Source organism: Lepus europaeus, unplaced genomic scaffold (assembly GCF_033115175.1).
Source record: "Lepus europaeus isolate LE1 unplaced genomic scaffold, mLepTim1.pri SCAFFOLD_443, whole genome shotgun sequence".
Taxonomy (NCBI): Eukaryota; Metazoa; Chordata; class Mammalia; order Lagomorpha; family Leporidae; genus Lepus; species Lepus europaeus.
In genome coordinates this window covers 1-71,657 of record NW_026909320.1, presented here as the reverse complement: position 1 = coordinate 71,657, position 71,657 = coordinate 1, and the positions used below count along the sequence as shown (strand labels likewise).

The 71,657-nt window shown below is 46.5% G+C and overlaps 1 protein-coding gene and 1 pseudogene across 1 annotated transcript; both read right to left on the bottom strand.

Moving 5' to 3' along the window:
• Window positions 1-59,476: 59,476 nt before the first annotated feature.
• LOC133755410 (syncytin-1-like) lies at window positions 59,477-65,545 on the bottom strand. Its single transcript, XM_062185520.1, has 2 exons — window positions 65,278-65,545; window positions 59,477-61,408 (listed from the first exon to the last, which is right to left on the bottom strand). Exon 2 carries the CDS (start codon window positions 61,235-61,237, stop codon window positions 59,492-59,494), a length of 1,746 nt encoding a protein of 581 aa, XP_062041504.1. The 5' UTR covers window positions 61,238-61,408; window positions 65,278-65,545; the 3' UTR covers window positions 59,477-59,491.
• A 3,077-nt stretch (window positions 65,546-68,622) lies between these two features.
• LOC133755409 (dexamethasone-induced Ras-related protein 1-like) lies at window positions 68,623-69,535 on the bottom strand (annotated as a pseudogene).
• Window positions 69,536-71,657: the final 2,122 nt, after the last annotated feature.

The following is a 71,657-nucleotide window of genomic DNA, read 5'->3' as shown; positions in this document are numbered from 1 at the left end:
TTGTTCTCCTGTAGTACCCCATCGTGGGACAGACTCTGCAGCTGTGGTGGAGGACCCTGAATCAGCGACTGTGTCAGTGTAAAGGGAGACGATGTGGGTGGCACTGAGCAAGTCAGCCAGGGCCTGAGAGGACCAGACACTCCCCTTGGACCTGACCAAAAACCTGACCATGCATCAGCTCATTCCACACGAGCATCCACACAAACCACCAGGCCAGGCAGAAAAAGGGGATGTAGCCCTACAGCAACAAGGAACTGAGACCACAGCATCCCAGATGGCCCATGTAACCTCAGAGAGACCTTGAGCCTGAAGCACGCAGGCTCTGACCTGCAGATGTGGTGAGATGATACATCTGTGTCATAGAACCATCTGTGCAGGACAGGCAGCCACTCAGGCACCTTCAGGTTGGAGAGCTGTGCCTCATTGCCCCAACCAGGGGCAGCATGGAGTGGGACCAGCAAGCGTCACCCATTCTTACCTCTGCCAGGCACCCAGATTTCCCAGCTCTCCGCTTTTGGTGATTCTGATGCCACCCAAATGGGCACATCTTTTTGTTTTTTCCCATCTTAGGAAAAAACAAACAGGATCAAAGAGGCTGCTGAGAAACTGAACTCCCTGGGAGCTGCATCAGGTACTTCGTAGCCCTTCCATTCTTTGCATCCTGAAGGGTATGGAGGGAACCCATTTGATAAGTGAGGAAAGGGAAGCTCAGAACAGGACAGGGGGTCCTTGCTCCATGGTGCCTGTCCAAGGAGTGGAAGGACCAGGGCTGTAACCCAAGATGGTTAGAACTAAAGCCAGGCTCTTACCACCAGACATGGGCACAGCAGCTCTTGTTCCCACCTCTTCTTAAATGCACATGGCAGACTGTGACAGGAGTTCCAGGGGACTTAATGATAGAGGACCAGAGAAGAGCAGAGGCGGGGGAGAGCAAGGGCCTGCAGCTGGGGAGCAGCACATGCCTCTGGAAGCCCCCTGAGAGTAACATTGTCAGCAGAGGGAAACAGGTGCTAGGCAGCCTTGGGGTAGTCAAGAGCTCCAGGCCTTACTCGGATGGAGAGGTTTTGGGTTTTAACCTGGAGCCAGGGGAGCCACTGAGAGTCTCAGAAAACAGATTTTTTTTTCTATGAGGGAGAGGAGATAGAGAGAGATATTCCATTTACTGGTTCACTCCACAAATGGCATCAATGGCTGGGGCTGGGACAAGCTAAAGTAAGAAGAAGGGACCTCCAAGAACTTGGGCCACTTTCCACTGCTTTCACAAGCACATGAGCAAGGAGCTGGATCAGAAGTACAGCGTTAGTGATTTGAGCTTGTGCCAATTTGGGGTGCTTGTATGGATGGCAGGTGGTGGCCTAACTTGTCATGTCACAACATTGCCTCCTGGATTTTACTTTTTTTTAAGTGTGTGTCTTAGGTCTTTTTTTAAAAAAAAATATTTATTTGAAAGGCAGAGTTACAGAGAGTCAGAGGCAGAGAGAGAGAAAGAGAGACAGAGAGAGAGAGAGAGAGAGAGAGAGAGAGGTCTTCTATCTGCTGGTTCATCCCCAAATTCTTTGGAGCTATCACACAGCTACACTCTGCCTTGCGTAGCACTGAAGGTGAACACACAGGAACAGTGTAAACTGACAAACAACACAACACAAACTACTGCACAGTAATTCATTCCTTTCCTAAACCCCGCTTTGCCTCTCCACAGGACTAACTGAGAGAGCATCAGCTTCCTGAGAGTACGGAGCACAGGGCCAGCCGCTTGTCTAGGCGAGCCAGAGCAGAAAGCCAAGCACAGTCCCCAGGGCTGGCCTGTCTGCCAGCATTGCAACCAGCTGGGGCTGGCACAGGGCCTACGCGGGGTGGGGCGGGTGAGCGGGAGTGGGTGAGTCTGGTTGTTCACGTTGGGAGGCGGGGAGGGGAGGAGTAGAGGCCAATGTCATCAGCCTGCTGCAGTACCTGACCTCTCCTAAACTCCTGGAGGCACTTCCTAGGCCAGCTCAGGGAGTGGCCTATGGGAAGGTGCAGCAGGGCGCATCCCTGTGTGCACACCCTACCGCAGGTCTGCACGCTGGGTGAGGGCACACTAGGCAGGTAAACAGGCCTAGGCTAGGTGCTACCAGGGAATCATCGTCCACAAAGATGCATGGGCACCTCCCAGCTAAATCAGCTTCTCATATAGCCTGGGTCCCCGATTTTCCTGGGGAACACATGGGTAGGGGCATGGCTGGAGGGTGTCTTATCTCCCTGGGATTCGAGTCCACACATTTCTTACTGCTGTCACTGTTTTGCAGAGGTGCGGGGTTTTCAAACCTTGGAGAGCATCCAGCTCTCCTGTCAACCACAGTGCAGCCCGTCATGCCCAGATCTCAGCCCAGGCCCTGCACTGCTTCCCCAACCCCTGAGCCCTCTGCCCTGTCCTGCCTCCAACTCAGCCCCTGCCAGCATGGAGACACGGGTGGGACAGGGCTCTTTCCAACAGCTGCACCTCTCAAGGGACTTGGACATCCCCTGAAAAACACTGCAGGAGGCTCGTCCATGTCTGGTATACTTTTTTGTGAGGCTTCCCCACTTCTTCCCTTTCTCTATTTCATGGAAAGCACAGCCACAATGGCTCTGAGGATTTTTATGCACCTGATTGCCTTGTGGCTCACCACCACCCATGGAGACGCTCCTGCCCCGAGGGAATGCAGGGCCAACACCAGGCCCTGGGGTTAGGGCAGGTGCAGAGTCCCAGGGTCCAGGTCAGTGAAGTGGCAGGACCATGCCCAGAGGGTGGGAAGAATGCCCTGTGACCTGCTAGTTGCACCTCCACCTCGCCCATGGCCTAAAAGCCCAGGGCTGACCCTGGTGAGCAAACCCATCCTTCGGCCCAGACATTACACCCGGGGCACCCGCCTCATGGCTCCCAAACCACTTCTGCACTAGCTCCCGACTGCCCATGCAAACTCCTTTCCATGGCTCATGGTTTCTGCTGCCACCTTTGCCAGCACCGCCTGGCAGCGTTCTTGCAGCAATCCGGAGGCTAAGGAAGCCCTGGGATCTGGTTCCTGGGTGCACTGTCCTCCTGCGTCCCCTCTGTCCTCCTTGTTCCTGAATCTCACCCCGGACCTTGCACCCTCCTCCCTGGGCAGCCTTGAGCGCTCTGCTTGCCCTTTGCTAGCAAGGCCTTGGGGCACTCTGGGTGCACTGGCTCTGAGCTCTATAACCATGGCCCGCACTGGGACCTCCTCTGGCACCCAGTACCCTAGTCTCTCCGTCTCTGCCTGCCAGGCACAGGGTCCCCCCAACCCAGCCGCCTCACAACTGAAGAGCAGGAGGACATTGAGACTGTGCCAACCAGGATCCAGGCAGCCACTTCCAGGCCATGACCAGTGGGTGAGGGTTGTCGCAGAGGGCACAGCCCAGTGCTGGGCAGCAGCGCCCCCACCGCTGGTAGAGAAGTCAGCGAGGCGGCTGCTTCCCCTGCTTTCCTCAACCACTTGTCAGCGACTAGGCATGCAGACAGTGGTCGTCCTCAGGTTCCCAGAGGCAGGGAGATCACAGCTCCACCTGCAGGCTCAGCCCCCATCAGGCAAGGGGCTCTGCGCTCCGCCATGGGCAGGTGCAGTGCAGGTCTTCCACTGCTCTAGATGTGGCCATAACCACTGGGCTCAGGCCTGGGAGGGAGAGGAGACCCGCATCTGAGGGGAGTAGGGCCCTGCCCTGGAGGGCAAGGAGGGGAGGTGGGCACAGCCCTGGAGGGTGGCAAGGGCTGAGCCCTAGGGGAGCGGGGGCCAGCTTTGGAGGGCGAGGAAGGGAGCTGGCCCTGGCCCTGGAAGTGGAGGAGGGGAGCAGGGCCAGGCTCTTGAGGGCAAGGAGGGGTGCTTGGTCCAGCCCTGGAGGTTGACAAGGGCCCCGCCCAAGGCAAACAGTGTGGGCTCTGGAGGGTGAGGAGGAGAACAGAGACCCAGCCCTGTAGGGTTGTGAAAGTGGTGACTAAGGAGAGCAAGGCCTGGCCCTAGATGGCAAGGAGGGGAGGAGGGCCAGGCCTGAAGGATGGTGAGTGTAACAGGGCCTGGCCCTGGAGGCCAGTGAGGCCTGCACTTCAGGAGAGCAGGGCTCAGCCCTGGAGGGTGAGGAAAGGAGCGGGGATGGTGGCAAGGGCTGTGACCTAAGGGAGCGGGGTCAGGCTCTGGAGAAGGCCTGGCCCTGGAGGGTGGCAAGGGCTGTACCCTAGGGGAGTGGGACTAGGCTCTGGAGCAGAAGTAGGGGAGCAGGGTCCCGGCCCTGGAAGACTAGGAGGGTAGCGGGGACCAGCCCTGGAGAGGGAGGAGGGGAACAGATCCTGGCCCTGGAGGGAAAGGACGTGAGCAGGCCTGGAACAGGAGGGTGGTGAGGGCTACTCTTAAGGGAAATTGGGCCTGGCCCTGGAGGGTGACAAGGGCCATACCTGAGGAGAGTAGGGGCCTGGCCCTGGAGGGCTGTATGTGGAGCAGAGCCAGGCCCTGGAGGGTGAGTAGGGGAGAGGGAGGCCATGGACGGCAAAAAGGGAAACAAGGGCCAGGCCCTGGAGTGTGGCAAGGGCTGTGCCCTAGCGGAGTGGTGTGGGGCACTATAGGGTGAGGAGGGGAACTGGCTTTGCCATGAAGGTTGGCGAGGGCAACTGAGGGGAGCTGGTCCCAGCTCTGGAGGGTGAGTAGGAAAGCCTGAGGTGGTATGTACCTGGAGTTCAAAGAGGGGAGCAGGGCTTTGCCCTGAAGGGTGGCGAGGGCCTCACCTGAGGGGAGCAAGGCTGGGCCCTGAAGTGCAAGGTGGGGAGCTTGGGCCCAGTCCTGGAGGGCAAGGATGGAGCAGGCCCCAGCCTTGGAGGATGGCAAGGGCCATGCCTAAGGGGAGCAGGGTCTGGCCCTGGAGGGTAAGGAGGGGAGCAGGCCTGGCCCTGGAGGACAGCAAGGCCCACACTTCAGGAGAGTGAGGCCTGGCCCTGGAGGAAAGCGAGGGGAGCAGGGCTCTGCCCTGGAGGGTGAGGAGGGGAGTGGGGGCCAGGCTCTGGAGGATGGCAAGGGCTGTGCCCTAAGGGAGCGGGGCCCAGCCCTGGAGTTTGGCAAGGGCTGTGCCTGAGGGGAGCTGGGCCTGGCCCTGGAGGGCAAGTAGGGGAGCCTGGGGGTGGGGCAACCATGGATGGCAGGTAGGGGAGCTGGGCCCGGCCCTGGAGGGTGGCAAAGGCCTCACCTGAGGGGAGCAGGGGTGGGCCCTGGAGGGTGAAGAGGGTAGCAGGGCAGGCTCTGGAGGGCAAGGCAGGGAGCAGGGGCCCAGCCCTGAAGGGCGAGGAGGGGAGCAGGGGCCCAGCCCTGGGTGGTGGCAAGGGCTGAGTCCTGTGAGATGGGGGGCTGGCTTTGGAGGGCAACTAGGGGAGCTGAGCCTGGCCCTGGAGGGCAAGAAGGAGATCAGGCCTGGCACTGGAGGGCAACAAGGAAGGCTGGGAGGGCAGCGACTGAGAGGAGATGGGCCTGGCCCTGGAGGGCGAGTAAGGGAGCCTGGGAGGGGGGACGGCCATGGAGGGCAAGGAGGGGGTGGGGCCCGGTCCTTGAGGGTGAAGAGGGGAACAGAGGCTGGGCCCTGGAGGGTGGCAAGGGCATGCCTGAGGGGAGCTGGGGCCTGGCCCTAGAGGTCGAGGAAGGGAGCAAGGCCGGACATTGAGGGCAGCAAGGCCTATGCCTGATGATTGTGGGCCCTGGCCCTTTAGAGCAGTGAGCAGATCGGGGCCCAGGCCCTGGAGGACAAGGAGGGGAGTGGGGCCCACACTGGAGGGCAAGCAGTGGAGTAGGGCCAGCCCCGAAGGGCAAGGAGGGGAGCGGCAAGGGGGTGCAATGGGCAGCACTGGAGGGTGAGCAGGGGGGCAGCTTTGGAGGGTGAGGAGGGAAGTGGGGCCCAGTCCTGGAGGGCAAGGAGGGGAGTGAGACCCAGCCCTGGATGGTGTCAAGGGCTGAGTACTATGGGAGTGAGAGGCCAGCTTTGGAGAGTGACTAGGGGAGCTGGGCCTGCCATGGAGGGCGGTGAGGCCGACGCCTCAGGAGAGCAGGGCCCAGCCCTGGAAGATGACGAGGGGAGCGGGGCCTGGCTCTGGTGGACTAGGCGGGGAGCAGGGCACAGCCCTCGGGGGTGAGGAGGAGAATGGGGCCCAGCCCTGGAGGATGGCGAAGGCTGTGCCCTAGGGGAGCGGGGCCAGGGTCTGGGAGGCAAGGAGGGGAGCAGGGGCTGGCACTGGAGGGCAGCAAGGCCTGTATTTGAGGAGAACAGTTCCTGGCCCTGAAAAGCGAGGAAGGGAGCAGGCCTGGCCCTGGAGGGCAGTGAGCAGAGCCGGGCCCAACCCTGGAGGGCTAGCAGGGGAGGGAGTGAGACGGCCCTGGAGATCAAAGAAGGGAGCAGGGCCTGGCCATGGAGGTCAAGAATTGGAGAGGGGCCCGGCTTTGGAGAGCTTGGAGGGGAGCAGGGCAGGGCTCTGGAGGGCAAGGAGAGGAGCAGGTCAACCCTGGAGGGTGACGAAGGGAAGAGGGCCCTGCCCTGGAGGGCTGTGAGTGGAGCAGGGCCCCGCGCTGGAGGGCAAGGAGGGGAAGGCATGGGTGGTCCTGGAGGTCAAAGAGGGGAGCAGGGCCTGGCCCTGGAAGAGGAGTGGGCCCAGCCTTCATGGGCTAGGAGGGTAGCAGGGCCGGGACATGGAGGGCGAAGAGGGGAGCAAGGCCTAGTTTGAGGAGAGCAGGGCCTGGCCCTGGAGGGCAAGCAGGGGATGGCATGGAGTGGCCCTGGAGGTCAAAGAGGGGAGCAGGGCCTGGCCCTGGAGGGCTAAAAGAGGAGCAGGCCCAGCCCTGATGGGCTAGGAGGGGAGCAGGGCCAGGCTCTGGAGGGCAAGGATGGGAGGCAGCCCACCCTGCAGGGTGAGGTCAGGAGCAGGACCAGCCATGGAGGGCTAGGACAGAAGGAGGGCCGGGCCCTGGAGGGCAAGGAGGGGAGCTGGCCTTGCACTGGAGGGTGGTGAGGGATGCACATAAGGGAAGCTGGGCCAGGCCCTGGAGGGTGAGTAGGGGAGCCTCAGGGGGAGAGGGAGGCCATGGAAGGCAAAGAAGGAAGCGAGGGCCAGGCCCTGGAGTGTGGCAAGGGCTGTGCCCTAGGGGAGTGGGGAGGGACTCTGGAGGGCAAGTAGGGGATCAGGGCTTGGCCCTGGAGGGCAAGGAGGGGAACAACCTGGCCCTGGAGGGTGAGTAGGGGAGCCTGGGTAGGGGAAGGTCATGGAGGCCAAGGAGGTGACTGGGGCCCAGCCCTGGAGTGTGGCAAGGGCCATGCCTAAGGGGAGCAGGGGTGGGCCGTGGAGGGTGAGGAGGGGAGCAGAGCAGGCCCTGGAGGGTGAGAAGGAGAGCAGGGGCCCAGTCCTGGAGGGCAAGGAGGGAAGCGGGGAAGGTGGCGGCCCTTGAGATCAAGGAGGGAAGCAGGGGCTGGCCCTGGAGGACAGAGAGGGGAACAGGGCCCACCCTGGAGAGCAAGCAGGGGAGCAGGGCCGGCCCTGGAGGATGAGGAAGGGAGTGGGGTGGCCCTTGAGGGGGTTGAGGGGAGGAGGGCCAGGCCCTGGAGGGCTGTGATTGGAGCAGGGCCCAGCACTGGAGGGGAAGGAGGGGAGCTGGCCTTGCCCAGGAGGGTGGTGAGGGCCGCTCCTGAGAGAAGGGCCTGGCCCTTGAGGACAAGGAGGGGAGCATGTCCGGCCATGGATGGTGGGAAGGGCTGTGCCTGAGGGACATGGGGCTGGGCTGTGGAGGGCAAGAAGGGGAGCAGGGGCCAGGCACTGGAGGGTGGTCAGGGCCAAGCCTGAGCAAAGCAGAGCTGGGCCCTGGAGGGCAAGGAGGGGAGCAGGGATGGGGGGCAGTAATGGCAGCAAGGCCTGTGCCAGAGGTAGTGGGGCCAGGCCCTGGAGGGTGGCGAGGGCTGTTCCTGAGGGGAGCTGGGCCTGGCCCTGGAGGGCTAGGAGAGGAGCCCAAGGCAGGGGGGGGGGTGGCAGCACTTAATGACAAGGAGAGGAGTGGGGTGGGGCCAGCCCTGGAGGCTGAGGAGGGGAGGAGGGCCAGGCCCTGGAGGGCTGGGAGGCCAGCACCTCAGGAGAGTTGGGCCAGGCCAGGTGAGTGGAGTGGGGATCAGGGCCATGGAGGGCGAGGAGGTGATTGGGGCCTGGCCCTGGAGTGTGGCAAGGGCCATGCCTGAGGGGAGCAGGGGTGGGCCCTGGAGGGTGAGGAGGGGAGCAGGGGTGGGCCCTGGAGGGTGAGGAGAGGAGCAGGGGCCTGGCCATGGAGGGTGACAAGGGCTGCACCCTGTGGGAGTAGGGCTGGTCTCTGGAGGGCAAGGAGAGGAGGAGGGCCAGGCCCTGGAGGGTGCCGAGGGTCACACCTGAGGGGAGCAGGGCCTGGCCCTGGAGGGCAAGGAGGGGAGCAGAGCCAGCCATGGAGGACAGCAAGGTCTGTGCCTGAGGAGTGCGGGGCCTGGCCCTGGAGGGCAGCGAGAAAAGCCCTGGAGGGCTGTGAGTGGAGTGGTGCCTGGCACTGGAGGGCAAGGAGAGGAGCTGGCCTTGCCCTGGAGAGTGGCAAGGGCCATACCTGAGGGGATCAGGGCCTGGCACTGGAGGGCAAGTAGGAGTGCAGGGCAGGCCATGGAGGGCCGCAAGGCCCGGGCCTGTGGAGAGCGGGGACTGGCACTGGAGGTTGAGGAGGGGAGCAGGAGATGGGGGGATGGGCATCACTAGAGGGTCAGGAGGGGAGCAGGGTGTTGGGTGGCCCTGGAGGGGAAGGAGGGAAGTGGGGCTCAGCTCTGGAGGGCCAGGAGGGGAGCTGGGGCCAGGCCCTGGAGGGTGGCAGGGGCTGCAACCTATGTGAGTGGGGACTGGCTCTGGAGGGCAAGGAGGGGAGCAGGGCCAAGCCCTGGAAGATGGTGAGTGGAGCAGGGCCTTGCCCTGGAAGGCAAGGAGTGGAGCAGGCCTGGACCTGGAGGGCAGCGAGGCCCACACCTCAGAAGAGCAGGGCCCAGACCTGGAGGAGGGGTAGTGGAGCAGGGCTGGCCCTGGAGGGAAAGAGGGGAGCAGGGCCTGACCCTGGAGGGCAAGGAGGGGTGCAGGGCAGGCCATTGAGGGTGGCAAGGCCAGTGCCTGAGGAGAGTGGGGCCTGCCTGACCCTGGAAGGCAGTGAGCAAAGCAGGTGCCAGCTCCTGGAGGTCAAGAAAGGGAGCGGGGCCTGGCCATGGAGGGTGGCAGGGACTGGACCCTAGGTGAGTGGGGCCTGGCCCTGGAGGGCGGTGAGCAGAGCAGGTGCCCTGGAGGTCAAGAAAGGGAGCAGGGCCTAGCCCTGGAGGGCAAGCAGGGGTGGGGGTTGGGCAGCCCTGGAGGTCAAAACGGGGAGCAGGGTCTGGCCCTGAAGGGTGGCCAGGGCCGAGCCTGAAGGGAGCAGGGCCTGGCTCTGGAGGACGAGGAGGGGAGCAGGCCTGGCCCTGGAGGGCAGCGAGGGGAGCAGGGCACAGCCCTGGTGGGTGAGGATGTGAGCAGGTGCCAGAGTCTAGAGGGTGGCAAGTGGTGTGCCCTACAGGAGTGGGGCCGGGCCCTAGAGGGCAAGGAGGGGAGCAGGGCTGGGCTCTGGAGTGTGAGGAGGGCTGAGTCTGCGGGGAGTGGGGACTGGCTCTGGAGGGTGGCAAGTGCTCACCCCAGGGGAACTGGGATGGGCTCTGGAGGGCAAGGATGGGAGCTGGCAGGGGTGGGCGGGAGCCGGTAATTGAGTGCAGCAAACCAGCGCCTGAGGAGAGTGGGGCCTGGGCTTGGAGGGCAAGGAGGGGAGCAGGGCTGGGATCTGGAGTGTGAGGAGGGGAGCGAGGTCCCAGCCCCAGAGGGTGGCTAGGGCCATGCCTGAGGGGAGAGAGGGCCTGGCCCTGGAAGGCTAGGAGGGGAATGGGGTGAGGGGGCAGCCCTGGAGGTTGAGGAGGGAAGTGGGCCCAGCCCTGGAGGTCGAGGAGGGGAACAGGGCCTGGCCCTGGAGGGCAGCAAGGACTGTACCTCAGGAGAGTGGGACCCGCCCTGGAGGGCAGCAAGAGGATCAGGGCTCAGCACTGGAGAGTGAGGAGGGGAGTGGTGGCCAGGCCCAGGAGGGTGGCAAGTGCTGCACCCTAGTGGAGTGGGGATGGGCCCTGGAGGGCAAGGAGGGGAGCAGGCCTGGCCCTGGAGGGTCATGAGGGCAGTGCCTGAGGGGAGCTGGGCCCTGCTCTGGAGGGCAAGTAGGGGAGCCTGGGGAGGGGGCAGCCCTGGAGGTCAAAGTGGGGAGCAGGGCCTTGCCCTGTAGGGCAAGGAGGGGAGTGGGGCTGACCCTGGAGGGTGAGGAGGGGAGCAGGGGATGGGCCCTGGAGGGTGAGGAGGGGAGCAGGGGATGGGCCCTGGAGGGTGGCAAGGGCCATGCCTGAGGGGAGTGGTGGCCTGGCTCTGGAGGGTGAGGAGAGGAGTAGGGGAGCAGAGGCACTGAATGGCAAGGAGGGGAGGAGGGGAGCAGGGCTGCGAGGCCAGCACCTCAGGATAGTGGAGCCAGGTATTGGTGGATGGCTAGTGGAGCAGGGCTCAGGCCATGGAGGGTGAGGAGAGGAGTGGGGGCCAGACCCTGGAGGGCAAGGAGGGGAGCGGGGCTCAGGCCATGGAGGGTGAGGAAAGGAGTGGGGGGCAGGCTATGGAGGGCAAGGAGAGGAGCAGGGGACCATCCCTGTAGGGTGGCGAGGGTCACACCTGAGGGGAGCAGGGCCTGGCCCTGGAGGGCAAGGAGGGAGCAGGCCGGCCATGGAAGTCAGCAGGGCCTGTCCCTGAGGAGTGTGGGGCCTGGCCCTGGAGGCAGTGAGCAGAGCAGGGCCCAGGCCCTGGAGGGCAAGGAGTGGAACAGTGCCTGGTCCTGGAGGTGGAGGAGGGGAGGGGGTGCAAGGATGGGGTGTGGCCCTGGAGTGCAAAGAGAGGAGGAGTGGCCCAGCCCTGGAGGGTGGCAACGGGAGGAGGGGCCAGGCCCTGGAAGGTGGCAGGGGCTGCACCCTATGCAATTGGGGCCAGGCTCTTGAGGGCAAGGAGGAGAGCAGGCGACCAGCCCAGGAAGATGGCGAGGGCCACACCTGAGGGGAGCAGGGCCTTGCACTGGAGGGCAAGGAGGGGAGCAGGGCCGGCCATGGAGGGGTGCAAGTCCGGGCCTGAGGAGAGTGGGCCAGGCCCTGGAGGATGGTGAGGGGAGTGGGGCTCAGGCCCTGGAGTGAAGGAGACCTGTGCTTGAGAAGAGAGGGGCTGGGTCCTGGAATGTGGGGAGGGCAGTGGGGCCTGGCCTCTGGAGGGTGGGGAGGGCCACGCCCAAGTGGAGGAGAGGTAGCTGCGAGGGCGTGATACAGCCTTGACTTAGAACAGGTGAGCCAAGCAGGCCGTGCCGAGTTCCTAGTCCAGTGCCCCTCGTCCCTCTTATGAGAGACTTGAGGAGAAGGAGCAGGCTAGGAGTGTTACTTTCTCATGGTATTTCATGTTTTTTTTGTTTTTTGTTTTTTGTTTTTTCTTTTTTTTGGACAGGCAGAGTGGATAGTGAGAGAGAGAGACAGAGAGAAAGGTCTTCCTTTGCCGTTGGTTCACCCTCCAATGGCCGCTGTGGCCAGCGCATCTCGCTGATCCGAAGCCAGGAGCCAGGTGCTTTTCCTGGTCTCCCATGCGGATGCAGGGCCCAAGCACTTGGGCCATCCTCCACTGCCTTCCCTAGCTATAGCAGAGAGCTGGCCTGGAAGAGGGGCAACCGGGATAGAATCCGGCACCCCGACCGGGACTAGAACCCTGTGTGCCAGTGCCGCAAGGTGGAGGATTAGCCTGTTAAGCAACGGCACTGGCCGGTATTTCATGTTTTATGCCCTTGTAGTTCCACATTTCTGACGATACATGATCTTAATAAGTGTGTCAGAAAGTTAAGTACTTTTGGCAGTGTTGTATGTTACTAAACATCTACCTTTTTTTTTTTTTAAAGTTGAAGTAAACGATAAAAAATATAAAACTACACTAAATGCATACTCTGTACTGGATTGCATGGACTGGTGAGAGGGTCACATGGCCTGCCACCCACAGCCTGATGCAGGACACACAGCCCCCATGCCCACACACACTTGACCTGGGGCCCACAGCCCCATGTGGGAGACACAGCCCCTGTGCCTGCTCCCATTGGGCCTGGGCTAGCATTAGGTTTAGTGTTAGGGATAGGGCAAGGGCTAAGTGTGGGGCTAGGGCTCAGGTGAGGGCTTACAGCTATGTTTAGGGTTAGTATTATCTTTAGGGCTAGGTCTAAGGCAAGTGTTAAGGTTGGTGTTAGGGTTAGGGTTAGTGTTAGGGGCAATGTTAGGGTTAGGTCTAGAGCTAGGGCTAGGTTTAGGTTTAAGTTTAGCGTCAGGTGTAGGGCTAGATTTAATGTTAGGATTAGGGTTAGGGCTAGGGATAGGATTAGGGCTTGGGCTAGAGCTAGGACAAGCAAGGTTTAGGTTTATGGGTAAAGCTAAGCCTAGAGCTAGGGCAAGCAAGGTTTAGGTTTATGGGTAAAGCTAAGGCTAGGGCTAGGGCAGGGTAGGGAGGCAGCAGGTAACAAATGAAAAGCTAAATCAGGGACACCCACATGGGAGACCTAGATGGAGTTCCAGGCTCCTGGCTTTGCCAGACCCAAACACAGCTGTGGCAGCCATTTGCAGAATGAATCAATAAATAAGAGATCGCATTCTGCCTGCGTCTGTCTCTCTGTTCCTCTGCCTTTCAAATACATAAAATTAAATATTTTTATAAAAGGGAATACTATAATTACTGCTGATAACCACAGAGACAAGCCTGCCTTGTAGTAAATCTGTAATGCTTTGTTGGACAGTCATGTTGAAAAGAATGACATCCAGAGGACAAGTGCTTGTGTCTTAGGACTTCTCATTGAGAAATAAGACTCTTCTTGTCTTGGAATTCTCAACTCTGATGGTGTATAGGAATCACCTGGGGACTTTTCGTAGGCTGGCAGTGTCCTGATGAAATGATGAAACACTTGGTATTTGCATCAAACTACTGGGAACAATGGGAGCAGAGACAGGATGGCAGAAATGAGCTGGCATTTATCATGTGCTGATAAACACTGAACAGGCCGTGCACACATCCCATACTCCGTTCTCCCATTTCATGCTACGATTTCCATGTATTGTCAAATTTAACAAATTGCAGCTCCACTCTAGATGAACTTAATTGTAATGCAAGGGGCTTCTGTATCTTTGGAAAGGGCCTGCCTGTATTACTCCAATGCTCACAAAGTTTGAGAGATACTGGTTTATGAAGAAGTCCTGATGCACAGAGAATATGAACTAACTTTCCTTAAGATCTGAAGAGATTGGCCGGCACCGTGGCTTAACAGGCTAATCCTCCGCCTTGCGGCGCCGGCACACCGGGTTCTAGTCCCGGTTGGGGCACTGGATTCTATCCCGGTTGCCCCTCCTCCAGGCCAGCTCTCTGCTATGGCCCGGGAAGACAGCGGAGGATACCCCAAGTGCTTGGGCCCTGCACCCGCATGGGAGACCATGAGAAGCACCTGGCTCCTGGCTTCGGATCAGCGCGGTGCGCTGGCCGCAGTGGCCATTGGAGGGTGAACCAACGGCAAAAAGGAAAACCTTTCTCTCTCTCTCTCTCTCACTATCCGCTCTGCCTGTCCAAAAAATAAAAAGATCTGAAGAGATCAGAAAAAAAGGAATCAATAGCAGAGTGATGGAAAACAATATTTATTAGAAAAAACACTCATCAAGGAGCAGGCTGGTTAAGCCACTGCTGGTGACATTGGCATCCCATATCAGAGTGCCAGTTTGAGTCTCAACTGCTCTGCTTCTAATCCAGGTAATACACCTGATGGTCCAAGTACCTGGGCTCCTTCTACCCATGTGGCAGACTAGAAAGGAATTCCTGGTTCCTGGTGGCTGGCTTCTGCCTGGCCCAGCCCTGGATGCTTTGGGTATTTGGGAAGTGACCCAGTACATGCAAAACCTCTCTATCTTTTCCCTCTCTGTCACTCTGCCTTTCAAATTAGTAGATAAATAATCGTTTTATTAAAAGATAAAAAGACTGACAAAAATACATTGCCATGTGCATTATCTTAACTCCCTTTCAGAAAATATTGCTTACGGTGTTGCACAAGTAGATTTACCACCAACTTTGCTTTCCAGGTGGTTTATGGAACCTATCTCAGAAGACCCCATGGGAAGAGTACTGTTGGTCTGCCCACCCTCCCTTTCCTTGTACTTTATTCACTGGCCAGGCCACCCATGTGGTCATCAGTGAATGTCTCAGATCCATGTCAACAGAGTGCCTTCTCCTAGGAGGTTCACACCTCCCTTAGGATATACCCCATGTGAAGAGATAGATAGGTCTGGGCCTCTTAACTCACAAGGCCTAAAGCCCACCAGATTATTATCAAGCCCCTTCTGTCAGGTTCTATTTGCCTCTCAATCAGAAAACTTAATTGTAGCTTAGACAGCACCTTTTCTTAGCTCCTCTAATAATGACTCTGTCCTTTGTTCTAGATGCTGTCTAGCGCACTTGGGCCTCATTCCTTTGTAATCATAACTTCTACTCTACCACCAATGGCTCTACTCCCAACCTGTGTGTACTGATGGTCCTCTTCCCCACTTAATGCTGTATAATTGTTCAAACCTGGTAAATGCCACTCTTAGGATCATTGGTTACTATCCTCACCCTGTCTTTTATGACCTTGTCTAAATATGATCAGAGTCGGCAAACTTGGAAGGCTTTCATAGCCTTGGCAACCCATGATGAGAGCCCAGGGTGGTTACTGGCGCCATAAACTAGAATGTCAATTTGTTGGGTCAACAACAGGAGCCACTGTGCACTTGCTCCTCATGTGGGATCTCTGTCCTTAATGTGCTGTACATTGTGATTTAATGCTATAACTAGTACTCAAATAATATGTTTCACTTTGTGTTTCTATGTGGGTGCAAACTGTTGAAATCTTTACTTAATGTATACTAAATTGATCTTCTGTATATAAAGAGAATTGAAAATGAATCTTGATGTGAATGGAAGGGGAGAGGGAGGGGGAGAGGGGAGGGTTGTGGGTGGGAGGGAAGTTATGGGAGGGGGAGGCCATTGTAATCCATAAGCTGTACATTGGAAATTTATATTCATTAAATAAAAGTTAAAAAAAAAAGAAAAAAAATACTCATTTCTTTAGCTTGGTTATGATAAACTGTTTAATAAATGTGCACTTATTTTTGTCCAGACTTAATACAAAAATGGTAAATATATCACAAATAACCAAATATATTAGGTCTTAGCATCCATTGATAGCAACCACACACAAACACAAATGATGAGACTTTAGTGAATGTCCGTCTATTTTTCCTGTGTGTTGACCAAACATTTTCCAAATTCATCCTACTATTAAAAATGTGGATCTAGGAGCGTCAGATAATCTCAACCATGGAGGATTCATTCATCATTAGTGCAGCAGTTTCTATACCAGAAGTAAGATTTACCAAACAAATAGGATTTACCTGACTCTATGCAAGTAACAGCCTTTACTACCAGTGGAAAATGTAATGATTAATTAGAGGAGTATGCATCTGACAAGGTGTCATGCAGATTTTAAAAAACAATGCATGCAGCTTGTCAAAAAGATACTGCAGTCTGTGGGTTAAAGAATAAATAAATCTTGAGCCCAGCGCCATGGCTCACTTGATTAATCCTCCAACTGTGGTGCTGGCATCCCATATGGGCACCGGTTCTAGCCCCAGTTGCTCCTATTCCAGTCCAGTTCCATGCTGTGGCCCAGGAAGGCAGTGGATGATGGCCCAAGTCCTAGTGCCCCTCACCTGCATGGGAGACCAGGAGGAAGTACCAGGCTCCTGGCTTCAGATCAGCGCAGTGCTGGTCATAACAGCCATTTGGGGAGTGAACCAATGGGAGGAAGACCTTTCTCTCTATCTCTCTCTCTGTCTGTAACTCTACCTGTCAAATAAATAAATAAAAAATCTCAAAAAAATTATAAATAAATCTGATAGGCAACATAGTGCTAAATACACACACACAGAACATGTAAAACTAGTAAAATCTAGGTAATGTTGGTGAATTGTATCAATATGAATTTCCTGGTGATGCTATTATACTGCAATTATTCAAGTTACTGTTGGGGGAAGTTAGGTAAAGCATTTATAGGATATCTCTACATTATTTCTGTAAATACTGCACATGAATTTACGCTTGACTCAAAATAGTTTTTGTAGTGAAGTGCTAAGCAGAAACAAGTTTATTGGAAAAATATTTGTAAAAATAAAACAAATCAATTATCAGTGCAAATGTAATCAACTATTCAATAAAGGCTTTAATAATTGGTCTAAGAAAATTCTAGATGAAAGCCTATTAAGACACCCTGACATTTTTTTAAAGATTTTATTTATTTATTTATTTATTTATTTGACAGGTAGAGTTACAGACAGTGAGAGAGAGAGAGAGACAGAGACAAAGGTCTTCCTTCCATTGTTTCACTCCCCAAATGGTTGATGGCTGGAGCTGCGTCAATCCAAAGTCAGGAGCCAGGAGCGTCCTCCAGGTCTCCCATGTGGGTGCAGGGGCCCAAGCACTTGGATCATCCTCCACTGCCCTCCCAGGCCACAGCAGAGAGCTAGACTGGAAGAGGAGAAACCGGGACTAGAACCGGTGCCCATATGGAATGCTGGCACCCCCATGCGGAGGATTAACCTAGTGTGCCATGGAGCCAGCCTCCACCCTGAAATTCTTATTAAAGGAAATCAGATAGTGAATATGGTACTGCATGTCACTAGGGGTTCTTGGCTAAATTATGGATGCAGAAAATCTTCGGCAAATTTTCTTGAATGAATCCTTCACAGTGAGTTCTAGGTACTCACATCATGAACTAACAGAACATTGTCTTGAATGCTAACCTTGTAAAATCGTGCTCCAAAGAATAGTTCTGACAGAAAAACTCTGTGCTCAATAAAACTCAATTGCACTCAAGAGCCAGTCCAAGCAAAGTTGCATAGTGTGTCAGCGATGGATATCAGGCACTTTATGTGTCATATGCATCAAAGTTTGTGATTAAACATTTGTATAACAAGTGTGGAATAGCTTCAGCTTAATGCAGAATTCTAAGATATATGATCAAGTCAACATATTACTCTGTGATATAGTAAAGAAATCCTACAAAATCCCACTAGGGGAGATATAAACAGATGAAAATGCTCAGAGGACAATTAACTTAGGACCCAATGTAAGTGTAGATAAGAAGGAGAAGTTACCAACAGAGATCATTAACCTGAAGACATTTGGAAGGCAAATTAAAATTAATTATGTAAAGCATATTTATGTGTGTGTTTGGGGTTACAGTCATGATTAGACCAAAAAAATGTGGCATAATCAACTCTATTTTCCATACTTGATTTTGTTTTGAAAGTCTTGAAAAAACAAGGATCTGGAATAACAATAAGAGGTCAGAGTTAGGGTCTTTGCAGGGTTCAGTGATTTATTGGAGGAGGAAGGAACAGTTGGGCCTGGGGTGCAAGGTGATGGGAAGATGATGTGGACCAGAGAGGGAGAGAAAGAAGGAAAGCATGTCTGCTTAGTGCAAACAAAATGGCCAATCACAAATGTGCTTGAGCAGCTGCTGGACAAGATAACTGTTCAATTTAAGAAACCAGCAGTTATCTAAGAATGCAGAGAGAAAGTTAAGTACTTGAGACAAGGATGGGTTGTTTGGTATAATTGGAGTTATTTTATTTAGCACTTTATCTGGACACAAAGACAAATAAAACTATAGGTAGAATTCAACTTCACAAAATTGCCTCAAACTAAAAATTTTAGAATAGGAAATAGATTCTTCAATTTAATGATTATCCAAAATATGATTTTATTTATAAAAATATCTAATTTATAATAGTTCCCATGTGTATATGACCAGATATGAAGCATTAAAGGCTATGATATTTTTCAAGAGGTGTCAAAAATATTCAGGTACTTTGTTAGCAGCAGCTACATCACTTACATGTTAGAAAACTGAAGCGAAGAAATTTAATCAGTGCTTACTTTCATAAAATGAGGATCAAAATGACTTTGGTAATCATAAAATCTGATTCAGAGGATGGTATTTTACACCCAAGTAAAGTGTTTTGTCAAATTGCATTGTGTTCACTCAATGGCAGTAGCCAACATTTTAAATGGTGCTGAGATTTATTTTTATTGGGAAGGCTAAAAACTTAAGGTTTCAATATGGGTATTGGTTTGAGTCTTGGCTGCTCGACTTCTGATCCAGCTCTCTGCTATGGCCTAGGAAAGCAGTAGAAGAAGGCTCAAGTCCTTGGGCCCCTGCACCCACGGGGGAGACCTGGAGGAGGTTCCTGGCTTCTGGCTTCAGATTGACGTGGCTCCAGCCATTACAGCCAGTTGGGGAGTGAACCATCAGGTGGAAGACCTCTCTCTCTCTCTCTCTCTCTCTCTCTGTGTGTGTGTGTGTGTCTCTCTGCCTCTCCTCTCTCTGTGTAACTCTGACTGTCAAACAAATTAATAAATAAATCTTTAAAAAAATGGAAGCTTTCAAAATATTTTATGAGATTTTCCTTTTAAGGGCACTAGGTTGCAGTCAGGCTATGGCAGTTCAGTTGCCACTCCTTGGCAGAATGGGCAGACATTACTTCACTTCTCTGGGTACATTCCCTCATCCAGAAAATGCATTCATAGAAATGAGTAGTACCTGAGTCTCTTCTAGTAGCTGATACTTCTGAGTCTCAGGATTTGTCTTATTATAAGCTATACCTCATTAAGAAAATGATGACAGAGCAGATATATCCTGAAATCAGGGAGTTAATGAAATAGTGGATGTGGCTGAGTCTTACTAGTCACTTCTGCATACTACTGACCATTTCACATTCTGTTCTCCCCACTCCTTCCCTGTTCTTTCATTACCTAGAAGAAAAGTAACCACTGGCCCTTTCCATTTTCCTCATGCTAGGGCTCACATTGTTGTGACTCTGAGAAGTTCAAAAGAGTCAACTCTGTATTCTGGATTTTGGTATAGTATTTTATTAAATTATTCAAAATCAACTGCTGATGACCATTACCTATAATAATTTAGAATTTCTCTGAAAAAAATTTCCCAGTCCTCCGCATTGTATGGTGAATGTCTAGGAAGTGAACAGAGTCAGTTTCCCAGGACTGTTCCCTGGGAGTTTTAGTGTTCTCTGAGGCCTCAACCTGAGCAATGTTTCTTGAGAATTGGTTGAATACACATTGTCTTTGTAAAAAGTCACTTTCTCCAAATCGAAACATGTATTCAGGGATATAATACATTTTTATTCTTTACCTGTATTTGCATAGTTACCATTCATGAAAGTCTCCCATACAACTTCTAAAAATACCAATGACCTCTAGGATGCATATTTTCTCTGCAGTACACTTCATATCAGAGCAGGAAATGTCATGCCTGCCTTCCTGGTTAACAGCTAAAACAAACACATGAAATGTCATTGTCATCTTTGAGGCTTTAAGTTCTGTTCTTCTTGACTAATTGTCTCTCTGTACATTCCTTTCTTTATTAGACAGAATTTTATTCTTTATTTTATTCTACATATGCTCTCCCGGCAAAACAGATTTTTTTTTTTTAATTTATTTATTTATTTTTGACAGGCAGAGTGGACAGTGAGAGAGAGAGACAGAGAGAAAGGTCTTCCTTTTGCCGTTGGTTCACCCTCCAATGGCCGCCGCGGTAGCGCGCTGCGGCCGGCGCACCGCGCTGTTCCGATGGCAGGAGCCAGGTGCTTCTCCTGGTCTCCCATGGGGTGCAGGACCCAAGGACTTGGGCCATCCTCCACTGCACTCCCTAGCCACAGCAGAGAGCTGGCCTGGAAGAGGGGCAACCGGGACAGGATCGGTGCCCCGACCGGGACTAGAACCCGGTGTGCCGGCGCCGTAAGGCGGAGGATTAGCCTGTTGAGCCACGGCGCCGGCCGGCAAAACAGATTTTGATGGAGAAGTGGTAAGAGACACTTTGAGGAGGAGCCTAGGGAATCCCCAAGCAAAAGAGGCTGAGAAGTGTAAGGGCAGAGAAGGCAACTTGAAGCTGTTATATAACTTGGCTAAAGTTCACTCCACATTTCAGGAAAATATCATGCAAATTATTAAATTCACAACTGGCTAAAATAATCAGTACAGATTTTTTTTTTCATATCCTTAGCAATACTTAGGCAAGCAATATCTTACAGAAGTTTTTGTAGTAAAATATGAGGAGAGACCATAAGACAGAGAGTATTTTCAGACAATGCAACTCACAAGATCATCGCACTTCCACTGATCCGTGGTAAAGATAGTCCCTAACCTCCCTGACTCACAGGTCATTCTAAGTGCTTCAAGAATATTAACGTCGTGTAGTTCTTGGGAAACTAAGGTGAGGACAAGTTCAATTGCTGACCATGACGCAATGGCTGGTGTGAGATGGGGCAAGGGTCTGGCCCTCATGGATGGGTTCTCCCAGATCTACCGTCCACAGTCCTCCTTTGGTCAGCTTCTATGTATTTCATACAGCAAACCTGCAAGAATCTGGCTGCTGATTGTGTTTTGTCAACAGAGGGCAAAGTAAGAGATTGGAGGACATAAAGAAGACAGGTTAGTATCCTTCTTTGACACCAGCTACCAACCTCCACCTGAAGTCCCAACCCTGCCAAGAGCCCTGTCCTGCTACTCTCATTGGATTCTAGCAAAAGCTCTCTCTGTGTCACCTCAAGTTTAGGGGAGCACCTCATCTTCATCTGTAATTCATTTTCTGCTGCTTCCCTGGGCACTGTGCACCATCCAATTGTCATCATCAAAATCTTCTGTGGCCGGCGCCATGGCTCAACAGGCTAATCCTCCACCTAGCAGTGCCGGCACACCAGGTTCTAGTCCCGGTCGGGGTACCGGATTCTGTCTCGGTTGCCCCTCTTCCAGGCCAGCTGTCTGCTATGGCCCAGGAGTGCAGTGGAGGATAGCCCAAGTGCTTGGGCCCTGCACCCACGTGGGAGACGAGGAGAAGCACCTGGCTCCTGCCTTCGGATCAGCATGGTGCGCTGGCCACAGCACGCCAGCCGCGGCGGCCATTGGAAGGTGAACCAACGGCAAAGGAAGACCTTTCTCTCTGTCTTTCTCTCTCACTGTCCAATCTGCCTGTCAAAAAAAAAAAGTCTTCTGTGTTCTCTTGAGTTTGGCACCTGTTTCCCCGTCTGATAGGACCACTGAGAAACATGAAAATTTCTCTATGATTTAACAACTAATGGCTTAACTGTGCAAAAGAAATGTTGTCACATCTTTTCATCATTCCAAACATCTGATTTCCCAATAACAAATTTGTTAAAAGTTCCTCCTCCAGGAACAAAGAAAGAGGCCTAGAAGAAAAAGGTATCTCTAATTGCCTGAACTGAAGGTGGACATTCCCAAGGAAATATAGCCATCAGCAGGCCCCAGATTTGGATACATGAACACTGGCTTTCCTGCCATTTCAATCTGTCCCAATAGTTTACATCTACATGCTGTCTAGTTTAATGCATCCAGATCCATTTATATTTCAAATAAGAAAAAGAAAGCCCATGTAAACATAGTATATGGTTGGAAGAGATTTTGATGTTAAAGGAAGCAAACATATTCAAATCTGATTTTACAGTTGAAAAATATCAAATAAGGATAGATGTCACTCGATTTAAATTCACCCAGTTAATGGTAAAGCACTGTGAACATGGTCCTTGAATTGTGAAAGCTGTTTGCCAAATTACTGGTGTCTTACAAAATTAAAGCAAAGTTTTATCCATTTGGTTTCCACTAAGTGTTTTATGGTACGATTCTATTTTCATGGACCACATATTTCAGCTACCAAAATAAACCAGTGATGTGTGAATTTTACTTTGCAGTCATATCGACTTGATAAGTCACTGATCATTTTGTTATTTTTCTTCAATTAATAAGAATGTGCCTCAGTTTTATTTGCTGGTTTTTCAGGCAGCTAAGAATAATACAAATGTTTGCTGAGCAGTCCAGTGTAAAAAGCTGCCTCTACAGATATGGAATACACCACTGCATTCGCAAATAACTACCAATTTTCAAAAGAACACTTTTATTTGGGTGTCATTTCTAGCAAAGCTTGAAGGCTATATTTTCAAAGAAGAAAACTACAAGGCTTCAAAATGCAACTCACCTCCTCCAGCCTCGGCTGGACCCTCCTCTGGGTTTCAGCAGAGCCTCAGGGATGACTTCACCTGGGCCATTCTCATGCCCACACTCAGGGAAGATAACTGGATATGTTTTCTTGGAGACAATGGAAGTCTCTTGAAGATTGTAGAAAGTAATGGCAAGAGAAAGAGAAAAACAAAATTAAAACCTACAGGGGACCTGGCAGGCTTGGCTTTTATAACTGTCATTGATCATCACTTGCAGCCTTCTGTATCTCACCACACAGCTGTAGATTATGCAAGCTTAATATTTTACTTTGTGTTTGTAGCACTTAACCTCATATTTCGGCATTTAATGAAGACTCTCTAATTTAGACTTAATTCCATGAATAGATCGAATTTGGATCTCTATTTACCTATTAAAGTACATATCTGCAAATATTGTCTATAAAGGAATTATTTCTCAATAGCTGCCAGATGTTAATTAATTCAGTATTCTCATTGTTAACCTCTTTGCCACTGAACTTTACACCAAAATACAATAAAAACCAAACACCATAAAATAAACACTTTGTATTGAGAATTTCAACCCCTATATGCTATGTGAGCATCAGAAAACATTTCTATAGCATCTTCAGTATAAAGCCTACACAAGCACACACAAAATAATATTTAAATATATTTGAAACATTGGAACTTAACTGATTCTATGAAATTCTGAGGAGCCACAACTTGTGAATTTAAAGCTGCAATCAAAACGCTGAAATTTGTACCACTGAGGTATTACAAATTATTCTATATTTGCAATAAAAGTAAAAATTTCAAGGAGGTTAAGAATGAAGCCATCGATGTACACAAACATCTCAGAATCCTTACTTTTGAATAAATGTTAATTTTTTAAAATAACACTACAATAATATTTCATAAGTTGAAGATCCAATTTAGTAGTTTGTAAATGTATATGGTATATAGAAAGCAAAGTGAATATTTTTGAAAGTCTTTTTCATACAAATGCTTTCCCCAGAAACGAATAGTTACAATATAGATGTTATCTGATCATTTTTGTTCATATGCAGATATGCGACCCAAAAACATATTACAAAATGTAAAAACCAATCGTCCAAAACACTGTACTCCTGCCAGCCCGGGCTCCACACCCATCCCCCCGCTCCCTACCCGCGCACTGTGACTTGTCAGTGCCATTTGGAAACTGTCACTCACAGGAAAGCTTAGGGCTGACCCAGCCCCTGGTTGAGCGCGCGCTAGGCATAATGAGGCAAAAAAAGGGCAGAGCAGAGCCCAGTCTGGCGCTGGCTGAGAGGTTTCTCAGACTTCCGCAGGTGCCTGTGCCGCGGGCCCAGGGCTTGCCGGGCTTTTTGCCGCCAAGGTGTGCGCTGGCGGGCACCCGGCTCTGGCGCAGGGCCCATGTGCGGGTTTACGCACCGCGGCCCTCCAGTGGGCAGCGCTGGGGCCCGAATGGACCAGGAGCGGGTGCGGCGAGCCGGCGGAAAGTGCGCGGAAACCTGCGCCCAGGCATCTCGACCAGAGCCGCCCCCTGGAGCCCTGCCTCGGCGTCCCGACCCCTGACCCCCACCGCGAACCCGGCCCCACTCCATGTCCCAGCCACATTAGAGCAAGCCGTCCTGGGCCGGAAAGATTCCGAAGATTCTGTTCCTGTCACATGTTATGTGCGGGTTTGCACGTGTGCTCCCAGCCTCGCCCCCTCCTCCCCCAGGGGCCAACCCGGGTCCCCCGATTTTCCTCCAGAACCCCACCGTCTCTCTCCTGCTCCCACACAAACCAGCTCCTTGCACATGCCCCTCCCCACTGCGCTATGGTGCCACTTACTGGGAAACCGAACCCTCTGATGCATGCCACCTGCGCTTGGGCAACTTGGGTTTGCATCCTGCCAACAGCAGAGCCTAAAAAGTTTCGGGTCCCTGAGCGACTTTCTGCCCAACCCCGTGGTCCTTTGGAGGGGAGCCGCAGCGCCGCAGCTTGGCGAGAGCCCTGGCATCCATGGGAAGGGTGGAATTTGTTTCCGTGGCCTGGAGGTGGGGTGCAGGGGATTTGATGGAGAATTGGGAGCCCTGTGGGCACTGCTGGCTTGAACGGAAATGGAGCCTTATTTGGAGGGAAACTAGTTTTGCAGACTTCGTTAAAAAATGAAAGAAAAGAGGCCGGCGCCATGGCGTAACAGGCTAATCCTCCGCCTTGCAGCGCCGGCACACCGTGTTCTAGTCCCGGTTGGGGCGCCAGATTCTATCCCGGTTGCCCCTCTTGCAGGCCAGCTCTCTGCTATGGCCGGGGAAGGCAGTGGAGGATGGCCCAAGTCCTTGGGCCCTGCACCCGCATGGGAAACTGGGAGAAGCGCCTGGCCCCTGGCTTCAGATCAGCACAATGTGCCGGCAGCAGTGGCCATTGGAGGGTGAACCAACGGCAAAAAGGAAGACTTTTCTCTCTGTCTCTCTCTCACTATCCACTCTTCCTGTCAAAAAGAAAAAAAGAAAAGAAAAAGAAAGAAAAGAAAAAGCTAAAACTTTTGTTGAGTGGCAGCTCAGCCTTCCAGTCTGAGTCTGAACTGGAAGCGTCCGCAGGCCCTGGACGGTGAGGTTGTCTGCGCCTGCGTTCCCGACCTCTCCTGCAGTTCCAGACTCCCAGAGGGGGTCTTCTGCGGGCTGCATGTTTCTAGGGGTGTTCACGCTCGCAGGGCAGCGTTCAAGACTCAGAGCTTAAGGATATTCCTTCCTGCCACTCCCTCAGCTCTTGGGTCTTTAAGAATTAAAATAATAACAATAACAATAATAAAGGGGAGGGAGAGGGGATCTCTACCTCCAAAACCTATATATATATAGGTTAAATATATATATATATATTTAACTTTTATTTAATGAATATAAATTTCCAGTGTACGGCTTATTGATTACAATGGCTTCCCCCTCCCATAACTTCCCTCCCACCCACAACCCTCCCCTCTCCCCCTCCCTCTCCCCTTCCATTCACATCAAGATTCATTTTCAATTCTCTTTATATACAGAAGATCAATTTAGTATAAAGATTTCAACAGTTTGCACCCACATAGAAACACAAAGTAAAACATATTGTTTGAGTACTAGTTATAGCATTAAATCACAACGTACAGCACATTAAGGACAGAGATCCCACATGAGGAGCAAGTGCACAGTGGCTCCTGTTGTTGACCCAACAAATTGACACTCTAGTTTATGGCGCCAGTAACCACCCTGGGCTCTCATCATGGGTTGCCAAGGCTATGAAAGCCTTCCAAGTTTGCCGACTCTGATCATATTTAGACAAGGTCATAAAAGACAGGGTGAGGATAGTAACCAATGATCCTAAGAGTGGCATTTACCAGGTTTGAACAATTATACAGCATTAAGTGGGGAAGAGGACCATCAGTACACACAGGTTGGGAGTAGAGCCATTGGTGGTAGAGTAGAAGTTATGATTACAAAGGAATGCGCTAGACAGCATCTAGAACAAAGGACAGAGTCATTATTAGAGGAGCTAAGAAAAGGTGCTGTCTAAGCTACAATTAAGTTTTCTGATTGAGAGGCAAATAGAACCTGACAGAAGGGGCTTGATAATAATCTGGTGGGCTTTAGGCCTTGTGAGTTAAGAGGCCCAGACCTATCTATCTCTTCACATGGGGTATATCCTAAGGGAGGTGTGAACCTCCTAGGAGAAGGCACTCTGTTGACTTTCATTACTTGGCTGGCCTGGGAGGAGAGCTGGCCAGGTAAAGGCAGGGGGCATCTCTAACAAGAAATTTACAGTTCTGCCTGCAATGTTGCTGACCCTACTTGACCATCCCCTCAGCTGCAGTGGTCACTTTGGAAGTTGGGCTGAGTGAAGGGCTTTTCAGCTTAGAGCCAATAAGATCTGTGGCTCTGACCTGGGCATCCTTCGACTCCAGGGCAGGTCCATTTCCAGTGATTCAACTCTTGGCAGAGCTGCCAGGGCTCTTCACAAGCTGACTTCTGCTGAAGCCCAGGCTTACTACATTGAAAGCCACTGCAGTGGACTGGCCTGTTGGGTCTCCTTGAGGGCAGATCACTGTACAGATCAGCCCCTAATAGGCCTGCCACCCATTGCTTCTGATGCCGAGCTTTCTTTTCCTCCTGGTTTGTGTCAAAGCAGACCAGAGGATGCAAGTCAAGGGAGTGCTCAAGTCCCATCTCTAATCTTCGGTGGCCTGAACTACAAGTCTATAGTCACAGGCATGTTCTGTAGTAGTTTTTCTAAGGTAGACAATGCCCATGAGGAAAATTATATTCTCACTTTAAAACTTTCTTTCCCTTTGGTCTGAAAGGGAGGTTTTTTCTACTTACTGTATACTTCGCTGATGGTGAAGTGAATCTAGCTATGAGATTATTATTTAAGTTCTTATTTTGGCTATGCTATTACAGAAAAATGTTAGCCATCTCTTTTATAAGGTCTAAAGATTAAATTGTGCATCCTACAGATTCCTTCATAATAGAATTAGTTTCCTACCTTGAAGAGAATAGAGAAATGAAAGAACAAGTTGGGCTTAGAGAAATGAGGGAGCAAGTCCTAGATCGCTTGCTGACAATAGCAGTATTACATGAATACTTAGCAAACCGTTTCAACCATTAGATAACAACTTAAGAAAACATTTACCAGAAGGTCCAATGCCTTCTATAAATTTTAAGAATCATGTATTTGAAAACACCTCTTAAATATCTAACATGGTATAGTTTGTTTAACCAGTAAACTTAAGCACAACCATATAAAATGTTTTTAGTTTCTTTCTACCAACAAGTTTAAAACATATGATACACAGATTCAGGTCACACAAATTAAATGTATCTTTGATTGATTTTAGCAGCTTAAATTTATGGACAATCTTATCTATAAGCCATTTAAAATAAAATTCCCCCATGTGGACATACAATATGTACACACATATAACATAGCATAATAGACCAATATAGCAATTTTAATAGCTTTAAAATCTTTAACTCTTTTTGTAGATTGCCAATTGATTTGAATTGCTTTTTCTTTTTAGTAACCTCAGGTAACCATACTTTCTCTCAGTTGGTACTGTTAATACATTATTGGCTTCATCTGTTTACAGAGCCATCCCAAAGTACTGAATACAATAAAAGTGGCTGGAAAAAGTCCATAGGAACCTATAGGAGGACAGCTAAACACAGAACCAACAACACTTTAGTTTTATGAGCAGCAAATCATATATGACTGTGGATGACAAGACTTTAAGTCGCCATGTTTAAAATTATAAACTCATCAACCAACAAGAGGCACTTGCTTACTTCACAGCATTTTTGAAAGCACCTGTAGGATTTTACAAGTATTTAACCCTTTAGGCCTCTGGGGCTTTCTCATTAAGATAACTATCATGTCTAGTAACACAAAATCATTAGTCTTTTTAATTCTCAAACATTTGTATTGATAGCATTTTCCATTATAGAAACTTAAAGTTTGGTACCACATCACATCTTGACAGTACTTCTAATATAATCCAAATAGCCTGATTAGTTGGTGTCTCTATGAGAGACATAGGTCCTTCGAGTTTTTCAGTTGGGCCCAAACTGGAAAAACCAAAGTCCAAGATTTACGGGAAATTTTAGAGACCAGATTGTTTGAAACTTTGATTTTTTGAATGCCTGTCAAGACTGCGAAGAAGGCTCAAAATCCAAAATATCTGGTTGAAATAAGATTCCTTAAAATCATCACATAACATAGACCAAATTTGATCACTGTTACAAGGTGATTATTCAAATCTTTGAAAATAAGCACATATTTAAATAACCCATAGCTCTTAATAAAAATTCAGCTGTTTTTGAACAATTAGAATTTAACAGATATCAAGAGAACATAATAAATTACTTTAACACATTGCTTTAACAGAGCGTCAGAGTTTAATTCTATGTCAAAGAGAAATTGAGCTTCCTGTGATCTTTTGCTGTGGTTTCCTTCCTTTACCTTCTTTCATATTGGTGACCATGTTTCTGTGTGTAACACATCTTTAAGCATCTTTTGCAGGGCAGGATGAGTGGCGACAAATTCTTTCAGTTTCTGTTTGCTATGAAAAGTCTTAATTTCACCTTCATTCACAAATGAGAGCTTTGCAGGATATAATATTCTGGGCTGGCAGTTTTTCTCTCTTAGTACCTGGGCTATGTCTCTCCATTCCCTTCTAGCTTGTAGGGTTTCTGATGAGAAGTCTGCTGTGAGTCTAATTGGAGATCCTATAAGAGTAATCTGACATTTCTCTCTTGCACCTTTTAGAATCTGTTATGTTTCACTGTAGTGAGTTTGATTACAACATGTCGTGGTGAGGATCTCTTTTGGTCATGTTTATTAGGGGTTCTATAAGCTTCCTGTACTAAGATGCCTCTTTCCTTCTCCAAACCTGGGAAATTTTCTGCTAGTATCTCACTGAGAATGCCTTCTAATCCTTTCTCCCTCTCCATGCCTTCAGGAACTCCTAGGACCCGAATGTTGGGTTTTTTAATAGTATCCTGTAGATTCCCGACAATATTTTTTAATTTCTGATTTCCTCTTCTTTTCTTTGGTTTGCCTGTTTCCTTTTCTGTTCTCTGTCTTCTAAGTCTGATATTCTCTCTTCTGCTTCGCCCATTCTGTTTTTAAGGCTCTCTAATGTGTTTGTCATTTGATCTATTGAATTCTTCATTTCATTATGATTTCTCGTCACTATCACAGTTTCTTGTTCTACTAGTTGTTTCATTTCATTTTGATTCCTCCTTAATATTTCATTTTCACAAGAGAGATTTTCTATCTTGTCCATGAAGGATTTCTGTAGTTCAAGAATTTGTTTTTGAGAACTTCTTAATGTTCTTATCAATTTTTTGAGATCCGCTTCTTGCATTTCTTCTATGTCATCGTCTTCATAATCTTGAATTGGGGTGTCTTTTTCATTTGGGGGCGTCATAGTGTCTTCCTTGTTCTTGTTACCTCGAGATATTCTTTGATTTCTTCACTGTGGTGTTTTTTCTTGTTACACTATATCTCTATATTAAGTGGACTGTCTGCTTTCGGTGGAGCCTTAGAGGCTTGAGATGAGTGTGGACTGAGAGCTGTGTTTGGTTCCTCAGTGTTGAGGGTGTGTCAAAGATGACACTCCCAGGTTAGGCGTTTTGAAATCTCTTTCTTTCTTTCTTTCTTTCTTTCTTTCTTTCTTTCTTTCTTTCTTTCTTTCTTTCTTTCTTTCTTTTTTGATTCGAAAGGGAAGTAATTCCGCACAGCTGAACGTAATTGGAGGTAGTTAGCAGGTGAATGATATACCCACAGGAGCCAGAGATCAGAAGCTCTTTCCCAAGGACCACACAGGGAATCTCTGCTGCCCTCAGTGTGGGCTCCAATTCTCCTGCAGGGGAGACAGGTCCTTTAAAGGGAAGACCCAGCAGGCTTCCTCTGGGTAGAAATTCCACAGTCCAGGTCTCTAACAGAAAGCACAATATAAGGAAAATGTACTTGGGAGGAGAAAGGGTGTGACTCCAAGAAAAAAGAAATCAAAGACTGTCTTCTTACTGTTACCAGTGAATGGCAGGGTTCTTGTCTTCACACAGGAAAGAATTCAGGCATGAGACAGAGAGTAGTTGAAAGTAAAATAGCAAAGTTTAGTAGGGAAGGGACACCCATAACAATGCATGGGCACCTCTCCAGACAAAACCTGAAAGTGCCCAGTCACTCGGACTGGGGGAAGAGTGAGGTTACATGGTTGAGTGGAGAGTGCACCTGACCAGGCCAGGCTGGTGGCTCAGCAGAGAGGCAGAGTGCTGAATGCACTGTGAATGTGCCACGCCATAACTATTGCATACCTTAAGAAGCTGGTCCTGTCTCAGACAAAGCTGCTTCCGTCTGTGAACCAAACTTTGCATTATTCAGGGGGCTGTCTTTTGTGTCCCTTTTGCTGGCATAGATCAAGTCTATAGTTTCAGTACAGGAGTGGAGGGGACCACTTTCCCCTGGAACTGGTATTAAAGTAGCTGGGTTCAAAGTAGAGCAATGCCTTATTTTTACCTGTTTTCCAGAAGGAGGACCTGATGTTTTAGTATTCTGCTGTGAGCCAGTGAGAACCCTTTTGCTGTAATAGAGAATTTATTGATATTTTGCTCCAATGAGATTTTAGATACCTCCTGTCAGCAAGGCAGCTGCTGCTATCATCGTTAGGCAGTGAGGCCACCCTTTGCAACCATGTATAAGACTTTAGAAAAGTAGCCCACAGGTTACTTAACAAGTCCCAGATCCTGAGTTAACCCTCCTAAGGTGACTCCCTGCCTCCCAGTAACGTACAGCTGAGACTTTTTTTGGGTTTGGCAGTCCTAGCACTGGTGCTCTAGTCATAGCATCCTTTAGCTGAGCAAAGGCTGTGGTTTGGTCTTTCTCCCAAAGGAGGAGGCTCTGCTTTGGCTCCCCATTGAGAGCCTGGTTTAGGAACTGTGCTATTTCCCTCTATCTATGAATCTGTAACCTGATAGAGAAAAGCTGGGACTGCCCAGAGGTTTGCAGACGTAGGAATTTGCTGCATGACCCTTATCCTCTCTGGGCCAGGTTTTCTCTCCCCAGGGGTCAGGATAACAGTTAAATAGTTAATACTCTAATGGGCCAGCTATGTTTTGTTTTCCTCTGAATACCTAGTAGCTAGTTTTGCTAGGAAGTTAAGCCAATGTACAAGACTAGAGTTTCAGGCTGGGAAAGGAGACAGACTAACAAATTATTTACATGTAACCATCTACACTTTGGATTATTGTGCACCCCTCTCAAGAGATAGGTCCTTTTAGTCCTCGGTGAGGACCTGTCCAGATAGGTGCAGGACTAAGTTAGCTATTACTAAAAGCCCTGTTTTTTTGGAACTGGCAAGGAGGGTTTTTTAAGCTTAATACTATTTGGATAGACTTTTAAGGCCTAGTTGGGTATGTGAGGCCCAGACCTATCCATGGGATGCTGGAAGAGAATTGCAAGAGATGCAAATCTCCTTTAAGGGAGGCACCCAGTTGACTTGCATTTCATGGCTGAATTAGGAGAGCTGAATGGGAGGTTGGTATAAATAGGCAACTTATGTTTTACTGACCCTAGGCCATCTCTTCAGTAGCAGTGGCTAGAGTTGGAAGCTGGGCAGAGGCTGGGCAGAGCCAAAGGCTTTTTCGCTCGGGGCCACAGGGTCTGTGGTTCTGAACCAGGAGTCCTTTAACACCTAGGGCAGTTCTGTGTCCAGTGGCTTTGCTCTTGGCAGAGCTGACAGAAGGCAGTTTCTGTCACGACAGCTGCTTGCCCAATGCCCTGGCTGCTTATGTCAGAAACAGCTTCCGTTTGGGGTGCACTGGCCTTTTTGGGTCTCCTTGACAGCATATCACCTTGCTAAGCAGCCATTGATTGGCCTGTTGCCTATCCTTACATTGCTCCTGCTGTGAGCTTGCTCCTCATTCTCCTGGTCTCTAATAAAGTAGACCGTGGAGGCAGCCTCTATGATGTCAGCCAAGGGAGTGCTTAACCCAATCCTGATTTTCCAAAATTTTTTTTAATATCATCAGGGTGACATAGAAAACTATGGTCATGGGCAATTTCTGACACTCAGTAAAAGTTAAGTTAAAAAAACCATGTTAAGACCGTGCCCATGAGGAAAACAAACCTTTTAGGTAAGATTAACTGTGGTGACTTGTTTGAATGCTTTGAGGTCATCAGTACAGCTTTCTATCTTTCCCTCTATTTGGTTGAAAAGGAGAGTTCTGCCCTACAATATAGCTATAACATTATTTCATAGTTTAATCTCTAATTTTTTGGCTATGCTTTTTGGTGCTCTATACTGTGGGCAGGCATTATTACAGAAAAGGTCAATCATCTCTTTCATCAGGTCTGGGGATCAAACCATACATTGCAGTGTTGAGTCCTGCAGAGCAGTAGTAACTTCCTTCTGGAAGAGAAAAGAGGAGAAATGAGGCGGCGATCTGGGTCTCTGGTTGCTTTGCCTAACTTCTTGGGCTTTCAGATTTAACTGTCATTTAACCAGTGTTTACTAAATAGGCTGACTTAGAGGAGAAATTGTGGCAGATGTCTGTGCCATCCTTTGGCTTCCAGATATTTACCGTGTAGCCAGTGGGTTATGGGCCTGGGTTTCTGGGTTTAACTAGTCTTACCGCGTAACCCATAACTTTAGGTTTTTGGGCTTCTGGGTTTCACTGTGTAGGCTGTGGACACTAGAGCTTTCTGGGGCTCCTGGAACCCAGTTCTCTAGTGTCTGGCACATAACCATTTCCAATCGTCTCTAAGTCTCTTTTGGAACACTTTCTCCCTTTTGGCTAGACCTCCATTTGATCCACATTTGAACTAGCAATATATTTGAACTAGCGATGCCTGGTTATTCAGCGTTAGCTGGATGGAGACTTTGTCAGTCCCTCTTTAAAGAATCTTGCTTCTGAGCCAGCGACTGGAGCAGCTAGAAAGAAGCATGTTTATAACTGAAGTTCAGCATCATTACACATCTTGGCAGCACTTTTAATCTAAACAGCCCAATTGGTTATTATCTCTGCAAGATGAGAGATATATCTTTTGACATCTCCAGGGGCCCTCTGGAGGTACCAAAAGTCCAGAGAATTTAGAACTTTGATTTTCAGAACGTCTGTTAAAGGTGCCAAGAGAACTTAGAGTATCTGGTCAAAATAGAATTCCTTAACATCCTGAAATGATAGCCATTCATTTAGTCAGGGTGATTTTAACACTTTTAGACCAGATCTAATCCTAATGTTATTTAGCAAAACTTTTTAAGACTTAATGCTTTTCATCAATCTGAACTTAACAGAAACAATAGAGTACACAATAGATACTTTAGCAGAACATGAATTCTATGTCTCTTGTTGTCGAATAAACCAGAAATAAAAACCTTGAACATAGGAGTTAGCACATGAAATCATCACATAACGCAGAACTATTTAACAGTCAAATAGAGCTTACAGGACCTAACTCTAGAAATTCCAGAGCAACCAATTAAGCAGACACTGTTAAAAAGAGACATTACAGCTTTTGTAAAAACAGATTTTAAAATTTATGATTTAGACCATTTCCAGATATTTACTAACATTAGTATGCATTTTTTAAAACCTCATCATTGTAATAGAAGACCAGACTTCAACTTTAGGTCAGTGTAATTTCAGCATTAACACTCAACTTATCATAAACTTTTTAAAACTTTTTTTTACTTGCTCACACCTTCTGAAACTTACAACCGTAGTTACTTTTACAGAGTCTTGAATTGTCATGTATGGACAACCTGTGAGAATACATGCTAACAAACTCAAACAGACTCTCTTATCGAATTTAAGATGTTAAAAGTACACATAATACATTTTCCCAAGTTTTACTTAGCACCAATGCCTAGATGACTTATGACTCTGAGTTATTAATGAATACCACACCATTATCTGAATTAAATGTCAAAAATTACATTTCCAGGCTTTTAAGTAACTGATAAGGATAACACCTCCTGAGCAGCAAACACAGTGCATGTTTACAACTTTGAAAAGATCTTCATCTTTAAAATAAACAAGTTTAAAGCATATTAAAGACATGTAAAACTGAGCAAATGAACCAAGCAAACCAAGGGGCATTTGTATTAACCCAATTTTCTGAACCAATCTGTATTGGCTTACTTTAGTTAACAACATAAAGGCTTGTATACACAGGATTTACTCTCATTTTTTTTGACAGGCAGAGTGGACAGTGAGAGACAGAGACAGAGAGAAAGGTCTTCCTTTTTCCATTGGTTCATCCCCCAATGGCTGCTGCGGCCAGTGTGCTGTGGCCGGTGCATTGCGCTGATCTGTAGCCAGGAGCCATGTGTTTCTCCTGGTCTCCCTTGTGGGTGCAGGGCCCAAGCACTTGGGCCATCCTCCACAGCACTCTTGGGCCATAACAGAGAGCTGGAATGGAAGAGGAGCAACCAGGACAGAATCGAGTGCCCCAACCAGGACTAGAACCCAGGGTGCTGGCACCGCAGGTGGAGGATTAGCCTATGAGCTGTGGCACTGGCCTACTCTCATTTTTATAAGACCACTCTAGCTGGAAAGCAAAAACATGAATACAACATAAGTCTGACATCACTTACAAAATTTTAATACACGTCACATAATTTGAATTGACTCAAACACTTGTTACTTTAACAAATTTAGAGTCTCATCCTTTGAGAGTTCCAGGGATCTGACTGGAAGCCTCAACGTTGGAAGACTCAGTTTAGAATTTAAACTGTCAGAGTCAAACTGTTTAGCCAAAAATCAGTATGTTTAAGCTGAGTATTTTAAGCAAAGCTGTGGGCTAGATCTGATCAATTAGGTAATCGCTCAAACATTAAAAACAGGCCAATAAAGTAAACAACTTCACATTGCAGTTTTCCCAATCAAGACTCAGTACTGGCAATAGAAAAATATGAAACCTTCAAGACGCGTGCAAACTCTCATCAGATAAGTTAGCTACAGCAGCACAGAAAAGAGCTGATCATCAGCGTATGAGCCCACTGCTTAGGTTTCCATTAACTGCAAAAAGAAAGACCCATCAGGTTGGAAAGAGTTCTTGCTCCCTTAGGTAAGGCCAGCAGTAGCCAGAGGCATCCCCCCCCCCTCAGTGAGGAGGGGTATTGAATTGGAAATGGAGAGAAAAAAGCAGCCCTGAGGAGCACTAGCTGTGCCTGCATGGGTGAGGCAGGCCATGTAGACTGGAATAGAGTGCAGAGAAAGGCCATGGTCCCCCATTTACAGGGAAGACTGCACACTCCCAGGCCTAGCAGGACAGGCCGTGGGGTTGGGTAGGTGCACCGTTTCACCAAGAGTGCTGGGAACCTCCTATAATTCAGCCAAAGCCAGATCTAATCAGGACTACTGTAATCACTCAGTCAATTAAAAAAGATAGTTAGCTTTAGCTCCTTTTCAGATTCAGTCCTCAGCGCACAAAAGCTTTTCAAGATGTACCAGAGCTACCATAAGTTGCAAAGATTGGAAAACCTTCTACCAGATTGGAAAGGGTTAACGGGTAACAGCTTTTTCCCTTTCTTAGGTGGAGAGACCTGGAGTTTTTCCTCTCCCTTCCTCTAGGCCTGTGGTATAGGAATAGAGATGAGGAGAACAAAGAGAGGGGGAGGGAGACCGAGAGGAGGAAGGGGGAAAGCAACAGAGGATAACATGTGAGTGACTGCCCTCACATTCCTCCAGAAATATCCAGCTAATTACTCTTCATAATCACCTTCCTGTTCCTAAAAATCCCTCTGGAGTTTCAGCCATCGTGACTGGGGGTACTCCACATTCTCGGAGAGCTGTGGGGTGCCAGACACTCCACGGTCACTTCCACAGATCTGGTCCTGCTTGAGGGAAGGAATATTAACCTACAGATATCTTCTTAAAATCCCTTCGTGGTTGCCAAAATGTTACTGGTGAACAGCAGGGTTCTTGTCTTCATGCAAGAAAGAATTCAGGCATGAGACAGAGAGTAGTGGAAAGTAAAATAGCAAAGTTTACTAGGGAAGGGACACCCATAAGAACAGATGGGCACCTCTCCAGACAGACCTGAGAGAGGGTGCACAGTTGCTTGGAGTGGGGGGAACAGCGAGGTTACATGGTTGAGTGGAGAATACACCTGACCAGGCCAGGCTGGTGGCTCAGCAGAGAGGCAGAGGGCTGAGTGCGCAGTCCAGTTGAGGCCAGGGGTTTTTAGGGAGATGGGTCTTTGTCTTCACACACCTCCTCCTGAAACAAAAGACTTTTTGGATGTAAATAGAAAAACTCCCTGAAGTTACCAGACAGGGGGAAGTCTGGCTGGTGCTGCCCCCATTAAAGGAAAGGCAGGGAGGGCCTTTGAAGTGCAGATACTGAGCTGCACCTGGAAAGTTATCAGGCAGTAGGAGCAGGGACACCTACCTGGCAGGTTATCAGGAAGGAGGGGGCAGGGCAGGATGCGAACATTGGGCTGCCCCTGAAACATTATCAGGATGACTTTGAGATGCATGTGCTGGACATAGACGTCTTCTCTTTAGGCCTTTGTCACACACACATAAGCTCATATCTGACTTCCTACCTAACATTACTGCAGCCTAGAATTAATGACTTCCTTATTTTTCTCTGAGTTTCTAAAACTGTATGAATTATTCCATACCATGCTTTACACTTTATATCCTTTAAGAATATTTAGAATGGGCCAACGCTGTGGCAGATCACTGTGCAGAGCTACATTTAATAGGCCTGTCACCTATCTCTACTTTTCTGATGCCTAGCTTTCTTTTTCTCCTGATTTTTGTTCAAGCAGACCAGAGGATACAAGTCAAGGGGGTGCTCAAGTCCCATCTCTAATCTTCGGTGGCCTAAACTACAAGTCTATAGTCACAGGTATGTTCTGTAGTAGTTTTTCTAAGGTAGACAATGCCCATGAGAAAAACTATATTCTCACTTTAAAACTTTTTTTTCCCTTTGTCCTGAAAGGGAGGTCTTTTCTTTCCTGTTTACCTCACTGGTGGCGAAGTAAATTTAGCTAAGAAATTATAATTTAAGCTCTTATTTTGGCTATGCTATTACAGAAAAATGTTAGCCATCTCTTTTTTATAGGATCTAAAATTAAATTTTGAATCTTGGAGATTCCTTCATAATAGAATTAGTTTTCTACCTCGAAGAGAATAGAAAAAGAACAAGTTGGGCTTAGAATAGAGAAATGAGGGAGCAAGTCCTGAAAGGACTAAGTTGAGTCAAAATGGAGGAACTAAGGCTAACACTAACCGCATTTTTCTTGCTTCTGTATAATGGCTAAGCTTGCAAAACATGTGTTAGCTTTAGAGAACAAAGAAGAACGGAAAGCCTGCAACCCCTTATCCTGTTGTGACATACCAAGGTTTTACTGCCATCCTCGTCCTTGCTTGCTTAAGCTGATAAGGAAAGAAGAAAAACCGCAAAAGCATGAACAGCCCGTACTACCCCCAGCCCAACTCCTTCCCTAGTAACCATTAACATACCCAATAGAATTTTGACACAATTAAGTATGCTAATGCTGTGGTTTTAAGCTTTAAATACCCTGTAAAGCTGATGTTCGGGGCCGTTCTCTCTCTGCTCCTCACTAGAGGGTGCTACTGAGATGGCCCATTTGCAAATGAAATAAACTTTCCTCTTGCCTTTGCATTGATTGGAGTGGAGTCTGTGTTTCTGGGGTTCGGTTTGTGGGACGCCTGCTTAAGGGGTCTTACAGTCCCAGATCACTTACTGACAATAGCAATATCACATGATAACTTAGCAAACAGTTTTAACCATTAGATAACAACTTAAGAAAACATTTACCAGAAGGTCCAATGCCTTCCATAAATGTTAAGAAAAATCTCATGTATCTAACATGGTGTAGCTTGTTTAACCAGCAAATTTAAGCACAAACATATAAAATATCTTTAGTTTCTTTCTACCAACAAGTTTAAAACATGATACAGATTTAGGTCAGACGAATTAAAATGTAACCCTGAATAATTTTAGCTGTTTATATTTATGGGCAATCTTATTTAAGCCAATAAAAATAAAACTCTTAAATTTTCCCATGCAGACATACAGCATGTATACACATAACATAATAGACCAATATAGCAGTTTTAATAGCTTTTTTTTTAAAAATCTAACTCCTGTTTGTAAATTACCAATTGATTTGAATTAGTTTTGTTTTTAGTAAGCTCAGTTAGCCATAATTTCTCTCAGTTGGTACCTTTAATACATTATTGGCAGCCGGCACCATAGCTTAACAGGCTAATCCTCTGCCTTGCGGCACCGTCACATCTGTTTCTAGTCCTGGTCGGGGCGCCAGATTCTATCCCAGTTGCCCCTCTTCCAGGCCAGCTCTCTGCTATGGCCCGGGAAGGCAGTGGAGGATGGCCCAAGTCCTTGGGCCCTGCACCCACATGGGAGACCAGGAAAAGCACCTGGCTCCTGGCTTCTGATCAGCACAATGAGCCAGCCGCAGAGGCCATTGGAGGGTGAACCAATGGCAAAAAGGAAGACCTTTCTCTCTGTCTCTCTCTCTCACTATCCACTCTGCCTGTCAAAAGAAAAAAAAAATACATTATTGGCTTCATCTGTTTACAAAGCCATCCCAAAGTACTGAATACAATAGATGTGGCTAGAAAAATTCCATCTGAACCTATAGGAGGACAGCTAAACACAGAACCAACAATGCTTTAGTTTTATGAGCAGCAAATCTGATATATAAAACTGTAGATGACAAAAGACTTTAAGTTGCCAAGTTTAAAATTATAAACCAACAAGAGGCATTTGCTTACTGCACACAGTATTTTTGAAAGCACCTGTAGGATTTTACAAAGCATTTTCCATCTTTAGGCCTCTGGGGCTTTCTCAGTAAGATAACTATCATGTCTAGTAATACAAGATTATTAGGCTTTTTAATTTTCAGACATTTGTATTAACAGCATTTTATATTATAGAAACTTAAAATTTAGTACCACTTCACATCTTGACAGTACTTCTGTTACCGGAGAAATTACAGGGTTCTTGTCTTTGCGCAAGAAAGAATTCAGGCGTGAGACAGAGAGTAGTGGGAGGTAAAATAGCAAGGTTTATTAGGGAAGGGACATCTGTAAGGACGGATGGGCACTTCTCCAGACAGAGCCTGAGAGACTGGGGAGGAGGAAGGAGTGAGGTTACATGTTGAGTGGAGAGATTACACCTGACCAGGCCATGCGGGCGGCTCAGCAAAGATGCAGAGAGCTGAGTGCACAGTCCAGTTGAGGCTGGGGGTTTTTAAGGAGATGGGTCTTGCTTCCCCACTCTGCTCCTCTTGGAACAAAGGGATTTTTGGATGTAAATAGAAAAACTTCTCTTGAATGTCTGAAACAAAGGACTTTATGGATGCAAATGTTATCAGACAGGAGGAAGGGAGCAGGGTGTTTGAGATGCAGATACTAGGCTGCACCTGGGAGATTGTGGAAGATTGTCAGGCAGAAGGGGTGGGGACCTCCACCTGGCAGGTTATCAGGTAGAAGGGGGCAGGGCAGGATGTAAGGGCCAGGCTGCCCCTTAAACATTATCGGGATGACTTTGAGATGCAGATGCATATGCTGGACATAGATGTCTTCTCTTTAGGCCTGTTACACACACATAAGCTCATAACTGACTTCCTATCTAACACTTCTAATATAATCCAAATAGTCTGATTAGTTGGTGTCTCTACAAGATGAGAGACATAAGTCCTTTGATTTTTTCAGTTGGGCCCGAACTGGAAAAACCAAAGTCCAAAATTTACTGGAAATTTGAGTCCAAATTCTTTGAAACTTTGATTTTTTGAATGTCTGTCAAGAATGTCAAGAAGGCTCAAAATTTAAAATATCTGGTTGAAATAAGATTCCTTAAAATCATGACATACCATAGATCAAATTTGATCACTGTTACAAGGTGATTATTTAAATATTTGAAAATAAGCTCATATTTAAATAACCAATAAATCTTAATAAAAATTTAGTTGTTTTTAAACAATTATAATTTAGCAAAGAGAACATAACAGATTATTTTAACTTATTGCTTCAACAGAGAATCAGATTTTAATTCTATGTCAAAGAGAAATAGATTAGTATACTTGTGATGTTTTCCATCTGCCAATGTCCTTGATGTACATTTTGAGATAAACTGTTTAAAATCTTCAAATTAAGATTAAGGTAACACATCAATTTTAGCCTGAGTTACTTAAACAGTGTTGAACTATTTTTATAGACAGTTTATGAACTAACCCAAATAGTTTTTTATAGAATATAACATGTTGAGTATACAAAAGTTTACATTTAGACACATTTTATTCGCCTTTACCCAATTTAAATTAGCAGTTACACCTAAATGACTAAAGGTGCTGATATTTTATCTGAATTTAATTAAAATTGCATTCATCTAAGACAAGTACTAATTACCCATTGCTGTTTCATTGAGTACCGATTACCCGGAAACCTGTTAAAATAAATTGCAAAATAAGTTCAGCATTTTACAAAGCAATATTTTGAAAGTTAGTGCTCTTTTTAGATTCAAAGAAAAATTAGTTACAGTGGGCCAGGTCCATGCAGGAAATCTGATTCTCCTGTCTGGCTTGCCATCAGAAGGGTGGGATACCTAATTTGTTTCTCAATAAGCAGGGACCCCAAAAGGATGAGACTACCATCCCCTTGCTATTCTTATGGTAAGACTGGGACAAGAGAGGGACAAAAGACCAGCTGGAGACCTCCATTCCCAAACTGATAAGACAGAGACAGTAGACTTTGGGCCATGACTGGTTTTAAGATAAAGTCAGAATTTCTAGGTGGGAGGGGGAGAGACCGAGAGAGTGGGGGTAGGAGCTAGGGAGGAAGTACACGTGGGCAGAGAATGGCTTGGAGGAATAAGTAAGCAAGAGGCTTGAAATCAGATGGTAGAGATTACAGTGGAGGTGGGAGTAGAGGTTGACCCCGCCCCCTGGAATTCGATGGGAGGGGGAGGTGAGGATGCAGCCAGGGCTGGAGCTGCTGCATGGGAGATAATGGCACTGGAACTTCAGCCAATGAGGCCTCAGGAGGCGGCTGAGCCAGTGCCTGGAGATTGGAGCGGTAAGGGGGAGGTTCATCTGCAGGATCAAAGGAGGTTGTGGTAGTGGCTGGAACAGGGATGGGGCAGTAGAAAGGATTTTTTGCTCAGTCTTCTGCCCCCTAGTGCGAATCTTGGAGACCAGAAGGACTTGAGCGGGACAGCAAGAAGTATACTGGGAAGGTTTAGTTCGAAGATAGGAAAAGCCTTGAACGTATGGAATCTCCTTCCATTTTCCCGAATGATCACAGAAGTGATAAAGATGTTATCAGGGTCAAACTACTCCGACTTCCGATCCCTCAGGGCCAAATGCACCACCATGGAGGGGCCACTTTTGAGGGCTGAGGCCAATTTGAGAGGGACCATCAGACGGAACGTGGTTAGAGAAAATGTAAGACCCCTTAAGCAGGCGTCCCACAAATTGACCGGACCCCAGAAACACGACCTCCACTTCAACAACCGCTGTAATAACAAGAGGAAGTTTATTTCATTTGCAAATGGGCTGTCTCAATAGCACCCTCTAGTGTAGTGCAGAGAGAGCAGCTCCGAACATCAGTTTTCCAGGGTATTTAAAGCTTTAAACCACAACATTAGCATATTTAGTCGTGTTACAATTTCATTGGATATGTTAATGGTTACTGGGTAAGGGGCTAAGGAAGGGGGCAGTTCGGGCAGTTTCCCAAGCAAGCAGGGCGGGGGCGTGCAGAAAATACCCTGCATACTTTTGCCGTCTGCCGGGACCCACAGATAAGGGGCGGTTGGGTGCTTCCCATGCCTTTATCTGGCGTCTTATCTCAAACTGCAGCTGTCTGCCCTTGACTCATAGTTTCGGCCCAATTTCCAGGAACTGTTTTACTAGAGTTCCCTAGATCCTAGTTTTTAGCAGGTAAATTTTCAGAAGTCCTTCATTCCCCCCTTTTTGTTTTTGGCCAATTTTAATCTTAAAATTTTAGGGATCACCCTTAACCCCTGTCTCTGTTATATCCTCTGTTGAAGGTCTGAAACAAAGGAAGGGAGCAGGGTGTTTGAGATGCAGATGCATATAGTTGTCTTCTCTTTAGGCCTGTCACACACACATAAGCTCATGACTGACTTCCTACCTAACATTTCCCCTCAAGAGGAATACCCAAAATTTTTGGGATTATGGATGGAGTTCTGTCTTCTGTAACTTCTTCAAAGCTGGCATGTGGGCGTCGAGGGAGATTTGGGTATTTCCCCTTGCTATCTGTCTTATGGTATGTGACAGTAGCCTTAGAAAGGCTGTGCTGCTCGGTCCAGGGGGCTGCTCAGGTCGTCCAGTGGGATGGGCTGGAAGCCTTATCTGACGACAATTTGGAGTTTAACAGCTCTTAGTCTGCTAGAGACAAAACGAACAAGGGCATTAAAAACACACAGTCCGAAGAGAAGCAGCAAGATCACAGAAGTTATTGGGCCAAGGAGAGGAAATAGCCAAGATTTCCATGACCAGATGTTAGGCCAGAAATCCCAGCCCTGCTTGGCCTGGTCCTGGAGCTGTTTGGAATTGTCCAGGAAAAGTACAAATTTGGGTTTGTACCTGTCCAGTCTGATTGACTCAGAGACAACATTTTTCCTGGAGCATGGCACAGATACCCCCTGGAGCAGTAGTTAGTATGTTTAACACTTCTTCTTTTTATAACCTTTTGTGACTTCCACACACCCTCTTTAGCTTACTTTAAACATTTCACCATTTCCATTCCAGTCTAGAGTAAACTAGCCATCAGGATAAAGTCATTCTTACAAACCATGTCCTTTCCTTTTTTTTTTTAACCCTTCTTACCAACAACACTCTTTCCTTCTAAACCTTTCTTACCAAGCACACATTTTTATACTTGATGTTTTCCATAGAGCCTGGTTGGCTCTTCTTACCTCACCAGAAGACTAAGGTTTCCATGCAGAGTGAAGATGCCTTAAAAATCCCTTGTGTGATCTAGAGCTCTGGTTAAGGCAATCAGTTCTGCTAGCTGAGCAAAAGTTCCTGGGGGCAGAGCATGTTCCAATAACGTGCCATGCTGTAACTGTTGCATACCCTGAGAAGCAGGTCCTGTCTGACAAAGCTGCTTCCATCTATAAACCAAACCTTATTTGCATTAGTCAGGGGGCTGTCTTTTAGGTCCCTTCTGTTGGCACAGATCAAGTCTATAGCCTCAGTACAGGAGTGGAGGGGACCACTTTCCCCTGGAACTGGCATGAATTTGTTGCATGGCCCATATCCTCTCTGGGGCTGGCTTTCTCTCCCCAGGGGAGAGAATAAGGGTTAAATATTTAACACTTTAATGGACTACCAATGCTTTGTTTTCCTCCAGATACCTAGTAGCTAGGTTTGCTAGGAAGTTAAGACTCTAGACTAGAGTCTCAGACTGGGAAAGGAGACAGACTACAAATTATAAGCTTAATACTATTGGATAGATGTTTAAGGCCTGGCTGGGTGCATGGGGCCCAGACCTATACAGGGGGTGCTGGAAGAGAATTGCAAGAGATGCGAATCTCCTTTAAGGGAGGCACCCTGTTGACTTGCATTACCTGGCTGGACTAGGAGGAGAGCTTTAATAGGAGGCTGGTACAAATAGGCAACTTGCGTTTCACTGACCCTAGGCCATCCCCTCAATAGCAGTGGCTGGAGCTAGAATCTAGGCAGAGGCTGGGCAGAGCTAAAGGCTTTTTAGCTCGGGGCCACAAGGTCTGCGGTTCTGAACCAGGAGTCCTTCGACACCCAGGGCAGTTCCGTGTCCAGTGGCTTTGCTCTTGGCAGAGCTGACAGAAGGCAGTTTCTGTCTCGACAGCTGCTTGCCCAATGCCCTGGCTCCTTATATCAGCAACAGGTGCTGTTTGGGGTGCACTGGCCTTGCTGGGTCTCCTTGACGGCAGATCACCGTGCAGAAAGCCATAGATTAGCCTGTTGCCTATCCTTATATCGCTCCTGCTGCTAGCTTGCTCCTCTTTCTCCTGGTCTCTAATGAAATAGACCAAGGAGGCAGCCTCTATGTCAGTCAAGGGGGTGCTCAACCCAACCCTGATTTTTTAATATTAGGGTGAGCTAAAAAACTATGGTCATGGGCAAATTCTGACACTTAGTATTTTCCTGCGAGTTAAGACCGTGCCCATGAGGAGAACTATGACCTTTTAGGTAAGATCAACTGTGGTGACCTGCTTGCATACTTTAAGGTCATCAGTACAACTTTTTATTCATCCCTCAATTTGGTCTAAAAGGGGAGTCCTGCCCACTTACCACGTACACTGAAAAATTAATTTAGCTGTCACATTATTTTATAGTTTAACCTCTTATTTTGGCTATGCTGTTTGGTCCTCCATACTGTGGCCAGGCATTATTACAGAAAAAGGTCAACCATTTCTTACATAAGGTCAGGGGATCAAACCGTACATCACAGTGGAGAGTCCTGCAGAACTGTAGTAACTTCCCTTCTGGAAGAGAAAAGAGGAGAAGTGAGGCAGCTGAGTCGGGTCTCCAGACTGACTTCCTGGGCTTCCGGGCTTTCACCGTGTAGCCTGTGGACACTAGAGTTTTCTTGGACTCCTGGAATCTGGTTCTCTAGCACCTGCCGCATAACCATTTCCCATCGTCTCCAAGTCTCTTTTGGAACACTCTCTCCCTTTTGGCTAGACCTCCCATTTGATCCACATTTAAACTAGTAATACATTTGAACTAGTAATGCCTGGTTGTTCAGCATTAGCTGGACGGAGACTTTATCAGTCCCTCTTTAAAGGATCTGGCTTCTGAGCCAGAGACTGGAGCAGCTAGAAAGAAACACGTTTATAGTTGAAGTTTAGCATCATTTCACATTTTGGCACCACTTTTAATCTAAACAGCCGATTGGTTATTATCTCTGCAAGATGAGAGATATCTCTTTTGACATGTCCAGGGGCCCTCTGGGGATGTCAAAAGTCCGGATAATTTAGAACTCTGATTTTCAGAAAGTCTGTTAAAGGTGCCAAGAGAACTTAAGAGTACCTGGTCAAAATAAAATTCCTTAACATCCTGAAATGATAGCCATTCATTAGTCAGGGTGATTTTTACACTTTTAAACCAGATCTGATCATAATACTTAACAATACTTTTCATTAATCTGAACTTAACAGAGACAGTAGAGTACACAATAGATTACTTTGGCAGAACATGAATTTTATGTTTCTTGTTTGTCGAATAAACCAGAAATAAAAACCTTAAACATAAGGGTTCACATAATTTAGAACTATTTAACAGAGTCAAAAAGAGCTTACAGGACCTAACTCTAGAAATGGCAGAGCAACCGATTAAGCAGACACTGTTAAAATAGACATTACAGTTTTTGCAAAAACAGATTCCAAGATTTACGACTTAGACCATTTCCCAATACTTACTAACATTAGTGCACAATTTTTTTTAAAAAAAACCTCATTGTTGTAACAGAAGATTAGGCTTTAACTTTAGGTCAATGTAATTTTGGCATTAGCACTTAACTTAAACAATTTTAAAGTTGTAAACCTTTTAAAACTTTTTATGACTTGCTCACACCTTCTGAAACTTTACACCTGTAGTTACTTTTACATAGTCTTGAATTGTTATGTATAGACAATCTATGAGAATACATGTTAACAAACTTAAACAGTCTCTCTTATCGAATTTAAGATGTGAAAAGTACAATATATTTTTTTTTTTACATTTTGTTTAGCATTGATGCCTAGATGGCTTAAGACACCGAGTTATTACTGAATACCACACCATTATTTGAATTAAAAGTCAAAATTACATTTCCATGTTTTTAAGTAACATAAGAATAACTCCTCCTGGACAGCAAACATGGACACAACTTTGAAAAGATCTTCATCGTTAAGAGAAACATGTTTAAAGCATATCAAAGACATGTGTAAAACCGAGCAAGTGAGCTACCAAGCAAACCAAAGGGCTTTGGCATTAACTTAATTTTCTGAACCAATGTTAACAACATAAAGGCTTGTATACACAGAATTTACTCTTATTTTTATAAGACCACTCTAGCTGGAAAGCAAAAACATGAATACAGCATAGGTCTGACACCATTTACAACATTTTAATACATTTTACATAATTTGAATTGACTCAAGCAGCTGTTACTTTAACAAATTTTAGAGTCTCATCCTTTGAGAGTTCCAGGGATCCGACTGGAAGCCCAAAGTTGGAAGACTCAGTTTAGAATTTAAGCTGTCAGAGTCAAGCGGTTTAGCCAACAATTAGTACACTTCTGATCAGTTGGGTAATCACTCAAACACTGAAAACAGATAAACAACATAAACAACTTTGCGTTGCAGTTTTCCCAATCAAGACTCATAATGGCAATAGAAAAACGTGAAACCTTCAAGGCACTTATCTCATCAGATAAGTCAGGGACAGCAGCACAGAAAAGAACTAGACATCAGCATATGAACCATTGCTTAGGCTTCCATTAACTGCAAAGAGAAAAACCCATCAGGTTGGAAAGGGTTAATGGCTTAAGGCTCTGGCTCCCTTAGGTGAGGCCGGCAGTAGTATTGAGTTGGAAATTCCTCCAGGAGAGGAAAAAAAGCAGCCCTGGGGGGGCGCTTTCCATAGGGATATCTGGCTATGCCTGCCTGGGTGCAGCAGGCCACGTGGACTGGACTAGAGTGCAGAGAAAGGCTGTGGTCCCCCATTTACAGGGAAAACTGCGCACACCGGGGCCTGGCAGGACTGGCCGTGGGGTTGGGTAGGTGCGCCATTTCACCAAGAGTGCTGGGAACCTCCTATAATTTAGCCAAAGCCAGATCAATTAGGACTACTGCAAACAGTCAATTAAAACAGATAGTTAACTTGAGCTCCTTTCCAGATTCAGTCCTCAGACAATCAAAGCCTAGCAACAGTAATAGCTCACAAAAACTTTAAGATGTACCAAAGCTACCATAAGCCTTCCTAATCGCCCTCCCGTTCCTTACAATCCCTCTGGAGTTTCGGCCGTAGCTAAGCCGTGGCCGGGGGGACTCCGCGTTCTCGGAGAGCTGTGGGGTGCCGGACACTCAACGGTCACTTCCACAGATCCGGTCCCGCTTGAGGGAAGGAATACTGACCTCCGATGTCTTCTCAAAGTTGCAGGGTTCTTGTCTTCGCGCAAGAAAGAATTCAGGCGTGAGACAGAGAGCAGCGGGAGGCAAAACAGCAAGGTTTATTAGGAAGGGACATCTGTAAGGATGGATGGGCACCTCTCCAGACAGAGCCTGAGAGACTCGGGGGAGGAGGAAGGAGGGAGGCTCGAGCGGAGAGGCCACACCCGACCAGGCCAGGCGGGCGGCCCAGCAAAGACGCAGAGAGCTGAGTGCGCAGTCCAGCCAAGGCTCAAAGTTAGTCCCTGTCCCGGTTAATGACAAAAGGCAAGTAAACCGTAACACAGAACACAATCACAAGATAAACAGAGACACTGCGCGCGACAACAGAACAGAACAAAACTGAAACAAAAACTTCAGATGGGGTCGGCCGCTCTATCAGCCTTTCCCAGACGAAACAAAACTGAAACAAAACTTCAGATGGGGTCGGCCGCTCTATCAGCCTTTCCCGGGGGAGGAGGGAGACAAAGTCCTTCCCTTCCCCCCAATACACCGTTGGGGGCGTCCCCCCACGGCTGAAGCCAGGGGTCCGGACACGTCTGTCCTGCCTACTACTGGCTTCCCACTCTTTCGGCGCTCTATCGCCCGGACGCTCTATCGCCCGTACAGACAAACAATAAAACACACACAAATACACGGAACAGAAAAGACTTACCTCCGGTTGGGAGATGGAGGGTGGATCTGGGGTTCCAAATCCCGGACGAGCCCCCAAGAAATGTAAGACCCCTTAAGCAGGCGTCCCACAAATTGACCGGACCCCAGAAACACGACCTCCACTTCAACAACCGCTGTAATAACAAGAGGAAGTTTATTTCATTTGCAAATGGGCTGTCTCAATAGCACCCTCTAGTGTAGTGCAGAGAGAGCAGCTCCGAACATCAGTTTTCCAGGGTATTTAAAGCTTTAAACCACAACATTAGCATATTTAGTCGTGTTACAATTTCATTGGATATGTTAATGGTTACTGGGTAAGGGGCTAAGGAAGGGGGCAGTTCGGGCAGTTTCCCAAGCAAGCAGGGCGGGGGCGTGCAGAAAATACCCTGCATACTTTTGCCGTCTGCCGGGACCCACAGATAAGGGGCGGTTGGGTGCTTCCCATGCCTTTATCTGGCGTCTTATCTCAAACTGCAGCTGTCTGCCCTTGACTCATAGTTTCGGCCCAATTTCCAGGAACTGTTTTACTAGAGTTCCCTAGATCCTAGTTTTTAGCAGGTAAATTTTCAGAAGTCCTTCAAAAAGTTCCCATTGCAACCTGTAGAGTCAGATCCGTGGATTGCAAGCGTCCTTGCATCCCGGCTATCTGACTAGCGAGAGAATATGGGAGCAGAAGGCAGGGTCGTCACCCAAGCGCCCACTGGAGCCCAGGGCCTAGCCTGTAAAGAGGCAAACAGAGATGGAGTCGTCGCTCGCACCCACTGTTGCCTGGACACAGTGTCTGTAGAGGCTAAAGGCCTTAAGTAGAAATAGGAGTAGTGGCTAGAGTCCAGTGCTATGACCTTTACGAGAGTAGTCAGGTGAGTATCCGACGGCAGACCACCACTCAAATATCAGTCGCTGTGAGGAATTTTCGTTCCGCGTCTTACCACAGAATTTGGAAGGCCGATGTGTGGATGGAGATCGCAGAGCGTTTGGTGGCTTGGAAAGAGTTCCAGAGGTGTGCTTCGTGACCGGCAAAAATCCAGGACCCCAGAGCACTGGAGGATGCTGGATTACCAATATAAGGCTATCTGAGTCAAGGCACCAATGTTATATCTTAATGTTAGCCATCGCTAAGCACACTGGACACTGGAGTAAGGGAAAGCGTTTATTGGGGAACACCCTACAGACCAGAGTGAAGGGGTGGCAAAGGAAAAAGAGAGAAGGAGACTGTAAGAGAGAGAGACAGAGAGGAGGGAGAAGAGAGACGAGAGGAGGAGAGAAGCCGAGAGATGCCAAGAGAGCACAGGAGAGAAGGATCAAGAGAGAAGAACCAAGAGAGCATGTGTTCAGGAACAGGCCCTTTTAAAACTTCACCTGAGGGCAGGCAGGGACTCAGAAACAGCGAATCACATTAGGATGGGGGTGGAGCCTGGCTCAGGTAGCTGGGCCATGTGGCCACCTGGCTAAAACTGTGCCAGTTTCCTAACAGATATGTTCTTTAATTGGCCCTTATGAAATAAAGAATTTTGAAAATATATTCAAATATGCTAAATGCCCAGGGGTAATTTATGTGGTATATAATGTATTCCATTTCATGAAACTAAGGAATTGCCTTTCTTAGGGAATTACACATTATAAAGTTTAAGGAACAATTTTGCTATGGCTTATGTATACTATTTAGTGACTGTTTCATACTTTAGCAGATTTTCTAAATGCTATTTTCATGTAAGACTAACTGATGCTTTCACAATAAAACTTGCTGTATTTCTACATATACTATAAGAAATAAATATGTTACCTCTGAAATTTAAAGCAACATCCGACATACTTGGTTTTTCTAACTCCTAGGTCTTCTGCATTTAGATTTATGGTTTCTTTCAGAAATCGGTGATTTTCTTCAGTTCAGTTCAGTGCCTTATAGTAAACAATACTGCATGAAATAGTAAATATATGCCTAAAGCAATGAGATAAAACATAATGTGTCAAAATAATGCAAGCTTTTTTACCAATAGTCTTCAGAAAACCAGCACAAAATAAAAATGATCACTGGTGGCCGGCGCTGTGGCTTAACAGGCTAATCCTCTGCCCTGCGGCACCATCACACTGGGTTCTAGTCCCAGTTGGGGCACTGGATTCTATCCCAGTTGCCCCTCTTCCAGGCCAGCCCTCTGCTATGGCCCGGGAAGGCAGTGGAGGATGGCCCAAGTCCTTGGGCCCTGCATCCGCATGGGAGACCAGGAGAAGCACCTGGCTCCTGGCTTCGGATCAGCACAATGAGCCAGCCGCAGAGGCCATTGGAGGGTGAACCAATGGCAAAAAGGAAGACCTTTCTCTCTGTCTCTCTCTCTCACTATCCACTCTGCCTGTCAAAAAAAAAAATCACTGGTAAAATCAAATGTAAAAGATTTCACTGAACATTCGAAACATAGACAGTCCTCCGTACTTCCAATGCTTTCTACAAGCATTCATGCATTTCATCTTTTTCTTTCATTCATTTTTTGTTCTTTTCTTAGTGGGCAGCAGTAACATCGGGAGGACAGTGACTGCCCTCAGATTTCTCAGACTTCTAAGTGCACTTCCTTCAGTCCACCTGTTTTAAATGCAGACTTAGTGCACAGTCACCTCTTCATGGTGCAAATGGGAATAATTGCTTAGGATTCCTACATTTTAATTTGAATTCACCCCAGCTCTTCTTATTTTTATTGATACTTTTAGATATTTTCAAAATTCTGTAGTTGAAAATTGCCTCTTCTCTGTATCTCTATAATAAAATGCCATGTATAGCTAAATAATACATTATAAATTCCACAGGCTCAAACTCATGACCATTCCATTTCTATCCACAATTTAAGGAAATTCTACATTTACTGCTCCCAGGTCATAAAAAGTAATGCGATCCTTTAAAATGGGTTGAATTTAGATCAAGTTAATAAATTTAGGCAGCAAAAACTCAGTGGAAACTAAAGATGGGAATTACAGGTAAAACCTTAGTCCTCAAAGTTTTCCAACTTGAAGAATTGAGCCTGCCTGTTGTCATCTTAGCGCTTAGGTCAGTTTTTTGTGTGTGTTTTTGTTTTTTGTACTTCATCCATTTGTCGTATGTTTCATTCTAAAATTAGCTTTACCCTTGTAAGTTTAGGTTTATGATTTGAATCGCTAAAGCCCTCCTGTGTTAATTGTGTTAGTAAGTGCCTCGAAACATTTCCCTACACATTCTAATTTTGTAGGAGCCAGACTCAGCAAGGAAAGGCCAGCTGCCTTTGATGTCAGCCTTCTTGTTTAGAGACACAAAAGAGAAAGTTCTACATTTGCATAGCGTACAAAGTGGCCAAATACAGGATCTCTCATAAAAATATTTTTCAAAGTTTAATATTAGTACTTAATTTATAAAGCTTAGGGTTTTAAAGAAGATTTTTGAGAAGTGCAATGGAACATTTTATACATGGCAAGGGCCCAGGGACATAGATGAAAACAAGGAGGAAAGTGACTAAATCACAACTCTCAGCCTGTGTCTCCATTGACCTGAGAATTCAGAGATTATAGGAGGTCAGATTAGCCAAAGGAAAACCAAAAACAGTGTTTAGCAAGTGAAAAGGCAAAAAGAAAGATCAGTTGAAAGATACAGGAAAAAAATGTCTAATTTTTAAGACATTAGCCACATGCATATGCTAATCATAAAAGATCTCAGGAACACATCTCAGTTAAAAAATTAAGTGATCAGGGGCTGGTGCTGTGGTTCTATAAATGTTAGATATTATTGTATTTAAATGCCCTGTAATGAAGTGCCGGCATCCCATATGGGCACCGGTTCTAGTCCCAGCTGCTCCACTTCTACTATGGCCTGGGAAAGCAGTAGAAGGTAGCCCTAGCCCTTGGGCCACTGCACCCACTTGGGAGACCTGGAAGAAGCTCCTGGCTCCTGGCTTCGGATCAGTGCAGCTCCAGCCATCCATTGTGGACAATTGAGGAGTGAAGCATCGGATGGAAGACCTGTCTCACTCTCTTTCTTTTTCTCTCTGCCACTCCTCTATCTGTGTAACTCTTTCAAATAAATAATAAATAAATCTTTAAAAAAATTAAGTGATCAGAAATGGTCCTGCATTTAACCACACAGTATACATATTTTGATTAAAAATTTTAAAAAAGAAACAGCTTTAAATAATTGCTCATGTTTAGTGGGAACCCTGGGTAAAGGCCTTGCTGATGCCTGGACAGGCACACACTACCCAAAGCCTAAAAGCTTGAATGATCCCTGCCTTTTTGTCTCACATGTTGGTCACCTGAAACTCACTGTAGTTGAATGTATTTTTTTTTCTAAATTGCATTTATTTTTAGGGCATAGCTTTTGCAAAGCTGAGATAAGAGCATATACATGTATTGGAAGGTTTTCAGCAACTGTCAGTGGCTGAATGAAAATTTTCAAATGTTTGTGCCAGCTTCACCCTACAGCACTTCAGGGAACAAGCAAGGGAATTCTGGTAGAACCCAGCACTAAACAAAGTTCAGAGGGAATTCCAGCTCAAGCCCAGGGGCCCAGAAAATGTTAAAGTGATCTGAGTCACTTTAACCCATAGGCGGACTTGTCTGACCCAAACAAAGCTCCCTGGGAACCCCACAACATACAAATACTAAAGGAGATTCTTCCACCAGGGAGAGAGACAACAGAAGACCCATCCCCACACAATACCCTTATTTTATATGATGCTTGTCCTGTGGTCACCCCATGCCTTGGTCCTATTCCACATTTGTAACCACTGACTGCTGTGAGTATAAATGACCAGAGCACAGGACAGCAGCAGGGACTGAAAAAGTGAAAATTATCCTGAAATCTTTCAGGATAAAAAGTAATAAACTCACAGCTGATGTCAAACATGGCCTCAGGGGTGAGGAGAAACTGGACAGTCCTTTCCTGTCATTTAGGGCATCTGTACTGCTCTGTAGCAGCATTTTGGCAACAAAATTTATTAAACAGATTAAGTGTGCTGGTTATAGTGAGATGAACCTTTCTGTGAAGATACATACACAAGTCCAAATTGAATAAATTGATCAATAATCAAACAGCATAATGCTATTGATCACAAATAACTTTTAAGAATATACTTCAGAAATGGTAAATATAAACAAATTAAAATACCATATTTATGACTTTCCAGCATAATTTGTTTTAATTTTTCCCTTCATAGTTATCGTTCATAAGGCAATAGCACCTGTCAATAGCTTAAGAGATGCTTGAATTCCTACAAGTTCTCTTCTTAGTCACCTCTTGTAGCCTTTGGATTTTTAAGATCAGATCTTCCAAAGTATGTGGCATAGCATAATTGGATGAATTCTGCCCAGGTAGATGGCTCAAGCCCAAGTGCTATCACTTGGCATTCTTTCAGAAGCAAAGATTAGCTCATAATTACAGAGTTCCTCAAAGCTCTTCCCTATTGTGTGTGTGGTGGCTCAGAGCTGAATGAGTATCTATAGAAGAGATATAAAGAAATCCATTAAAGCTTGCAAGTATTATGCACTGTAAATTTAAGGCTGTTGAATTAGCTATGGGTGTTCTTTCTATAACAGTATTACAAACACACCAATCCGTGCATCCAGGCATCATTCTGTTACATAGATGCCTTTTTTACATAAGTAGTGCTCATCCAATAGTTGTCACCTGACATTTGTGCCAAATATAAAAGAGTCACAGTTAAAACAAAAATCGGGTTTAGTTCGTCATACTGTACTAGTAATTCCAATGATCAAAATTTGCTAAATTTCAATTTCTGTTGAACAAATGCCCTGACAGTGTCTCTCTTGTTCCCACTAGGGACAACTCCATTGCTTGAATCAGAAGTGGGAAGTCACCCTACACAAACTGCTTTTTTTCCTCCCTCACACAGATACAATCAATCATCAAGAAGAGTATTCCCAAGTAGAGCTCTTTAATAGTCATTAACTACAGCCTTCTCTCCATCACCAGTGTCATGATTTTATTTGAGGGTGTCACCCTTCTGGCTTGAATTACAGAGAAATCCCACGGTACTGGAGTAGCCCAGAGGGAGGGCAGAGAATTGGTTAGGATCTTAGCTCTGACACTTTCTAATTCTGGGAGTGTGCCAATTTTTTAACACAAAATAGTATTCTAATAAATTAGACAATATTGCAATGTGGCTATCACAGTTCTAATAAAGCTAAACAAACACTTAGTAAGTTTCAGTTACCGCTAATGCTCACTGTTGGATAGTCATATGGTTATAGTGCAATCTTAAATGTGGCTATTCCAAATGGTATTTCACTATTAAAATGAAAAAATCACATCCAACTTTAAAGAATTCACTGGAAATTAACAAATTTATATTGATTACAATGCAAATGGTTACAGTTGGAACACTGAGCTACATAAAGTATATTGTTACTATTTATTACATCCCTTTCGTTTTACTTCCTTAGTGAGTGGAAAATTGAAAATTATGTACGTGGCTTGCATTATACTTCTCTTGGTCAGTGCTGTGCTAGAGAATGTCATTTAACTTTTTTCCCTCTTTATTCCTTCCCTTGTACATAAGTACCAAATTACACATATATCTGTCAAAATGATGTAGGGCCAGAATCCCTGTGTAAGTTGATCCCCTTGACCCTATGATGAGAAGCTTCACCATGTGGCACCACACCTGGAAACCTCCAGAGAAGAGCTCAAGGAAACACAGGAACTTCTTGGAGCAGCAAAACATCCTACTTGAAGCAGATAGTTACTCCTCTGGGCATCAAAGTTAATTCACGGTTGAGCTGCTTGAAAGAGTTGGTCCAACAGTGGTCTCTGAGAAAAAAGGAGAGTCAGGTGCATTATTCAGGATGTGCTGGACAATGCTGTCAGCATGGTTAACCTCTACATCTTACTGGCTTAGCAAAAATTCAGTACTTATTCCTGCAGATTTTGATGCAAGCTGCCTGGCCCTCAGGGCAGCAGTTGGCCCCAGTGAATTCATCATCTCAATGTGTGTTTCCTGGATAGCACAGCAGGGGAGACAGAGGTGGAGGTCACATACCAGCTCTCCTATTCTTTGATGCCAAGGTGAAATGTGTCATTTCTGTGCTCACAACTCAGGGATCAGAACAAAGTCGTGTAGACCTGCAAGAGAATTTGAAAATATTCTGGATCACATAGCCATGTGGAGGGCATTAAACATTTCTGCCATGGCACTGCACATTTCCTGAGTTATTCCAGCATTCTTATGTTGCTTTATTCTAGTGTAATGTCTGACACAGACCAAACACTCAGTGCAAGTACACTCTGTGGAGCATGTAAGTCCACAAGGTGCACTGAATCATCACACTTTAGCTGCCAGGTGGCTGCTGCATCATCAGGAAATCCATCTGCAGCTACAACTACAACTCATCCAGCTTCCATTTTTTGAAATTTTTTGTTTCTCATTTTTGGTCTTGTTTTTGTTTGCTTTGCTGTGGTTTTTAGTTTGGAGCAAAAGACCGTTCCTAGTTTTCTTTGAAGCTATAACAAAGAATGTGTTCATTTGCAAGGGCAGAGGTTCAAATTCTAGGGGATTCCATGCAAAGAATCTGGTTTTTTTTTTTTTTTTTTGGACAGGCAGAGTGGACAGTGAGAGAGAGAGAAAGGTCTTCCTTTGCCATTGGTTCACCCTCCAATGGCCTCTGCGGCTGGTGCGCTGTGGCCGGTGCACCACACTGATCCGATGGCAGGAGCCAGGTGCTTATCCTGATCTCCCATGGGGTGCAGGGCCCAAGCACTTTGGCCATCCTCCACTGCACTCCCTGGCCACAGCAGAGCTGGCCTGGAAGAGGGGCAACTGGGACAGAATCCGGTGCTCTGACCGGGACTAGAACCTAGTGTGCCAGTGCCGCAAGGTGGAGGATTAGCCTAGTGAGCCGCGGCACTGGCCCACAAAGAATCTGCATCCATGGTATGGCACCAGTCTCTCTGGGTGTAAATCAGATTCATTCCTTGTCAGATATTGGATTTTATTTTCTGTCAATATCATAAATTCTCTCATGGTTGATTCACAATGTGGACTCTGAAGATAATACCTCGAGTTGTGCTTTGTGTTTATCACTTACTAGTACTTAATATCTTTGCATCTAGGTTTTCTCATCCCTAAAAATAAATCTGTTGGGGTGAGTGTGTAGTGAGGCTGTTTGAATTTCTGCTTGGGAAATATCCACCCCATATTGGAATGCTTGGGATTGAGTCACACGTCTGCCTCCAGTTCAGCATTCTATTAATGTAGCAAATCATGGCCAGATTTCTTGCATTCCTGCTACCCACATGGTAGACCTGGACAAAGTTCCTTGTTCCTGACTTCTGCCTGGCCTAGCCCTGGCTATCTGCAGAGTGAAGGAGATGAAGGAAGATTCTCTCTTTCTCTCTCTCCCACTTTCTCATTCCCTTTCTCTCTCTCTCTCTTTCTCTCTCTCTGTTATTTTACCTTAGAAATGAATAAGTAAATAAATCTTTAAACATAAAATATGTTTATTTCTATAGTTTCATATGAACAATTAAGTTATATTGTTTATATGTAATTCTACTAGTGAATGAACTTATGTGGTTCTATAAATGTTAGATATTATTGTATTTAAATTTATTTATTTTTGTTTATTTGACAGGTAGACTTATAGACAGAGAGAGGCAGAGAGAAAGGTCTTCCTTCTGTTGGTTTACTCCCCAAATGTTCACCACAGAGATCCGAAGCCAGGAGCCAGGTGCTTCTTCCTGGTCTCCCATGTGGGTGCAGGGGCCCATGCACTTGGGCCATCCTCCACTGCCCTCCCAGGCCACAGCAGAGAGCTGAACTGGAAGAGGAACAACCAGGACTAGAACCCAGTGCCCACATGGGATGCCATTTAGTGCCACAGGCTGAGGATTAACCAAGTGGCCAAGGCACCAGCCCCAGATATTATTGTTATTATAACTTTTATTATGATCAATATCATCAGTTCCATTGTTCTTGTTATATATAAAAAGAGCCATAGTTTGTCTAAAAGTATAAAGGAATTTTTGAATTTTTACTTATATCTAATGATTCCTTCCATCTTTTCTCAATTAGTATGACAATACTCTGAGACATATTGGCTAGGACAAAATTCCAATTCCAAAATTTTGAGGGTGTAAATAATGCGTTCATGAAAAAATAACTTAAATTATCCCAACACTTTTAATGTAATTACCATACATTTAGATTGTGCATGTTTTACTTTACTTTTCTATTTGTTTCAAAATATGATTAAAACAAAAGCTCTCAGCATATAGAACCTTGGGTTTGAGATGACTGACAAGATGCTCCATGTGGCCAAAAGTTATACTGATCCCAAGTTACTTGACTTCCTTGTAATGGAAATTGATAAGAGGCCAATGTGCAACCCAGACGAGGTTTAATGGGGGCTTATGTACCAACACACAAGGTGTCTTTTACAGGAAGGTTCTGGACAGTGCTTGCTTCTGACGGGTCTGGAGCTGGCAATGCATCCAGGTCAGGTCAGGAAGGGCTAGATTGAGTGAATCCTGCTTCTAACCCATCTCAAAAGGACTATTAGATCCCAAGAAAGAAGACACTCTACTGCAAGCCTATAGCACTTCGGAATGACTTTTCAGTGCTATTTGACTCTAATGATCGTAGGTTATATTGGACCTAGCCTTTGGCTCTCAGATGATGAACAATCTGCTGACAAAAGAGATTTAGTGAGACAGACAAATCGTATGCTCATCTTCAATGTCATATTTAACTCCCTTAAGTCCAAATAATCAGGTATACCAACAATAAAATAAAATGCCCCTGAAACAACACAGAATTTGGGATTTAACATATATTTACATAATATGTGCTTCATTTATACAGCGAACTTATATAAATTATTCTAAAATAAGCAGCTCATACTAATTACTACTGACTAAAATATATACTAATTTATAACTGAACTCCTTCCTAGTTCTAGGAAGGTTCATAATAAAATATGCTAGAAGAAAGTAATTTAAAATGAACACAGGAGAAGTTCTAAAGTTGTTTCCAAGCCTTGGTTATAAGAAGATCTGTTTTTGCCACTTGAATTTGTGATGGAATCCAGCTGTGACAAAGACTGTGGGATGCACAGCTGCTGCAGAAGACATAGTAAAAGGGACCCCGAGTTCTTTTGCAGTGGTTTCCCTTCTTCACACCTATTACAGGTTCATGTGTGGCAACTATGAGGAAGTTAATGGATCTGGATGCAACTTGAAAACTACTCATCTCTCCAATGCCCACAGAAATGTCATACCTAGGTTTTCAAGGTCCATTACTTCACTTGAATATGAATTAAGAGTCAAATAAGAAATACATATCTGGATGGACTTTTGCCATGGCAGCAAGACACTAGTTAAGAAGCCCACATCCTGCGCCTGATCATGTGGGCTTAATTCCCAGCTCTGGCTCCTGATTCCAGCTTCCTGCCAATGCAGACCCTGGGAGGCAGTTAGGATAGCTGAAGTGGTTGGCTACCTGCCACTTACATGGGAGATCTGGATTGGGTTCTTGGCTCCTGGTTTAAGTCTGGCCTAGCTCATCATTGCAGGAATCTGGGGGGGGGGGGTATACCAGTGGATGGGAACTCTCTCTTTCCCATGGAAATAACTAAACAATTTCTTTCTTTCTTTCTTTCTTTCTTTCTTTCTTTCTTTCTTTCTTTTTTTTTTTTTGACAGGCAGATTGGACAGTGAGAGACAGAGAGAAAGGTCTTCCTTTTTCCGTTGGTTCACCCCCCAAGGCCGCTGGGGCCGGCATGCTGCGGCCAACGCACTGCTCTGATCCAAAGCCAGGAGCCAGGTGCTTCTCCTGGTCTCCCTTGCGGGTGCAGGGCCCAATGACTTGGTCCATCCTCCACTGCCTTCCCAGGCCACAGCAGAGAGCTGGCCAGGAAGAGGAGTGACCAGGACAGAATCCGGCGCCCCAACCAGGACTAGAACCTGGTGTGCCGGTGCTGCAGGTGGGGGATTAGCCTAATGAGCCATGGCGCTGGCCAGAAATAACTAAATAGTTTTTTCAAAGTCTATGTGAAGAACAGCTCTATAAAGTCTGAGCAATAAAATATTGTTCAGTAGTCTAAGCAAACTGAATCCCATGATACTCGATGTGAGAAAATCAGAGTGACTAGTGGAAAAGGAGGTGAAGGACAGGAATCCCTTATTTCAGTGAAGAAATATAACAATGAGCAGCAAAAAACTACTGCAACCTCACTTGCAGTGGTATAACAAGTCAAAGGGATAGTGCTTAACAGTTACTAAGCTGACAAGTTGAACCACAGTAGGTGTCCCGACCCGCGGGACAGCAACTGGGGTCGAGTACCTAGAAGGAGAAATGAGAGGGGCAGGAGACACAAGGATGGCAGCAAGACAAGTGCTGATCAAGCTGCAACTTTATTTTTTGAACTGCTCACTATATATCATTGAGGCATGGGAAAGAGGAAGGGCTTGTCTTCGCTACTGCAGTGCTGACGCAATCAAGAAAAACCCGCGGGGCCCTATTACGGGAAGGGGCCCTGTTACGGGAAGCTACAAGATTAGGGAAGGGGGGTAGGGCGGTTACAGGCGCATGGCTTATAGTACATTTTATCTGACACGCCAGGTTTTTCTATTACCAAGAGGTAAGGCCACCTACTGCATGGTCCCTGACATATCCCCCTTCTTTATCAATTTAAGAAGGATAGCTGTGGTTTAGGCCAAGTTTGACGAACGAGCAGTGCCTGTCTTAGGAATCGACCCGAAACCCTAACACCTCTTACCCGTCGCTGGATATCCTTGCCAGTCCCCAAGGACTCCTGTCTTAGGCGGGTGTGGGTACGGGAAGGTGCCCGTCATTGGCTTACTGCTCATTTTATTGATAGGCCTGGGGCCCTTCCTGGGCTCCCGACTGGACAGCAATGAACGGGGGAAGGTTAGCTGTTGAAAGGACCGTGACCTTATTGGCTATACTTTATTGGCCGGAGAGGGGATGATAAGTTTCCATGGGATCTTGCATGGCTAGACTCTGGTAATGTATTTGAATTGGCCTGGCTGCCAAATTGTCTACTTGTTGTTTGATGAAGGCCACGAGTCTATTGAAGAGACAAGGACCTACAGATAGTATAATAAGTATTCCAGCAAAGGGGCCTAGAAGTGGCAACAAATAGGGAAGCAGTCCATTCCATCCAGTCCAGAAGGGGTTTTCAGCCAGGGCACGTCGACGACGTTCCAGGTCTTCTTGAAGTGTTTTGATTTTATCACGAACAATGCCGGACTTGTTGGCGTAGAAGCAGCATGTTTCCTGTAAAGCCAAACAAATACCTCCCTGTTCGGCAGTAAGCAAGTCTAAGCCTCTACGGTTTTGGAGAACGACTTCCGCTAGGGAGTCAATTTGATCCTGAAGGTCCTGAATGGTGGTGGATAGGGTTTGTACATCATTAATAAGCTGTTGGGACAATTGTCTATATTTGTGGACCGCAATTCCTAGTCCTGTTGAACCTGTAACCATCGCTGAGGAGATTCCCAATGTAGCTATTAAAGGAATAAATTGAACAGCTCGTTTCGGTCGCCCCGCAATATAATCAAAGGAGGGGATGGGAACAGGGGTATCTCCCGAAATGATTTCAATATTGGGGAAAAGCGTAGCATGTGCGCAATTACCGCTCCAATTTGCTGGTAGGACAGTATAGGCTAAATTATCCTTGCATACAAATACGGTGGAATTGGGGGCGTAAAGAGGGAAATCTATTGTTTCATTATCTGTACAAAAGGGAGCGAGGCCTACATCAATATTAAAGGAATTATTAAGGGGAGGTTTATAAAGGCAAGTGATGTTTTCAGCTGGGTAAGGAAGAACAGGAAAGGGATGTGTAGGCTGAGCGTTAGAGGAATCATTAAACATAGAGGTACTATTAAGCGGTAAAAATACGGCAAGAGGAAGGGGGGGTCCCTGGCGCAGACAGAGCCAACAGCTGTTTGCAAGGGAGGGGTTAGAGATATTAAGTAATTTATGGGACTCGGTGAGGATATCGGCGGTGTTGGCATCTAAGCCTTCCATTCCTCGAGATCGGATGTTAGCCAGAGGGTGGTATTGGAGAGAAGGATAAAGGCTTTCGAATGCGGTTTCGAGCATCTTTTGTGTTTTTAACCTGGTAAGTGTGTCCTGAGGGCCACCACCATCAGACACTCCCACAGGGGCTGCAGGGTACCAGCAGGCCACTTGTCCCTTAGGGGGGCAGGGAGGAGAGCTGAGGCGTGAAGACGATAAGTCTCCTCCAAATATTCCCCCATGATCTCCTGTTATAGTGGCAAACAATAAATGTTTACTCCCCTCATTACAGGTTTGATACTGAGTATAACAGGAGGAGTGCACAGAGTAGTGGATAGTACTATTGCATTCTGATGGGCATTGATCCTCAGGGCGGGAAGAGTCTAGTTTAGGTTTGAGAGTACACTGCCATTTGGAATCTGTGGCAGCCCGATATGCAGTTTTATCTCCACAGTCATGTGTAAAATGAGGCTTACGATTGAGGACTCGGGATCCATAGGAGGTTGATGTTTGTGGGAGTAATACTGTTATGCCCCCCGAGCAGGTACAAGGGTTATGCTGTTGAAGGAGTTTTTGAATGGCCTGAGGGTTGTCAAACCCTGCAAAGACTGGTGGAGCCCAATGGATGGTGTAGATTGCCATTATCAGGAGAGCAAGGAAGAGGGACATTTTGTTAGGGCCCTTTAGAGGGGTTAATCAGTGAGCCCTCAGGAAATGTGGTAGGGGAAGAGCGAATAGAGAGAAGATAAGATACACAAATAGCAACAATGGCAACAATACCGACAATAACAAGGAGTCCTGTAATGAGTCCCAGTAGAGTCCAGCCGGGTCTTTTTATTCCTGTAAACACAAGGGGAAAATATCCTCAGGGCCAGATGTAGGCTCTGGTGTAGGGTTAATATTAGAAGAGTTTGACGAATTAACTTGTTTAACTAATCTTTCAGGCAGCCATCTGGGTGCCGATTGCTTTTGATCCAGGATGCAGGCTGAGCCGCGGCCCCAGATAAGTACTGGATCTGGGCCATGCCAGCTGTTGGTGAGGGGGTCTCGCCACATCACCATAGGTGGAGCCGTATTAGGGGAAGGGTGCCAGTGACGGTCAGCAGCGGAATGACCATTATTATCCAAAGTTAAAAAAGTTGTCACAAAAAGCGCATGATTTAAGCGATCGCGGGGAGAGGTAAAAGAGAAGGAAGTGGCTTTAAGCCGAGTGAGCCAAGTTTTTAATGTTTGGTGGGCTCTCTCAACTATTCCTTGTCCCTGTGGGTTATAGGGAATGCCTGTAGCATGGCTAACATGGAGCGCTTCACAGAATTGTTTAAACTTAGTGCTGACATAAGCAGGACCATTGTCTGTTTTAATTTTAGCAGGTTTTCCCAGGACAGAAAGGGCAGTGACAAAGTGTGAGATGACATCCCTAGCAGCTTCTCCTGAATGGGGGGAAGCAAAGATAAAACCACTATACGTGTCTATAGACACATGGAGATACTTTAATTTGCCAAATTCTGGGAAATGCGTGACATCCATTTGCCACAACTGATTAGGGAGAAGACCACGCGGATTGACTCCTAAATGCGGTACAGGGAGGCTTGTGATGCATGTGGGACATTGTTTTACTATTTCACGAGCCTGATCTCGTGAAATCTTACAAAGTAAACGGAGGGATTGAGCATTTAGGTGATGTAACTTATGTAATTTTTGAGCTTCTTGTACTGATCCCATAATTATGGGGAAGGCAAGCCTCGTAGCTGCATCTGTACAAGCGCTGTAGCGGCATTTAGTTTTTCTTGAGTAAGCGGCCACTGGTCCACCCAAACAGGAGTTTGAGTATTCCATGTGATTTTATCTGCATGGGGTACAGGAAGGCCAGTGGCCGTTGCTAAAAATCCGAATATCCGAGCCCGTGTTTATCTGTTTTAGAGGGAGTTGTAATGGGTTGAGTTATGCCCTGTCTTGTTTTTCCAAGTCCCGTGCCAGGCACATAATCCATGCGCAGCATTTGTTGTGTGACCACGTTACTAGGGCTGCACAGGATAACTTCCATTTGGGAGAGAATGTCACGTCCCCACAGATTAACAGGAAGGCCTGGTAATACAAAAGGAGTTACAGTGCCCTGATTGCCTTCACTATCCTTCCAGTGTAATACCTTTGAGCTGACTTGGGGGTTATTAGATTGGCCTATACCTTGTAAGTCAGTAAAAGATGCGGTCAGCGGCCAGTGGGTGGGCCAATGATCTTGAGATATGACCGTGGCATCCGCCCCCGTATCTAGAATGCCCTTAAAATCCTTTCCTTCAATAGTAAGGGTTAGTGTAGGTCTATTTTTTGTGATTGGCTGGACCCAATAGGCATCCGAGGAGCCCAAAGGGGTAATGCCTCGGGGCCTGGAGGAAATTGAGGATGTATTTTTAGTAATTAAAGGCATAAGAATTAGTTGTGCTAGGCGGGTGCCCTGTGGAACGGCAGCCACTCCGTTAATAGCGGCTGCTAGAATCTTTATTTGTCCGGTAAAATCACCGTCAATAATGCCAGGAAAAACTTGAATGCCCTTAAGGGTGGCTGATGCTCTACCAAGAATAAGAGCACAGGTACCCGAAGGCAGAGGGCCCCACACCCCTGTAGGGATAATTTGTGGGCCCTGGGTGGAATCTAATATTGTATCGGAGGCGGCACAGAGGTCCAGTCCTGCGCTACCTGGGGTTGCTCGTTGGAGGGAAGTAATTGTTGAGGCATTTGAGGAACTTGTTGTTGGGCTTGGGCCTGAGGAGGGACAAACCGTATCGCCCCAGGGTTTGTCCTTGGATAATTTGGGGCCAGGGGCTGGCCCCTCTGGGAGTTTCCCGGCAGCCTAGGAGGGAGGGGCTGGCCTGAAGAATTAGTCTTTGACCTACATTCATTTGCCCAGTGATAACCCCTATGGCATCGAGGGCACAGGGTGGAAGGAAGTGGCCTACCTGGAGGGGATGGGGTTATATTTTGTGCCATAGGCCTGGTTGATGAGGCAGTGGGACAATCACGGGCAAAATGTCCAGGCTGTTTACAAGCATAGCAAGTGGAGGTTTTTGCGGAGGGGTTGTGAGCCGATTTAAATGCAGCTCCGATAGCCAGACCCATAGCGTGGGCTGATCCCACGCCAGCGCAGAGCCTCACGAATTCTGAAAGGTCATTTTTATGTTTATGAGGCCGAAGAACGTCCTTACAAACTGGATTGGCGTTTTTCAAAGGCAAGGTGTGTAACGAACGCGCTTCCACTCTCTCCCGGGCCGACGAGTCTCTCAGCTGCCATATTAAGGCGCGAAACGAAATCACTATAAGGCTCGTCGGGCCCTTGTTGAACTTTAGCTAAAGAGGCGGTGACCGCTCCTCTCTGAGGGAGTTTTCTCCATGCCCCCATGCCGGCAGTGCTAATTTGTGTTAGTAACCCAGTAGGGAATTGGGCTTGTAAATTATTGGAGTTATACGGGGGATCTCCCAAAAGTTTTTTGAGGGTCCAATGTTTTGATGAGACTTTAGTAAGGTTTTGTTGAGCTAACTCTTTACAAATTTGAACATAATCAGCCCTCCACAGGACGTAATCACCCCCGCTGAGAGTGGCTCGGGCAAGAAAATCCCAATCATTAGGCGTGAACCAGCGGGTTTTTTGGTTTTCTAATAAGGCCTGAGTGTACGGGGCGGTGGGGCCGTATTGGGTGCAAGCTGTTTTAAGTTTTTCAATAAATTTGAGACTAAGCCTTTTGTAAGATGACGGTTGTCCATCTCCCGGTCCCTGATGGGGGGCCTGATCCTCTCCCTCTGACCCCGGATCCTCACTGTCTTCCTCATGTTGGTGGGGTGAATTATCCTCATCCTCATCTTCCCCATCAGTGGTAGGGTCGGACTGGCCTTGGGCTTGTCTCCTGGTTACAGGGAAAGCCAGAAGGGGTTGGGTTTTGGGCTTGGTGTTATTTTGCTTAGATCGTGGAAGGGGTCGTTCCAAGGCGAGATGGCGGAGCTCATCATCGAGGGTTCTTAGTTCTTTAAGGAGCTGGATGTGCTCCCGCCTGGCTTGAAGTGACTGCCGCAGAGCCGACAAGTCAGGTATAGGTGGGTTAAGATCGTGGAAGGAGGGGGCGCAAACGGTAAGGGGTAGGTGAGGATTATATGGCGGGGGTTTAGGGGGATCTGGGGCACTATGGGCAGTCTCCTCTCTCTCTTCAAAGGCTGACCGGTCTCGAATAACAGGATATAATTGGCCCGTCTTGTTGGAGAGGGAAGGGGTGGGCTCCTCGATCACATCTGGGGGGTCATCTGGGGTGCCATTATCAGAAACAGGGGGCATATCTAGAATGACAGAAGGGCATCTAGAGGGGGGTTGGGAGCATCGCCGTAGCGTCTCCTCGCCTTCCCTCACCAGGGCGTCGACAGCTTTATCTGTATGCCGGGTTTTTATAATATCATTAATTAGATTCCAATATGAAAAGATGGTAATAGGCACCTTGGCAGGGCCAAAAGTCTCATGGAAATCTTTTAGACAACTTCCAACTCTATTCCACTTAACCTCGTCGATTGTGCCTTCCTTGGGAAACCAGGGACACAGTCTTTCTATATGATCAAAAAACACTTTTAAATCTTTCTTTTTAACCCGAACTCCTCGTGTCTTGAGAGTATCTTTGAGGCTTTTAATGAACATTTCCCGTGACGATAATGCCTGCCCCATGGCTGTCACTTACCTTGCGCCGTCTTCGCTCCTCAGCGTCGACCGATGCTGATGATCTCGGGTGGGCAGTTCCGAGCTGGTCGCACAATCACTTGGATCCAAGTTTTCCTCCTGGAAGGCGGCGTTTCTCCAATCTTACAGGCACTTCGAGCCCCAAGGGCCACACTCGAGCCCCACGTTGGGCGCCAGATGTCCCGACCCGCGGGACAGCAACTGGGGTCGAGTACCTAGAAGGAGAAATGAGAGGGGCAGGAGACACAAGGATGGCAGCAAGACAAGTGCTGATCAAGCTGCAACTTTATTTTTTGAACTGCTCACTATATATCATTGAGGCATGGGAAAGAGGAAGGGCTTGTCTTCGCTACTGCAGTGCTGACGCAATCAAGAAAAACCCGCGGGGCCCTATTACGGGAAGGGGCCCTGTTACGGGAAGCTACAAGATTAGGGAAGGGGGGTAGGGCGGTTACAGGCGCATGGCTTATAGTACATTTTATCTGACACGCCAGGTTTTTCTATTACCAAGAGGTAAGGCCACCTACTGCATGGTCCCTGACAAGTAGGTGATAGTAGCATAGGTTTAGGAAAATCACAAATCACATTCACTACTAGTGAGACGATATGCAAAACGTATCTCCAAGAGGAATTAGCAGCACATCAAATTCTACTAATTCCAGATGAATCAATATATTAAATGTAAATGATCAGACATATAGAAATAATTCTGTGTCTCTGAAGTATTATCATATTAATATGTGTCAAACAGTAAAAACTGATTAGACACATTAAGGTAAATCATTATAAATGCACTGCAAGTCCTAGAAATCAGATCTAAAATAAGGAAGAATATGAAATTTAGTCATGATATAAAGCTAAGAGTAGTTTACAAGCCTATGTATAAAGTAATTGAAGTACATTCACATTATGTATTTTCTTCATTTATATGTGATTTAAATAGATATCTGATATCAAAGATATACTCAAAAGGACAATTTAATCCAGTCTCTGGTTGATGGGATTAGTGAATATTTGTATATTATATCCTAAAATGTTTCAAAATTATTTTATAATTTTTATATTTACATTATAATTTATAATTTAATATATAATTTATAATTCATGTACTTTAGCAGGAAAATAACCCTGTTATCTGTAAACAGTGAAACAGTTTGAATAAGATTTTCAGATGCTAACAATGTCCACTATACAAACACACACACACACACACACATATATGTGGACTTAGTTGTCACATGGCTATGCATTGGCTAGCAGCTCTTCTAAATACATAGATTATCCTTGCTGCATCTTTATCCTGGAAACTATTGCTCCTCTGTCTACATAACACTCCTTCTAAAACTGTGTTATTATGCTATCTTTAGTTTTCAACCCTGGAAGCCAACTCAAATGTGAAAGATTCAGTTGTCTGCCCATGCAGTACTGAGAGGCATATGGAGTGCATTGCACCTAAGACCAAGAGTTGACACCGGCTGCATGGTGGTGTCTGGAGTATAAACCAAGGTGTTATCTTAGACAAATATAATCCTTAATGGTTTGAGATATGGTAAATTTGAAACCAATTCTTCTCCCATGTCGAGCGTAGAGATTGGGCAAGAAGTTTCCCCCACTCCCCCAGTGGCAGGGTTGAATCTTTAGTGTGGGTCAGAACAGTAGAAGGTGTTCTTGTATTAAGATCTGAGAAGGGAAAGTTCAGACAGTCACAGGACACCTTCTGTTGTCTACAAGGAATGAGCAGCTGCAGTGTGGATGCACAACCTCACAGGGCTGCTGACTCCTGATATTTTCCATAAAATTTCAGACAGAACTTAGAATGTGCCCTTTTGTTCCAAGTTGATTTTGGGCAAAATACTTAAAATTTAACAGATATAATGCAAAAATAAGCACATTCAAACATCTAAAACACAACCAAAGAAATTTCTTTTCATTGTTACTGACTATATTGCATGAATAACAGTTTTTATCAACAATAAAAAAGATATTTGGGGTTAAAGTCCCGACCTGAAGTGCTGGCATCCCATATGGGTGCAGGTTCAAGTCCCAGTTGCTCCTCTTCTGATCTAGCTCTCTTCTATGTCCTGGGAACCATCAGAAGATGGCTCAAGTCCTTGAGTCCCTGCACCCATGGGAGACCAGGAAGAAGCTTCTGGCTCCAGGCTTCGGATTGGCTCAGCTCTGGCCATTGCAGCCATTTGGGCAGTGAACCAGCAGATGGAAGACCTCTCTCTCTGTCTCTACCTCTCTCTATAACAGTCTTTCAAATAACTAAAAATAAATCTTTTTAAAAAAATAAATATTCTCACTCTCTACCCTCTCTCTTTCTCTCTCCCCCTCATCTGTCTTTTTATCTTTCTACCTGCCTTTCTTTCTGACCACCCTACTTCTCCCTAATTCTTCTCTGTCTCTCTGGCATATTGGTATTGGTATTTGGCATGATGACTACTAAACTCTCCTGGAATTTCACTGAAATGTAAAATTAAAATAAATATTAAATCCAATGGAAGGAAGTTTGAACTCATCTGGCTCAATTCTCTTTATTTAAAAGAAGGGTTCAGAGATTATTGACAACTTATGAATGACCTATAAAGTCCCAAATTAAATTAATAGTAACTTTTAAAACAAAGTGACAAAATTTAAATCGCATAGAAACAACAAACCTGATATATTTCAAAGCAATATTGATATTTCCTATTATTTCACTGCTATCAGCTTTAAATTTTCATTAAGAATCTGAAAAAAGTTCTCTTGAATTCTTACATACATATCATTGTTTAGCTGGAAAGGGAGAAATATTTTTTAAAATGATATTCATTAATATAGTATAGTGATTCACAAAAGCCTACATGTATAACTAACATAAATGGTAGCACAATTCTATGTTTTCCTAAGCAAGTGTACAAGGTTCTATGTTGATGAAAAAGTCATTCTAAGAATTTCTTTGGCAAATAGACCCAATATACATTTTTTTTTCCGTACTGAATTTTATTTTATATTAAAAAAGTCAACAATAATAAAGACCTCACACACACACACACACACACACTATAAACACCTGGATGAGTTTTTGTTTTTGTCCATGCTGATACCGGAACAACTATTAAAGTGCAAGTTTTGCGTTTTGTTTGTCCTTTGTGCGATTCCTCACACCCTCATGTAAACAAATCACTTGCCTAGGACTGGCAGTTCCAGAGCGCAAAGGCCTCGGGGCTGTGCCAGGGCCAAGGACAAGCTAATGCTGGCCGGTCCTGACCCCCGGGCAGGGCAGGACGTTCCTAGAACCCAACAGCGGCCTGCCGCCCCTACCTCCCCTCTCCCACCCTCCTCTCCCTGTCATTGGGGTCCCTCAGAGAGGTTGGAGGAGCCCCAGGCTGAGCCAATAATCTTTCCTTCCGAACAAATGACCGTCCCTTCTCGACTGGTCAGCGCCTTCCCCGGGGCGCACAGCCGGGCCGCCGCCGCCGTCCTTCTCGCGGATGTACAGGAGGTCACTGTGCACGCTCAGCCTGCGCGCCAAGGGCGCCACGATGCCGAAGGCGTCGCCTGGGTGGTCACCGTCCCTGCCCGCGCACTGCAGCCACTTGGCACGCAGCGCTTTCTTGCTGTACAGCGCGTCACAGTACTGCACCAACACCTTGCGGTCCAAGTCCAGGCTCATCTCGCTCCTCAGCTTGGCCATGGCGAAGAGAGCGCGGAACATCTCGTCCGGGCTGCTGTTCCTCTTGGCCGAGATCTCGACGTAGGCGCAGCGCCGGGGGTCGTCGCCCACCAGCTGCTCGATCTCGCGCGGCTCCAACTCGCAGTAGAAGTCCCGGTCGCCCTTGTTGCCGCACACTACCAGCGGCACGTCCGTCTCCTTGGTCTTGTTCTTGAAGCACTACTTGGTGTCCAGGATCTGCTGCTTGAGCCTCTGCACCTCCTCGAAGAAGTCGTGGTTGTCCAGGCTGAACACCAGGATGAGCACGTCTCCCGTGAGGATGGAGAGGCGCCTCCTGGCCAGGAACGGGTGGCTGCCTGACGTGTCGAGGATGTCCAGCTGGTACAGCTCGCCGCGAATGGAGTAGAACTTGCGGTGGAAGTCCTCGATGGTGGGCGTGTAGTCATTCTCAAAGCGGCTGGTGAGGAAGCACGACACAATGGCCGTCTTGCCCACCTTGGACGAGCCCAGGACCACCATGCTGGAACAGTTCTTGGCCGGGATTCCTGCTCAGCTCCGAGTAGCCCGGACACATCTTGTTGAGCACCGTGGCCAGTTTCATGGTGGCAAGAGGAGCACGGGGGCGGGCAGCGGCCGGAGAGCTCGGCGGGGACACGCACGCAGAGAGGCTCCCACTTGGCTCGGTTCTGCTCAAATCCTTAGGGGCAGGATCCCGGGAACAGAGCACTCTGGCTCCCTGCACCCGCCGTCTGGGTTTATATGCAGCCCGCGCCCGCCATCCCCGCCCACCAGGAACCACGCCCCCTTTTGCCCAAATTAAATTAATAGTAACTTTTTAAACAAAGTGACAAAAGTTAAATGTCAGAGAAACAACAAACCTGATAAATTTCACAGAAATAGTGATATTTCCTATTATTTCACTGCTATCAGATTTGAATTTTCATTAAGAATCTGAAAAAAGTTCTCTTGAATTCTTACATACATATCATTGTTTAGCCAGAAAGGGAGAAAATATTTTTAAAAATGATATTCATTAATATGAGTATAATAATTCACAAAAACCTACATGTGTAACTAACACAAATGGTAGCACAATTCTATGTTTTCCTAAGCAAGTGTACAAAGTTCTATTTTGATGAAAAAGTTATTCTAAGAATTTTTTTGGCAAAATAGACCCAATATACATCTTTATCCTCAGATGTACAGATGGAAAAAAGTTAATTTCACCAATTTCATTGTTTTACTCATCATGACTTTGCTTTTAAAAAAAGATTATTTTTATTTATTTGAAAGGCATAGTGAGAGAGAGAGAGAGAGAGAGAGAGAGAGATTGAGAGCTTCGATGTTTTGGTTCACTCTCAAATAACTGCAAGGGCTAGGGCTGGGCCAGGCCAAAACCAGAAGCCAGAAGTGTCTTCCAGGTATCCCACATGGGAAAAGGGCCTAAGCACTCGGACCACCTTCCACGGCTTTCTCAGGAGCATTATTAGGGAGTTGGATTGGAAGTGGAGTATCCAGGACTCGACCAGCACCCTTATGCGATGCCAGCATCACAGAACAAAGGCTTTACCCCCTAACCCATGGCAAAAGCCCCATTCATCATGACTTTCATCCCAAATCCTACCAGAGTGGCTCCCAGCCAGCCCACACCTGACAAGCAAAACAGCACAAATCCTCAGGTGCCTCCTTTTCTGAGGATGGTAATAAGATCACAGCCCCATGACAACTGCCATGTTGCTTAATATTGCCACCATAGCCCAGCTCAGGTACAGGGGATAATTTATACAAGCACAGAAGAGTGTCTTGTGCTATATGTAAGTGTAAGGAATGTTATCTGGGAATAACAAAAGTGCAAGTAATGAAGCTTTTAATTCCCATTGCTACAACTGCCCTCAACTGAGCGTGTTTTACTCCATTACTATTATTGCTTACACATTATTTTAAAAGTTTCTCATTGGGAGTGGTCATTGGGTCCAGCCCTCAGGATGCAGGTTAAGATGCCCCCATTCCATAGTGGACTCCTAGCTCTACTTCCAACTCCAGCTTCCTGTCAATGTGCACCCTAGAAGGCAACAGGTGATGGCTCAAGTACCTGAGTCCCTGCCACCCACATGGGAGACTTAGATGCAGTAACCAGCTCGTGGCTTCAGCCCGGCCCTGCCCCAGTTGTTGCTGGTCTTTAAGGAGCGAATCAACTAGTAGATGAAGATCATTCTCTCTTCTTTTGTTACCTCTCTATTCTCTCTATCTCATTCCTTCATCTCCCCTTCACCTTTGCTTTCAAATAATAGGTAAATTTAATACTTTCCAAAATGCTAATTTTAACATTTATGTCTCCTAGTTGGAGAAAAGTTAAATAAAACATAGTTTGTGTTTAATATCAGATTTAATTACACAATTAATTTAGTTGTTAATGATTTCACCTCAGCTAATATATGTTCCAATCTTGAAAGAACTAATCTGGGTACTAAGAAAAATGGAATTTCCTCATCCATATCAGCAAGTCTTTGTGAGTAATCAGTATTTTACTGCTCTGTTAGCCTTTTAAAGATTATTCTTTCATTTTATATAGGCAAGGTTATCTAAAAGTACTTTCCATGAAGTCTGCTTATGTGTTTGTGTGTGTTACTAAAGCACTGCTAGAACTTACATCTAAGGAAAGGGAGTAGTAAATACTTTCCACTGGCTACCAATTATTATATTAACTCAAACTCCTTTGTCAA

Coding starts and splice junctions, on each gene's coding strand:
- LOC133755410 (XM_062185520.1), bottom strand. CDS start 61,237: ATGTCCCTCTTCCTTGCTCTCCTGATAATGGCAATCTACACCATCCAT.